Consider the following 63,317-nt stretch of genomic DNA (forward strand, 5'->3'; position numbering starts at 1 on the left):
TCTGTATGACAGACTCTAGGTCCATCCACCTCACTACAAATAACTCAGTTTCGTTTCTTTTTACCACTGAGTAATATTCCAATGTATATATGTGCCACATCTTCTTTATCCATTCATCTGTTGATGGACACTTAGGTTGCTTCCATGTTCTGGCTATTGTAAATAGAGCTGTAATGAACATTGTGGTACATGACTCTTTTTGAATCATGGTTTTCTCAGGGTATTTCTTCCAGTAGTGGGACTGCTGGGTCGTATGGTAGTTCTATTTTTAGTTTTTTAAGGAACCTCTATACTGTTCTCCATAGTGGCTGTATCAATTTACATTCCCACCAACAGTGCAAGAGGGTTCCCTTTTCTCCACACCCTCTCCAGCATTTGTTGTTTGTAGATTTTTTGATGATGGCCATTCTGACTGGTGTGAGGTGATACCTCATTGTAGTTTTGATTTGCATTTCTCTAATGATTAGTGATGTTGAGCATCTTTTCATGTGTTTGTTGGCAATCTGTATATCTTCTTTGGAGAAATGTCTATGTAGGTCTTCTGCCCATTTTTGGATTGGGTTGTTTGTTTTTTTTATCATATACATTTTAGAATGATCTAGATTTACTTACAAAAATTGCTACTGAAGATTATAATAGAAAATTAATCCATAAATAAATTTTTAGAGTTGGCATCTTTATTATGTTGACTGCTCCAATTCATGAACATGGTATGTCTTCAGTTATTTACATATTTGAGGTTTCATTGTTTTTTCCCATACAGATTTGGTACATATTTTGCTAGATTTATACCTAAGTGTTTCATTTGGGGACACTATTTTAAATGATATCTTAAAAACCTTTTGGTTTCTAATTGTTCACTGCTAAAATATAGAAATATTAAGTTTCGTACATCCATGTATCTGCAACTTTGCTAGACTAGAGATTTAAATTTAAATTTAGTCCCAGGAATTAAAAAATAGATTTCTTGGAATTTTCTATGTAAATAATCATGTTGTCTGCAAGTAAGGATAATTTTATTTCTTCCTTTCCAATCTGTTTACCTCTTATTTATTTTTCTTGCCTTATTGCACTGGCTAGTACTTCCAGGTATGATGTTGACTAGGAGTAGTGAGAGTGGACATTCTTGCCTGCCTGTTCCAGATCTTGGGAGAAAAACATTCAGTCTTTCACCATTAATTATGACATTAGCTTTTCTTTTCTTTCCTTCTTTCCTTCCTTCCTCTCTCTCTCTTTCATTCCTTTCTCCCTTTCTCTCTCTCTCTTTCTTTCTTTCTTTCTTTCTTTCTTTCTCTTTCCTTCTTTCTTTCTTTCTCTCTCTTTCTTCCTCCTTCCCTCCCTCTATCCCTCCCTTCCTTCCTTCTTTCCTTCTTTCTTCCTTTCTTTCTTTCTTTCCTTCTTTCTTTCTCTCTCCCTTCCTCCCTTCCTCCCTCCCTTCCTTCCTTCCTTCTTTCCTTCCTTCCTTTCTTCTTTCCTTCCTTCCTTCTTCCCTTCCTCCCTCCCTCCTTCTCTTTCTTCTTCTTCCTTTCTTCCTCCCTTCTTCCCTCCCTCCTCCCTACCTCCTTCCCTCCCTTCTTTCTTCCTTTCTTCCTGCTTGCCTTCCTGCCTTTATCTCTTTCTTTCTTATGCCCTTTATCAGGTTGGGGTATCTCTTTCTTTCTTATGCCCTTTATCAGGTTGGGGCACTTCCCTTCTATTCCCAATTTTCTGAGAGTTTTTATTATGAATGAATGTTAAATTTTATTAAAATCATTTTCTTGTTAAATTGCATCCCCATGGTAAAGCCCACTTGTTCATGGTGTATCAATATTTTTGTCTACTGATGGATTTGATTTTCTAATATTTTGTTGAAGATTTTTGCACTTATGTTCATGAGGTATATTGACTTGTAGTTTTCTTGTCTTGTACTGTCTTTGTCTGTTTTTGTATTAGGGTAATGCAGGGTTTGCAAAATGAATTAGGAATTGTTTCCCTCCTCTTTTATATTCTGGAAGAGATTGTGTAAAATTGGTGTTATATTTTAAAAAATATTTGGTTGCATTCACTGTGAAATCATTTGGGGCTGGAGATTTGTTTTTTCTGGAAGATTTTTAACTACAAATTCAATTTCCTTAATAGTTAGGACTATTCAGGTTAAACTTTTATCTTGGGCGAGTTTTGGTAATTTATGGGTTTTGAGGAATTGGTCCCTTTAAACTAGTTCATCAAACTTATGTACATAGAGTTGTTTGTTTTAGTCCCTTATTATCCTTTTAATGTCTGTATGCTCTGTAGTGTTATTCCCTCTTGCATTCATGATATTGGTAATTTGTATTTTCTCTCTTTTTTCTTTGTCAGTTTTTCAAGAAGTTTATCTGATTTATTGATCTTGTCAAAGAACCAGCTTTGGTTTCATTGATTTGCTCTATTGTTCTTTCTGCTTTGAATTTTATTGATTTTTGCTCTTTATTATTTCTTTCCTTCTGCTTGCTTTGGGTTTATTTTGCTCTTCCTTTTTTCTGGGTGATGGCTTAGATTATTGATCTGAGACCTTTATTATCTTATGTTATACACATTTAATGCTGTAAAGTCTCCTCTAAGCACCATTTTAGCTGCACTCCCCAAATTTTTATATCTCATATTTTCATTTTTGTTTGGTGCAAAACATTTTAAAATTTCCCTTGAGACTTTCTCTTTGACACATGGATTATTTCAAAGTGTGCTGTTTAATTTCCAAGTGTTTGGAGACTTGCCCATTATCATTCTGTCATTGATTTCAGGTCTAATTCTGTTATGGTCAGAGGACATTCTTTATATAATTTTCAATTTGAAAAACTGTGTCCAGGCTTGTTTTATAACTCAGGATATAGTATATCTTGGTAACTCAGGATATAGTCTATCCTAGTAAGTGTTCCAAGTTCAATTAAAAATAATACATATTCTTCTGTAGTTGGGTGGAGTTTTCTATACATGTCAATTAGATCCAGTTGGTTGATGATGTTGTTCAGTTCTTCTATAACAGTGGTTTTCAACTGGTAGTGGTTTTGCCCTTCTCTCTCAGGGGACATTTGTCAATGTCTGGAGATATTTTTGATTGTCACAACTTGGGGGAAGATGCTGCTGACACCTAGTAGTAGAGACCAGGAATGCTGCTAAACATCTTACAGTCCACAGAACAGCCCATGTCCCCCACAAGAAATAATTATTCAGTCCAAAATGTTAATAGTTCTGAAGTTGAGAAACTCTGTTCTATAGCCTTGCTGATTTTTTAATTTGTTTTTTCAATTAAGGAGATAGGAGTGTTTGAGTCTTCAACTACAGTTGTGAACTTGTCCATTTCTCCTTTCAGTTCTGTCAGTTTTTGCTTCATGTATTTTGAAGCTTTGCTATTAAGTTCATACACATTTAGGAATGTTATGTCTTCTTAGTCAATTGATCTTTTCAGCCCATGTAATGTCCCTCTTTATCTCTGGTAATTTTCTTTGCTCTGAAGTCTACTTTGTCTGATAATAATATAGTTACTCCAGCTTTCTTTTGTTTAGCGTTATCATGATGCATCTTCTTCCATCTCATTACCTTTTTTTTTGTTGTCAAATAATCCTTTAGTGAAATATTTTCCTTTGTAGTTTTTAACTAACTGGGCATTCTACTGTACCATTGTTGATGTCATCTATGATGAAGGCCATCAAATCGCAGCTCACTGACTAGTCAGTCCCCAGCACCTCTTTAATGTTTCTAGAGAGTTCTCTAGCTAAAGATCAGTGCTGCATCTGTCAAGCAATGTTGACAATCTCATCAAAAGTGATATTTCCACTGTGCTTACTGTTTGTCTGCTTCTTTCTGTCTCTGTGTGGTTCCTTGAGGACTTTGGTGGTCAGAGCACCACCAAATGTACTGAATGTACTACTGAATGTACTACTTCAGTCTGGGCCTGTTTGTTCTGAATGGTTTCTCTATAATCGTTAGACCCTTCCAGTAACCAGTTGTCTTGGTGATGTCATCACTAACATTTTTTGGAGACAGATCCAGCAGGATGATCTTGGGGGCCAGGGAAGACGTGGCACTGACTTCCTCACAGGTGTACCTGAGGTTCATGACTTTGACCTCATTGGAGTCAGACTTGGGTGGCATGACAGAGGCAGGTAGTGTCAGATGAACCTAGAGGTGGGAGGACAGAAGAGAGTTCCACCTTGTCTTCCTTTGAGCTGAAAGCCTGAGCCAGTACTTTTATCCTACCTGTATCATTTTATTTGAAGTGAGTTTCTTGTTGACAACATATATTTGGTTCATGCTTTTCCTTCATTTTGACAAACTCTTCTTTTTATTTGGTTTGCTTAGACCACTTACACTTAATGTAATTTTTGATATGTTTGAATTTAAGTCTACTATTTCATTATTTGTTTTCTGCTTGTTCTCTCTTTTGTGTTGTTGTTGTTTCTCTGTTTTCCATTTTCTGCCTTCTTTTGGGCTATTTGAACATTTTTTAGTATTCCATTTAAATTTATATATCATATTTTGGACTTTATCTCAGTATACTTTTGGTTATACTAGCGATTGCAATAGCATAATTAAGTTTTCACAGTTTAGTTGGAATCAGTACTTTACCACTTCAAGTGGAATATATATTACCACCAGATTGGTCCCTTTATCCTTCACTTATTATGTTGCAGTTGTCTAATATATTACATCTACGTCTACATACTTGGAGAACCTCATCAGAAAATATCATAATTTTTGTTTTCAGTTGTCAAACATGTTTTCCAGAGCTCTACAGGAGAATAATAGTCTATTATATTTAGCACCCCTCAATATAATTCTTCAACAAGGGGCTTCTCCACATCACTCTGGCCCCCTGTTTCTTTCTGCACCCTCTCTCCTGTCCTCACATATAAGGAAGCCTGGATTTTCCATTTCCGTGAGACAGGCCCTTATCATGGACCTTACTAAACTCTCAGGACCTGTGGCTTAGAGTTATTAAAGGCACAATTTCTGCTTGTGAATCAATCACAAGCGGTGTTGAAGGGACTTCCCTTTTCCTTTGGAGGCAGCAATAATAGAATCAAATACAAGTGTTCACAATTGTTTCCATGTAGCTGTCTACATTTTGTTGTCCTTAGTCAATGCCTACACCTGAAAATCCTCCAGGTCTTTGGAAAAGCAGGGAGTGGGGGACTAACATTTATTGGAATACCTCCCTCTCATATATATGCATACCTCTATTAACAGAAGTGCCCTACACAGCTCTGATGTAGTACAGCCTCTATTGTCTCAGAAACATCTCTCTCTTTTTACACACACACACACACCCATCTCATTCCTAAACAGTACAGGTAATATATATGTTTTCTCCTGGCCTTTTAGCTAGGAGACTATATGCTCAGTATGTGAACACCAACTAAGGTGACCAAATAATTTATCGTGCAAGCCAGGATACTTTTGAAAGTGAAAGGGGATGCTATTACTGATGCCAAGACCTCATGAAGTGCATCATAAACAGCACTGCAGCTGGGAATGAATGGCCAAATGTGATTTGGACACAGCTGGGAGAAACCAGTGGAAACAGCCTTGACCTCGGAGGATTTGAAGGGCATGTAAGAGCAACCCCCAGGGATGAAACAGTTCAGCCATTCAGATCCCTGTCCCCGAACTAAAAGGGGTTTCCTTGAGTGCAATCTCTTCTCATATTCCCAACCAGTCTACAAAGGAGGTGTTATTATCAGAGATAAAGAAATGGAGGTTTGGAGAGTGAATGCAAAATGTCTAAGATCCCCACAGCCAGAATTTCATAGAGCTGACACTAGGACTTTGCTCTCTCTGATTCCAGATACCAACCTGGAAGCCCCGTAACGTCGTGGACTGCATACAGACTTTGACAGCAATGGATCAGGGCTCAAATCCCAGTTCCTGGTGCTATACCAGCTCTGTGACCTTAGCTGACCTGCATGATGACAGTAACATTGTGAGAATAGGAGCTTATGTTTATGCACTGCTTGCCACGTACCCTGCTCTGAGCTAAGTGCTTTCCCCAAGTTATCACATTCACACCTCACACTAACCCCATCATGTAGGTACTATTAGAAATCACAATTTGCAAATGAGGGAAATAGTCTGAAAGAGCCTGGAAAAGTCCCCACTGCGTGGGAGATAATGAATATTAGTTCTCCTTCTCTCCTTACACAGGTTAGCGCACGATGCAGGTCCTGAACAATTCTATTTCATAATATTGTTCTGGAAGATCTTAGGAGTGGTCCGTTCTCTTAATGAATGTGCCTCCTTCTCCAGTTTTTCTAAAGGCTCAAGGATTGCTTATAATATGGTGCGTATTAATTTTTTATTTTTTATGGCCAGAATCCCTCCCACTTTTTGGAAACCATTTTGTCCCATCCTGTGGTTGTGGCCATGCATGAGAAACAGCAGGTGGTGCCAGATGACAGATGGTGTGGGAACCCGTTTCCCGGTGGGAGGGGGCGCGAGCGAGCGAGCGAGCAAGCAGGCAGACAGCTGCCAGGAGCCCGCTCGCTTGCGCCTCGCTCTCAGAAGCTCCCACTCCAGACGCACGCAAGGCGCTGTCCTTTCAGCACCACCAGCTCCGGCTGAGGAGGGAGGACTCCTGGCCGTCCTCCTCCTCTTCAAATTGGCTTGAATCTGCTCTGACCCCCCAAGAGTGCAGCACAGTAAGTAGGCTTTTGTTTTTGCTATAACCACTCCCCAATGTCCTCCAACCCTTTCCCTTTCACTCCCACAACAACCCTATTTTGTCTAATAACGTTCCATCAGCAGGATTGACAAGAAAAATTCTGTTGTGCTGGGCTTCTGGGGCTGGGGTGGGATCACCGTTTCACTTCCAAGGGAGCTGGAAAGAAATAAATGTGATTTGTTTATTTAGTTGGCAATCTTGCAATACGGAGATTGCTAACTTTCCATGGAACCAAAAAAAAAAAAAAAAAAATGGCCCTTTGCTATTGAGGAAATGGAGGCATTCCATGGCTGAATAACAGGATCAGGTTCAAGCCAAACCTTTTTTGTTTTAGGAAATTGTATCTCCTGTGCAACCTACATATTGAGTAAAAGGGTACACTACACATAGGGACATTGAATGTATTTATTGTATTTTAGGGAGATTAATGGAAAAAAACAACAACATAATAAAATAGCAACCAAGATGGTAAGGTGAAATTTATCATACTGCAGGGTGACCCAGAATAATAGGATTTATTTTTGCACTAAGAATAAGCTTTCCACTGAGATTATATGATTATGTTGGCTCTAGTGTCTTGGATATATTTTTAAGATTGTATATTTTGTGCGTGAGCCTAGGATTTTCCTTGAGTTTCTCAAATTTGAAAGCTCTTAAGTGCCGTGGGTAGGTGGCATATCTGGATGATTAAAGAAGTTTTACTGGATAATGGGAATCATGTCAGGAAATCTAGCGGAAGATCAATGACTGATCTGTACACTGAAGCTGCTGGAGTGGGACTGTTGAGGACAGCGCTATTTTCTCTGTCGTCAGCCCTCTGTTTTCCTGCCTTACTTCCCACTGTAACTAGAATCCCACTGCTTGCCTTAGGTCTGGGAAGAAAGGCGTAAGGATGGTGAAGCTGAACAGTCACCCCAGTGAGAAGGGAACCAAGCCGCCTTCGGTTGAGGATGGCTTCCAGACCGTCCCTCTCATCACTCCCTTGGAGGTTAATCACTTACAGCTACCTGCTCCGGAAAAGGTAAAGCAGGTGCTCTTTTCCTCATCAGCCCCCCATGCTCCCCCCTTCCCAGGAAATAAAGCAGCAAAAAATTCCACCTCCCCCAAACCCTTTCATTCCCTCATCAGCCAAATACGTTCCCTTTCTTGTAAAATGTAGTTATTCCTTCCAGAGACATGACATCTCTTATGTTATTTCAGATTTATGGTAAGTGTTTATTCATTTATTTTTGTTCACATATACATACATGGGCAAGAAAATTAATCTTTCCTTTTAAAAGTTTCATCATAGTAGATGAATACTAATAAGCTTCTAGATGATGAAAGAGAAAATTGTCTTGATTATTTTGGGAAGGTGTTTCAAAAATTGACTGCTACGGATTTGAGGACAGAGAATTGGATGCAGTCCAGCAGGCATTTAGTTTGCACCTCCTAAGGCCCCATTCCTAGGCTGCAAGTTGGTTATAAAAAGACACATTACAAAATCCCTATTCAGTATAACACTTAAACTAATATAAAGCATCATGGTAAATGCAGTGCCTGAGCATTACAAAGATTGTGAGAGCACAGGAGTGGAAAAAACTAAATTCTGTTGTGGCAGAGAGGGGTCTTGGAGGACAGATTAGGTAAGCTGCAGAGGAGAACATTTGAATTTGGCTTTCAAAGGTGAGTAAAAACCTCCCGGGTAGACCATTGGAGGAAAAGGCATTTAAGGCAAAGGGCACACTTATGCAAAGGATGGAGAGCTTTCGGGAAATAGCATGACTGAAGTAGGGTGTCTTTGGCGGAGGCGTGGCTGGAAATGAGTGACTGGCTGATGGCGCATCTCCTGACGTGGGAGCAGTCCATGAAGAATGGAGGTGAGCAATTATACAAAAGTGGTGGAGTTATCCCATGGACATAGGTGGGAGAAACGATATTGTTTAAGATCCATCTGAGAGAACTTGAGGTTTTATAATGTGCGCTTTTACATACCATAAGAGATAGATTTGGAGGCAAATGATGAAGTTCCCTTGCTGAAGAGTGAACAATGGATCATTCCATTTGTTTGATTTTCTCATTGGCATCTCCAGGAGGGCATTGTGTGTCTTAACCAATTGGCTCTATCCAATGAACAGAAGAGGAGCCAAAGCTAGATAAATGTCCTGGCTGATTGGCTAAGGGTTGAGTCATCTGTTTTGAAAGTGCAGAGGTTGTCAGTATGAAAATGTGCATAGGGGTGGCAGAAATAAAGAATCCTTGAGCCATTCTGAGAAACTGGTCAGACCTTTTGAAAATAAAATTTGAACAGGCAGTTAGCACTAAAGAAATGTGAAGGAACAGTATTAATTGGGAATTGGCTACCTGTATAGCAGAGGTTCTCAGTTTTTGACTTGCATATTAGAGTCACCCGGGGAGCTTTTGAAAATCCTGATATCTGTATCAGAACAATTGTATCAGAATCTCTGGGGGTGAGACCCAGGTGTCAATATTAATTAGATCTTCCCAGGTGACTCCTGTGTGCAGCCAAAGTTGAGAACCACTGTGTTAGATGCACATTACCCAGGGATTATACATCCACGTTTGTGGGCAAAAGGTGAAGGACCAGAGAAATTTGGTTAGTTATCCAAATTCACAGAAGGAGTAAGTGGCAATGCTGGAATTTGATCCCAGATGTAATGGAAATTGAGGAGAAGCAGAGGGAATATTCTCTCAAGGTTTTGTGAAGTTTCAGGAAGAATCTTTACCCTTTTCAGTCTCGAAGATCTGTATGTCCCTGACAGGTATGCAAGGAAAAGGGATTGTGGTGAGGTCACTTCTCCTCTTAGCTCTACACACATCTGCGGGTCATCCAGAGATATCATGGCCTCTGTCTCCCCTTACTCCCCGCCCCATTTCCCACCTCCAAGGGCTTCTTTCTTTCCTTGAGAGAGGAGACACACCTGATAACCACTGAGCCTCTGGTACAGATGTCCCAAAGCCCTAAGATAAATACATTGTGGACTTGCATGCATGGAAAGGAAACCAAAGTATCCTGTAAGATGCAAATCCCTAAAGGGACACATTTCCACAGGGGCACATTACAGACTCACTCTGATGTTCATGATAAAGTCTTTGTACCAAGTGGACCCCAGTGTTCTCCTCTATGGAGTGGGGAGGATCACACCTACTTCACAATGGTTGGGGCAAAGTTAGAGGTGGCCTTATAAATAAAGTGCCTGGCACAAAACTAACCATAAGAGAATAAAAATTATCATTTTCATGTGCTTCTTAAATGCTAGATGCTTTTGTAAATCACAAGTACACACACACACACACACACACACACACACACACACACACACACAATTTTCTTTCACCCTTTCAATAGTTAATAGGACCTAATAAGAAAGTTGCTACTTTGATCCAATTTTTAAAGACGATAAAACTCAGGCATGGAGTGGTAAAGTCACTTCCCAAAGCACAGAGTTGGTAAGCCTCCTGGCAAAGTCTGGAGAACCCAGAGCCCAGGCAGCGCTGTTCTAGAAACTTCCACCTCAGCAGGAATAGGGGGCCAGCTGGTCTGGGAGTCCCCAAACTTGGACTCGAGCAAGAGCTCCGTCACCAACCTCAGCTCAACTCCTGTGAGTTGTCTCTCTTCCCTTAGACCTCTGTCTTCTCTTCTCTGAGTGGGAAATTGTATCAGCAGTTTTCTGTGCTAGGATTTAGATTTTATAATATTTGCAAGAGTAAACCAGGTTTTTTTCCCTGACATTAGAACAGATGTGTTAACAGTAAATTCCGCTCAAGAAGCCAAATGCTGAGAGCAGTGTTGTGTTTACCAGCACAGACTCGGAAGCCCCTCTCTTGGGGGGTTCACTGCTCTACCTTTTACGAGCCTACTGTGGCTGAGGGCTTGAGTGAGTTTCTCTAACTACCTCGGCCTCAGCCTCCTCGTGGGTAGAGGGGGGACTCAACCTCACCGGGCTGTAGAGAAGGCAAGGTGAGTTCTGACATAGTTGTCAGCTCTCTCATTAGGTCCAGCCAGATGGTGAGGGTTTGAAGCTAAAAAGGTTATCGGAAAGAAGTATATTTAACCCCAATGTTACATCATGGGTTTTCCTCTTGAAAATGTAAAATACAGAGTGTGCTTGGTGTGTAATACTGACAGTTATCTTGTTCACTAAATACTCTTTAGTATGGAATGCGAGTTTCTGGGGAAAAGCTTTTGGAGGCTAAGTGGTGAGGACGAGCATGTCTGAAGCCCTTGCTCTGGGCTAGGAATGGGCCATGCAGGGCATTCATGGCTGTCATTTCAGTTAATCTTCCCAACAGCCCTGTGAGGTGGGTGTTAGTGCACCCATTTCACTGGTGGGGAAACTGAGGCTCAGATCAATGGAGTGACTTGTCCAAGCTTCACAGAGAGAGTGGAAGAGCTGGGGTTGGAACCCCGGTGCACCTGACACCACAGCTTTCCCCTCTGCACCGTGCTACCTTCGATAATGAGAAGCCTCCCATCCCCAGGCAGTGCTTCCTCAAACTCTGCATTCCCTCATCTACGGCCATGGCTTCTTCTTGAGCTCTCCTGGACATGCAGGTGGGGCCTGGGGCGATCCTGCAGAGAGAATGTCACGGCCTCCAGGGCTCCTTCCTTACCCAGTGCTAGAGGGACTGTGCATGCCTTAGGAGATGAGATTGACTGGCCTCGTGGTTGTTTCCCCACCTCTTCTATCGTGCTAATCAATCCTCCACAGCGCACCTGCAGTAGTGCCTCTGGAGTTGTGACCAGTCCTTCTCCCATGGAAAGCCTTTCCAGTCACCCGCACAGGGTACAGTCCTCAAATCCTGACCTTGGCACTCCAGGTCCTCCATTATCTGCCCCACTGGCTTCCATTCCTATCACTCCTCACTTTGTACCTTGAACACCAGCATGTCAGAACTACCTAGAGCCGTGGTTTTCTATCAGGGGTGACTTTTCCACCCAGAGAGACATTTGGCAATGTCTGGAGACATTTTTGGTTGTGACAATAGGAGGAGGGATGTTTTGGGCCAAGAATACTGCTAAATATCCTACAATGCACAAAATTTCACCCCCCCCCCAAAAAAAAAGAATTGCCCTGCTCAAAATGTCAACAGTGCTGAGGTTGAGAAACCCCGCCCTGGAATTTTCTATACTCTCCAGGGTATTTCTTGCTCCCTTCTCTTTGCCCATGCCATTCTTTCTGCCCAGAATGCTCTTCTTGCCCCTTTGCTTGTCTGATAAGCCAGGGCTCATCTTCCTAAGCCCAGTTCAGATGGCAGCTCTCCTGGATACCTTCCCTGACCACCCATAATTATAGCTAAGGTTAAGGTTATACTTATTACACCGGAAGGTACTCACTCTCTCATCCAGCATGTCTACTGGGCACCTTCTATGTGCCAGGCCCTATGCTAGGCTATACATATACAGCCATGAAAAGTCAGGCATGGCCGTTGCTTTCATGGAGCTTCCTGTTCAGTGGGGCAGAGGGACTTCAAACGAGCCAGCACACAAATAGAAATACAGAGATGCAAACTGCAAGAAGGGCTATTAAGGAAAGAATAAGGTGCTGTATTGTTAAGAGACGATAAGACTTAAGGGGATTAAATTATGATGGCAGGATGGTCAGGGGAGGTCCTTCTGAGGAAGGAGCCAGGGCTGAGAGATGGAGGATGGGTTGGTAAGGGGAGTAGGGGGCAGAGGGACCAGCATGTGGACAGACATTGAGGGAATGGGAGGAAAAGTCAGGAGGTCGGGTTGGCTGGGTCAGCTGAGGGAGGGGGAGAGACTTGGGAGATGACGTGGGGTGGGCACCAGTTCATGAGGGGCCCCGTGCATTTTTCTGAAGAGGTTTAAAGAGGAGAGTAACAGGATCAGATTTCTATTTTAGGAAGATTCCTCTGGCTGCAGTGGGCCACCCTAGGGCCAAGTGACTCATGCTTGGTCTCCTGGTCTCTTCTTCCTCTTTTCTCCAATCCATCTTCCAAATGAGGCAGCACCAGAGAAATGTCCCCAAAACAGAGGCTACTGGGTTTCCTGCAGTACCACCAACCCCCCAGCCCTGGCCATGTATGGTGGAAGAAAAGAGTGGAGGGGCAGGAGATCAGCTAGAAGGTTACTGCTGTACTCAGGAAGGGGATGGTGGTGGTGTGTATTAGGACAGTGGCAGCAGAAATGGGGAGGTGGATGGATTGATGGAGACTTAGTGCTGGGTCAGCACTGAGGAGCTTTTCCTACTAGGCCTGAGGGTCCTGGCTCTGTCTCATCTTTGTAGCCTTAGTCCTGGCATATGGCGGGCAGCAGGAAATGCTGGCTGAACGAGGCCCCCTGCCCCTTGCCTAGGGTAAGGCTGGGCTTAATTTTTCCACTTGAATCCAAGCAGTCTGGTGGCTCTCTCTAGGCCATGGGAGCAAGCTCTTGAGAAGCTGGAACACCAGTCTGTAGACACCAAATTCCAGGACGTGCCTTTGGTTTATCTAAGTGACCACAATAACCCAGATGTCCCCACAACTCCTCTGTGAGGTTGTAACCATGCAAAACAGGCTCAGAGAAGGGGAATGCTGTCCTAGGACACACCAAAAGAAAACAGTGCAGCCAAGATCTGCACCCAAGAGTGCTGGGAAATGCCAGCTAAGGGGTGGCTGGTCTGCAGAAAGCAAGCCACAGACAGGCACAACTCCACCTTGGCAAAGCCCCAGATGAACTGTGTATTCACCAAGCCAGCTGCCAGGCTCTAGGCAAATGTACCTTTCCTTTCTACTGGTTACTAAGTCTTTACACATCCTAGAGGAGGTTGGCTCACCTGCTTGTGGGAGGAAAGGAATGCAGACATTAAAAGGTCAATTATTGATGTTTAGCACCCTTCACTTTGTGTGGTAGACCGCATGCGCTTGGTTGTCTTACAGGCTTGGATTCAACTCTCAGCTAAACTAATTATGTACTGTGTGGCTTTAGGCAAGTTGCTTGGCATCTCTGGGCTTCTTTTTTTTTTGCCTGTAAAATGAACATAATAGCTACCTAACCGGGTTACTGTGAGGGAAAAAAAAGTGAAAATTGTCTAATGGCACAAAGATGGTGCTCATTGATAGTTTCCTTTCTTTCACTGGATATTCAGAATATGTCTCCCGAAGGTGATATTTTTGGAGGATGACTGTAAACGTGAGACATGCTGAGAAGGATGGGGTTTCAACAGCGGGGGTGCAGGGGTCCGACGGGGCGGATCTGGAAAGATGTTGGGCAATGGAGATACTGCTCCTGTCACTGAGTCCTCCACGCCTTCTTGGTCATCATTCTCATGACTTCACTAGAGGGTTTCTTTTTCTCTCTGATACACAGGATCAGAGAACTGTCAGCCTTTCCCCGGGGAGCAGGGAGTGCACATCTCTGCCGATTCCAGGCTCATTGAGCCCCCTTGTTCTACTCTTCAGAGACTCACAAGATTATAAATCACCCTAAATTGGGCAAAGGCTCTGACTAGATGATTCCAGCAAATAGACAAAAAAATGACCCATAAGCAGATTAAAAATTCTTTATAACTTGAAAACATAATTTTAATGAAACATACTTTTTACCTATCTGATTGGCAAAAAAAATGTAATAGTGCCTAGTGTTGCTAACACTGGGGGAAAGCAGATCTTCTCATTGTACTCCGGTTGGTTATATAACGTGATGCAATGGTTTTTAGAGGGTATTTGGATATTGTTTATAAATTTAAACTGTATATCCTATTTAATTGGTATGCTTGCTACTGGCAGGAATTTATTCTATGGGTATATTTTTCAAGTATGCAAAGGCATATATATATAACAATTGGAATATTCCATGAGATTGGAGTGGTTGGATAAACCCTGGTGCATGGATGTGGAATAGTAAGCAATTGTTATGAGGATGAGACAGATTTGCTTGTGTTTGCGCTAATGTGGAGAAAGCAACAGACACATTGCTCCGTTAAAACAACTTTAAAGAGTGTGGTATAGAGTGATCCCATTTGTGGAAACACGTGTGTATGTTTCATTCTTCTAATTCATAAAATAGTCTTGAAAAGACACACAAGAAACCATTGGATGGTTAGAGTATGGATGGATTGGTTGGGGTCCATTTGAAAACTTTTATTCTACAATTTTCATACTTTTTTTTTACCATGAGCATATATCAAATTTTCTATTTTTAAAAAATCACCTCCATCTCACAGATGGTGAAACAGTCTCAGAGAGCTGAAGTGACTTACTTCCTTGCTCACGTTCACACACAGAGAGACCACTGTGGAACGAGCTAGTGCCCCTGCATGCAGAGGGAGGCCTGTATAGATGCACATGCATTATAGCAATGCAATTTGAATTTGAATCCTAATTCCACCACCTACTCGCTGTGTGACCCTGGGCCAGTTTACTAACCACTCTGTCTCTCTGTTTTCTCGTTGTTAAAATGAGGACAGGAATATCTTCCTCTAAGAACTGTTTAAAGGGTAAAATGAGGAAATGCATGCCGAATGTTTATCACAGTGGCCGGCAGAGAGTAACTGCTTAATGGTTGTTGTATCATCATCATCAGTTCAGTCTCAGAATCAGGATTGTTTCTCCTGAAGTGCACGGGGCTGGCCCCAGGCTGTAAGAAGGCTTGAGCAGAGAGGTGGGCTGGGCCTTGCCCTATAGGGGACAGGCCTGGGTGGCAGAGCTGTGGGCCGGCCTTGCTGTAGTGACTCCGGCCCAGGCAGCTAGCCTCTGCTCAGAGCAGGAGCTGGCCGTCCCTGTAGGACCCAAGGAAGAGTCGCTCACCTTGCCCAATTCTATGCCTTGCCTGAGAGTTGGAGAGTCATAGACTTATTGGGCTAGCCCATCCATTTGAGGCCATACTGGCCAACCTTCCATTCTGCCCTGAGAAATCAAAGGCCCAGCAAGTAAAAGAGACTCAGTTCCACAGAAATAGCCCTGAACTGGGAGTCAGCAGGTCCATACTAGGGTCCTACTTCTGACACTGCCTTGTTGTGTGACCTGCAGCAAATCCGTCCCCCTTTCTGGGCTTCCATGTCCCCATCGGTGAATGGGTGGGATTGGACAACACTGCCACTAATGTACTCTGAGCACTGACATTTTACCTTGTGTTCTGGGCCCACTACCAAACCTCAAGGGTCCAGGGAAAGACTTGAACCCAAAGAGATGGAGTGTGGGTTGAGGAGTGAGGCAGTAAATGGGAGAAGGTCCCCAACTATGTACTCAGGCCCCACTGGGGTGACTTCACCTTGTCTATTTAGATAAAGATTCATTCATTTGTTCGTTCAGTTAATAGCACTTACGGAGCATCAGGTGCCATAGGATCAGAGTTTGTTACGAGATTTGAATGATGACCTTCCTAGTGGCACTTGATCTGAGCCAGAAGCTCAGGTTCAAGCCTTGACTCTGCCTCTTAGTGGTTGCGTGAGGTTGTGAAGTCATTTCTGCTCCCTGAGACTCAGGTTCCTATAAAATGGGGATAATCAGTCCTACCTCAGAGCGATTGAGAGGATTTACTGAGATATAGGATGTAAAGCTTTTGGTACAGTGCCAGGCACATAGTGGGTACCTTAAAAAAATGATAGAAAAAAGCAACATGTTCTTGAGTTTGGATACCAGCTCAACCACTTACCAGTCATTTGATCATAGGCAAGTGACTGAAGTCTCTGAAGCTAAATTTCCTCATCTGAAAAATGGTAATAATAATGATCTTAAAGGAGAGATGTGAAGATCGGAGAGGGGGGTTGTATGAACTAACTGAGGACACATCAGTAGGGCCTGTAGCTCAGTGTCTGGCACACAGGAGGTGCTCAGGGGCTAGCCTTTCATTGTCCTGCTCCGAACTTCTCTCTTTGCTGCAGGAATGAGCTGAAGGATACAGCTTAGGTCTATTTTTGGCCTGTGCCAGCCCAGCTCATAAAAATACAATCATGCTCCTTGTCAGCACTTCTGCACTTTTATTTATTGTTCCTGCCAATCCTGGGGCCTCTCCATGTGGGAACCTCTTCATTATTGATAATCCTGGGAAGTAGTAATTTAAATTTTTATGATCTGTACTTTGCACCATCTGAACCACCACGTATTATCTGGCCTTGCCAGCAAAGGGGGAATATATCCAGATGAGGGGTGCTTTCGGGATGAATAATTTATCCCATTTTCACAATGCCAATTATGTTAAATTATGTTCTTCATATCAGCTGCTGACCGAACAATGGGGACTGATGTATTGATATGAAAAGAAAACAAATTTATTTCTTTGCCCATATCCACAATGATATTTGAAAACCTGGAGTTTCATTCTCCCAAGTATCTATGAAACCCCACTTTTAATAATAACAAGAGTAGAAAGAATTTTTTCCTCCCCTCTCTCCACTTTTTCCTCCCATTTCTGTTATTAATCAAGGAGCTCAGGGCTCTGTTTTCCTCCATTTTTTTTTTTCAACTGCAGAAAATAGAGCCTTTCTTTGCAAATTTATTTTCTCTTCTCTCTCTTTCTTTGCACATGCAAGCTGATTCCTCCAAGGTACAATTAATAACGATTGGCTAACATTTCTTATGCTTTCCCCTTCATAGTACTAAAAAAATTGACTGGTACTATATCTCCTTTTATAGAAGGGAATTGTTTCTGGCTCCAGTCAATGGGAACAGCACACCACGCTTCATGACATGCCCAATAGCTGGTTGATTCCCGTAACTGTAGGGCTGGTTTTTCCTGCTCTCTACATCTCTCCAGTGTATCTTCACTGTGCCAGAGGCTTCTCCTCTCCCTGTAATGCACACCTGGAAAGCCATTCTCTGGTTTATAATCCTTCCTCAGTTCCTCACTGTTCTCAAGTTCATCTTCAAGATGCTAGGCATGGCATTCAGAGCCTCTGTTTACCGCTCACTTCACCTGCTCTGTTCCCTGGCCACTCAAAACTACCTCTTTGTGGTTTTCCCAGGTCCAGCCTCCTGGATGTCTTCTGAATGTTTGCTGGTTTATGATGCTCTCTTGTTCTAGAAATCTCTTTTTGTTTGGGTTTGGGGAGGCAAGGATGGAAACAAGGAAGCTGTCAGAGCAAAAGTTCGCGGAGAGAGAATGATGCTCTGGATTAGGGTGTTGGCAGTGTAACTGGACGAATGGGTTTATTTGAGGGAAATTTTCGAGGAAGCAGGAGCTGGTGATTGCAATGGATTTGGAGACTGAAGGGAAGGGAGGGATCATGAGAGATTCCTGTATATGACTCGACATGAACAATGGCATATCATGCTGCTATTTTCTTAGCTGGCGATTACACGGGGAAGAGAATGTTGAGGGCAAGATGGTTGGGGAAGGTGGGTCAGGGAACCCAAGTGCTTTGCTGTGGACATGGTAAATTTATGTGTGTCTATCCAAGGGCAAATGTCCAGTAGGGTAATCTGAGTGCTGGGTGGGGTCCGAATTGGAGATGTAAATTTGAGAGTTATGAGAATAAAGATGGACTTGGAAATGATGGGAGTAAGAACACTCAGAAGGGACTTGTAGGAAGGAAGCATGCCCATGACCTAGCCCTGAGAGATTCTAACATTGAGAAGTCAAGCAGAGCGGGAGGAGACTGTGGAGGGCTGGTCAGTGAGGAGGGAGAAGACTGTGGACCCGGGAGGAGGACTTTTAAGGAGGAGTGAGTGGTCAAAGAATATTACTGAGAGGTCAAAGAAGATGAGGCCAGAGGACTGCCCATTTGTTCCAGGCAAATGGGCAAAGACCTGCTTTTGACATGGAGAAGGGGTTCTAATGAGCTAACACTTCCTTAGGGGCAAAGGTAAAATATTACCTGGGTTGCTTTTGGAGAAAATATGGTATAGCTGAAGAGAGGAGAAGATGACTGAGGACTGACACAGGGTCAGTCAACCTGTCTGTTAGCCTAGTTTGAGCTCAGTGGTTTGAGAAGTGTTCTGAAGCCAAAAGAAGTGTTTTCATTAGAAACTCACTCAGGGCATAAGCAACATCTCATAGGGGTTCAGGGCAAAGTAGTATATGGATTTGAAGGAGGGCTATGACCCCAACTCTGCCTAAACTCAGCATCACTCCTGCAAATGGTAAATGGCATGTTGAATATATATATTTATTCAGGTAATATATAAATTATTTTATATATATTGAACTTGATATAAATGAAATCACACAGGACATAAAAAAATACTTTTTTGCATCAGATTCCTTTAGTTCAATATAATGTCTGTGAGAGTCACCCATGTCTATGTAGCATTGCTGTGTAGCATTCCATCTTATGAATAAACCACAATTTATCCATTCTCCTGTTAATAGACATTTGGGTTATTCTCAGTTTCGTGCTATTATGAAAAAAGTGGCTATGACCATTTTTGTGTGTATCTTTTGGTGGATTCATCACATTTTGAGGTGATTTTTTGCTGGTGCCAAGAAAATCTATTGGTTTTGTTATACTTATTTAGTACTTGACCATCTTACTAAATTCGAATAGCTTTTCAGTTCACTTTTTCTTGGAACACATTTCTATTAGATAGAAAGCTTTTCACCTCAAGTACTAGAAAACACAACCTAAATTGGATTAAGGTTCAAAGAGTATATATTTGTCCCTCTCCCCACCCCCATGACTGCAGGGTACAGCATGGGTCTGGTTTCAGGCAAGGTGTGATCCAGAGGACAGGGTGTCATCAGGGCTCATCTCCACTTCTCCGGGTTCCTCTTGGCTCTGCCCTCTTTTGTATGCTGCCTTTGACCTCATCCTGGCTCCTCCCCATAGTAGCAACAGTTGTTTCAGCAGTTTCAGGACTAAGTCCTCATCACACCATCCAGAGGAAGAACATGTTCTTTAGGGAACACTCATGAAGAGCAAGGAGGTGTCTTCCCGTAAGTTCCCAGTCAGTATTGCCTCATATCTCTTTGATTCAAGTTAGGTAACATGCCCATCTCTGAGCCAATCAAATTTTGTGATCAGTAGAATAATATGCTCTGATTGGTTTAACCTAATTAGAGTCCATCCCTGCCATCAAGGAAGGCATCAATTCCACCAAACCACATGGCTGCCACATGGGACAGGGGTGAGTTCTTGAAAGCAATATCGGGCAGTGGGGGGGGGGTTTGATTGAAGAAGGAAATGGATGTTAGAGAAGCAACCACAAAATATTTATTATGACAATTAGAATGATATTGGCTGTAATGGTTATTCATTGTCTCATTCCAACAGTAATATTTGTTTAGTTTTGTCTCCTATCTCAACATGTTGGCCACTGCATGAGGTCTTTAAAATTTACATGGAATGATATAAATGGTTTAGGGCTTTTTGAGAAGTTTTGGGAAAGGTGTTTATAAAAATAAAGGGGCAGAGGGAAAGACTAAGAAACAAATGCTTCTTAACACTTGATGTGTTATGCTTGAGACCAGTCTGATGGCTAAGGATCTAGAAATGAAGGACTCAAGCTAAGAGATGGTTGAGATGGACCTGGCAATGTGGGAAGACATATTAGTTTTCTGTTGCTATGTAACAAATTATCAAAGCTTTAGTGGCTCAAAACAACACAAGTTTATTATCTCACAGTTTATATAGGTCAGAAGTTCAGGCACAGTTTAGAGGGGTTCTGTGCTCGGGGGTCTCATGGGTCTGAAATCAAGCTGTTAGCTAGGCTGCATTCTCATCTGGTTCTTGAGGTCCTTTTCCAAGCTCATTCAGGTTGTTGGCAGAATTCAGTTACTTGTGGTTGTAGGACTGAAGTCCCCATTTTCTTGAGTGACCTGGCTGTTGATCGGGGTCATTTTCAATTCCTAGAGTCCACCCTCAGGTACTAGCTGCATGGCCCTCTCACAACATGTTGACTTACTTTTTCAAGGCCAGCAGGAGAATCTCTCTCCAGTCTGCTGTGACCGAGTTTGCATAGCATACTCATGGGAGTGACTATGCCATCATATTCACAGGTCCTGTCCTCACTCTTGAGGGAGGAGATTATACAGTGCATGTACACGGGGGTGGGAAGCTTGGGGACCATCTTAGAATGCTGTCTATCATAAAAGACAAAGGCAGTTATTGCCCTAAGGCTTATAGGTCACATGGCATACTGACCAGGAAATTCACTATCTTAGAAATAAACATTGAGATGTATTATAATATATTTATATATATACATACAGACATTAGATATATACACACACACAACATGGGGAATTGGGAGAAGAAACTATAATTCCCAGTTTGTGAATATTTCTAAAAATGTGGATTCAGAGAAATGATCAGACATCTAAATTTTCAATATACTTCATAGCCTGTCAGGTGATTTTTTGCTGGTGCCAAGAAAATTTATTGGTTTTGTTATACATATTTAGTACTTGACCATCTTACTAAATTCGAATAGCTTTTGAGTTCATTTTTTGATCTAGTGATATTCCAAATATTTTTAATCATTACAATTTGTAGAATATCTTTTAAGTTCACAAAGCACCTGCACATACATTATTTCATTTGGCCCTTCCCAGAACGCTGTGAGTTTCTAATAGAAACACTTAGCCTGTGAACCGTGCCTTGGCATTTACTCTTACATTTATATTAGCTCTTAACTCTCACTAACACACTGAAGTTCACATGACACCAAAACAGTCAAATGTGTTGATTACATGCTATTTTACACTTTTGTTTATTTGACCATGTGGTTCACTTTGCATAAAATATCTTGTCTTGTTCACCCAAGAAACTTCTATTCACCCTTGAAACCTCCTTTTTTTTCAGACCATGCTTGGACAGTATTGTTCTTGAGAAATCCTTGCCTTGCTCTCGAAGGACTGGATAGGGAGGACCTGCAGGCTGACAGGTGCAAGCAAGGCCCGATTCCATATCTGCCTCAGACATCTATTGGAAGAACATTTGGCAGCACTCAGAGGCAGTGTTCAAAAAAACATTGTTATTGAATGAACGGTCTGAGTGCTTAACTTACATTAACTCATTTAAGCCTCCTAACAACCCAACCAGGTAGTGATGGTTATTTTCCCATTTAATAGATGAGAAAACTAAGACACAGAAGGCGTAGTGCTTGAGCCAGGATTCAAACCCAAAGCACAATGTTTCATCTCCCTACAATATTGACAGTACCAGTATTTGCCCCACAGCACAGAATTAAGTGAGATAGTGCATGTCAAGTGCTCAGTGTCTGCTGTATAGTAAATTTGCAAAGCATGAGGGACATTTTTATTATTTGTGGCAAAGAAGCTTCTGCTTTCCTATTCTTTGGAACAGGAGATAGAAAAAAATAAAAAGAACATTCCCCACCCCACTCCCCTGCAAAACCCTCATCCTTGTTTAGCTGTACCATTTCTTTAAGGAAGCCAGGGCTCACTTTTTAATATTTGGAGGAGCAGAATCCAAAGGGGGCGGGGCACAACAACAGAATTTACATTTGCAAATGAGTTCTAAATGTCAGGGAAGGAGTGATGTTCTAGATGGGCTGGGACCCAGATCCTCCTTAACTAACATATTTAAGTGCCACACCGTAGATGTTCAACAGTAGTAGTTCCTTCCCCCATCCTTTCCTTTTTGAGCTATATTTTGTCCATGGTATGCCTCACAGACCTTAAAGAAAATTCTTCATAGAAGAATTCTTGCAGGAGTACATACACTTGACTATTGTCTCTAGGAAAACTTGATAAAAGTTTTCAGTGAAAATTTGGTTAAGCGCTAATGAGAAGAATGATCATAGTTAGAAGATTGCTTCCTTTGAGCTGTGTGACCTTGGACCAGTGACTTGACAGCTCTGTGCTTCAGTTTTCCTTTCAGGAGAATGGAAATAGCAGTGGTATGTAGATAAAGTATATGGAGAGCTTGATCTAGCTCTGGCACATAATAAATTATTCCAAAAGTATTGCCCACTCTCATCTCACTCAACCGTCAAAACAGCCTTGTTAACTAGGGGTTATGATTATGATTATTGCCCATATTTTACAGCTGAGGCACCGAGACTCAGACAGCTTCTGTGTTACCTATGACACTGTGACACTCGGCAATAGTTTTTATCTGTCAAGTTTCTTTTTTCTTCCACTTTGCCTACACAGTGGGATGGAGTTCCATAAATGTCTTGGCAGGTTGACAGCTTATCTTGAAATGATATTAACCACCTCTGCAAAATATTCAGACTTCAGAAAAATAAGATGATACAATAGATTCAGTAGACCTTTATGTTTTTCTTTGTGGAAGTCCCTAAATGAAACTGGAATTAAGTATATGTGCAAAAGTTTTGCTACAAGATGTTCATCATAACTTGTTTATATACCCTGAACTGTGGAAACAACCTACGTGTTCAACCATCAAGATTGGTTAGATTAATTGTGGTATATGCATACAATGAAATATTAAGCTACATCAAAAGGCAAAATGAAATCATGTATTTTTCTACATGGAGAAAACGTTAGTAGAGTGTTTTGTGATAAAATGAAGTATGAATCCGTTTCATAAAAGTATATATTTGCATAAATAGCAAATACATATGCAGAATATGTGCATATACATGCATATAAAAACTTCTGGAAAGGTGCGACCAAAATTGTTACCTATGGCTGTCTGTTGGAATTGGAAAGTATTATGGGTAATTTGAATTTTCTATTTTCTTGTGTTTGCGTGGGAGGCTCTTTATTTTCTGATCTTTATGCAATATACAGTAAATTCTAGTTACTAAAAAAAAGGAACAGAAAAGTCTTTCAAGTCTCTATGCATGCTAACACTGGTTGAACATTTCAGGTGATTGTGAAGACAAGAACGGAATATCAGCCTGAACAGAAGAACAAAGGGAAGTTCCGGGTGCCGAAAATCGCTGAATTTACGGTCAGTGTCTTGATGGTGTAACAGAAAGTGTGGGTCACTGAGTCGAATCAAATAACTAAAGCTCTGCCTCTTGAGGACAAGTTATCCTCTCTCCTACTCCGAAATGTTCAGACAATTTGATGATAAATGTGTCTCATTTCTTCTTTTTCCTCCTGTCCCTGTCTCTCTGCCTTTCCATCACAATCTTCAGGAAATGTGATAGAAATGTATAAAGAAACTCAAATTTTAGACATTGGTCGATTGCAACAAATACAAAAAAGACAAAGGGAGAGAAAAGTTGACTTCTTAGTGGTAAAAACCGCATGGTTGATTTTCTATTTATTGGTGGCCGAGTCATTAGGAGAACTGATGAATATATATCACTGTGATGAATTGCGTGAAAGAGCCATGAAGCCTGCTCTGTGAGGATGTATGGAGGAAGCCCAGGGAAGTACCCTGGGGAAGTCACTTAGGTGGCTAAGGAGAGCACAGCTTGTGCAAAGGCCCTGAGGCTGGAGGGAAGTTGAACCCAACATTGAATAGGAATAAGGGCAGTGAAGCTCAGCTCTAGGAGGGGTGTGGGGACCAGAGAGAGATGAGGTATGAAAAGTGGGCAGAGGGCAGACAGTCCCAGACATTGTAGGCTGTATGGAGGAATTATTATTTTAGACCAGAAGCATGAAAGAAAGCCCAAAGGACTTCAAGAAGAGGAAGGATATGATTAAACTAGGTTTTTGGAAAAAACATGCTGGCTTTTACATGAGTAATAGAGGGAGGGTGGGGAGACTGCTGGGTTACTGCAAGTAAAAAAACAATAGTGGCTTAGCAAAGGAAGGTGAGTGGATAGAGGCCTTAAAGATACTTAGGAGGCAATATCAGCCATGGAGGCAGTAGAAGAAGTGGTTCTGTGGATGGATACTGAAGCAGTCTGGCTGGGTTTGAGCCCTGTTTCCACCTCATACCAGCCATGTGGCCACAAGCTAGTCGATAAACCTCATTTATCAAATGGCGATAATAGAAGGTTACTGTGAGAATGAAATATGGGATACATGCAAAGCACTTGGATCTATACATGATAAGTGCATGATTAATAGTAACTATTTTGTATCAACTGTGGCTGAGGGCTTTGGAAGTGAAAACAGCCCTTGGTTGGTTGTCTGTATGTATTTGTATAATACATACTTGGTTGGAGTATGTATTATACATGGATAAACATATTGGTCCGTTTCTGTCCCTATCTTTCTCCCTGCTACATGTGTCAGAGCAGCTGGGTGTGTGAGCCTGGGAGGGAATCTGGCACCTCTGGGTACATCCCCCCAGAATGTGGGACTTCCCTGGATGTTGACCCCCTCTTTGAGGGCAGGGATTGCTTTTATTTTTGGCTGTAGCTTTAGTGTCTGGCACACAGCATGGGCCCAGTGAACGCTGACCTGGCCTGAACTGCATGCAGGTATCTGCAAGAACCAGCAGGTAGATGTGAGGGGAGGGTGGGAGTATCTTGGTGCATAATGTAAGGGCATCAGGCCAGGGAGTAAAGCTGAGCTGTCCTCCTGGCAGCAGAGATCATCAGAAGTATGCCCAGATTCATGCTCCAAAATGTTTATTGCAGTGTTATTTGTAAAATCGAAGCATTGGAAACAATGCTAGATTTTCAGCAGCTTTCTCATGATTCCATATGTAAGACCACATGCATAAGATGGATTGTTTCAACAGTTTCTTAGGAATCACTTTTGTGGGGAGAGTACTTAGTTTACTCTGAATTATGGGCTTATGAGATATTTTCATCTTACTTTTACTTTCTCAATTTTACACGAGCATGAATTGTTACAATAATCAGAAAAAAATTAGAATATTTTAAAAATTTGCTCTTTTTACCAAATAGAGTGTTACAGTTTTTGATGGAATTATTCCTTATTTAGCAATCATTTAAAATGATGGTTATGAAAACATGCAATAATTTGGGCAAATACTTCATAGAGGAAGCTGAGTGAAAAAAGCAGAGATTAAAATTGTATGTTTTCTATGGTTGGAACTATGAAAAAAACCACAAGTATACAGAGGAAAAAGGACACGGAAAGAAATGTCTCAAAATGTCATCTGTGGCTGTGTTATCAGCCGTGGTGTTGGACCATGTTGTCATTGGTTTTTTTTTTTCCTCTTTGTTGGCAACTTTTGGTGATGTGGCTATTTTATCATATTTGCTGCCCACGAGTCCCTGAGAAGCTGATATAATCCCCTGTTTTTTTCAAGGGGAACTATGGCTCAGAGCAGTGATGCGACCTGCTCACCCACTAGCAAGTGGCAGGGCCAGTGCTGAGAGCTGGCTCCCTGCCTTTCTGTTCATCTGTGCCGCCTGCTGTAGGTAACTATGGGTTAGAACAGAAACGAGTCAGCCAAGAGAAAATGAGTGGCTTGTCAGGGTCCAGGGCCTGAGGAAGCGCCCCACGCAGCTTGACTCAGTTGGCCCTGGGGGTTGGGAAGAAAGGGCGTTGGGGTTTGGGGGCAGCCCTTTGTCAGCACTGACTGTCAGGGGTGGGCGGAGGGCCCTGCCGCTTGGAACACAACGGGAGGAATGGAGCAAAATTGTTTGCTTTTGTAGAGCTGTGAGCATTTATTAGCCTGGCTTTGCACTTCCTTAAAGAGAGCTCCCCCTGGGCCGCGTGGAGGACGCATCCGCTGGGGTGAAGGTGGGTGCAGCGCACTAGGAAGGAGGTTGTGCTGGCCATTAAGAAGAGTCTGAGGGTCTGCGCTGTCAGCTGCAGTGGGACTTGGGGGTCCAGCTGGGCTGTTACGGAGGTGGAATTGTTCCTGGTTGGAGAAAGGGGCATCAGGGGCTCCTCCGTGTTTGGCTTGGCTGACTGAGCCAGGGGGGATGCTGTCCACCGGGTAGGAGGTGGGGGACCGGGAGTGGGAGACGCATTGAGTGGGAGGTGCCTGGGGACCATGGGAGGGGCGGGGCAGAGGCACTCTGGCCACCCTAGGATGTAACGGGTCTGGAGCTCAGGGTGGAAATTTCGGCTAGACCACAGGGGCTGGAAGTCAGAGAATTCCCAGTTCATCTTAGAAAACATAATGCTGGTAAACAGCGGCCGGGTTGCCCCTTCAGGATATTGCCTGTGGCAGAAGTAACCATGGGGATGGCAAAGATGCCTCCCTCCCTCATTCCAATATCTTCATGGAGGTGGAACAGCTTGCGAGTTCACATCTCAAATTTGACCTGGGGAGATCAGCTCATAACAATTCTCTATGAGAGAGAATGAGAGGAGAGAGCAGGGAGGGAGAGGCGAACTGAGAAAGATTGAAAGAATCGCCTGGAATTTTTTTTAACATGAAGGCTCTTGCAGTCATTGCCAAGGGCCACAGACTTGAGAGACCGTTCATCAGGTTTCTTTGAGAAGATGGGAGCGTGCAGAGAGAAGCCCCTCCTTCTTTCTTAGTCCTGGGAGCTGGAGGTTCTTCTAAAGCTGATTATGCTGTCGAAGGAGCTGGTGCATCCGGCCATGCCATCAGACCTGATTGTCCCCAGGCTCACCTGTGAGAAGGAACTGAGTCTTGCATTTGGAAGCTGTTTGTGCCAAGCTGATGAGAGGTATTCTAGGGAACACCTGCACTTTGGGGCTAGATTCACCTGGCAACTTGGGTCACACCGCTGTCACCTCTGAGCTTCATGACCTTGGGAAAATCCCTTCACCTCTCTGAGCTCCTGATTCCTCATCAGTAAACCGGGACACAATAGCACAAAGTGTAAGTCCTTGGCACACTCTAGTTCTCAATGAATGATCATTTTATTCTCTTCCTGTTCAGATCCCTTTCCTTCATCCTGGGTTCTTAGCTTGCTACCTAATTAGCTGAATTTTGTGTGTTGGTCGAGACAGATCTTGTCCTCCCTTTCCTGGCTTTTTCTCCGTGGGAACGTGGCTGGGAAAACCTGGAGGAACTGTTCTAAGTGTAGCCAGTTCAATGTCGGGATCCATGGGTGGCCTCTGGCTCTCTACAGTGACCTAGGGAGCTATCTCTTTGCCTCCTGGGGAGTGTAGGCAATATTTTTTGGTAGGCTACTTCTCAACACATCCATTATAAAATGAATAATCCTAGTACCTGTTAAAAATGCCTTTACATCCACTTTTTAGGCTAACAACAACCTTGTGTACTTGTTACTGTTATTATTATCCCCATTTTACAGACTAGGAAACTGATGCTCAAAGAAGTGAATTGTCTGACAAGGCCACGCAGCGAGGACGTGTCAGAACAGAATAAGAACCCAGCGCTATGGCTCCGTATCCCACTCTCTCTGCTACACCTGATGCCACCCTGCCATTGTCCTTGCCAAACTGTGGCCTGCCTGACTTCTTCCCTTCCTGCCCTTTCTCCCCTTTCTTCTTTGTCTTTATCAAATTTGCTCTGGGCTGGGCTGGATGCCTGTTGCTGGGAGACACACGGATATGCAAGACAAAATCCTTGCTCTGGAGGAGCTTGCAAAGGTGTGGATTAGACAAGAGTGTTCTGGCCAATTTCTTGGAATACTGTCCCTGTATGGTCACCTCCTCTGGGATGCCTCCCTTGATCCTCTGAGCTGGGTTTGGTGCCTCCTCTGGGCTCTGCAGATCATCTGGGGTTCTCGAATGCTGCTGTACTGTAACTGGCTACTCCGGCATCTTAAGCCCCCTCCAGCCTCTGGTCCCTGGAGGGTAGGGTCACACTGGCCCACTCACGTGTTCCTAGTTCCCAGAAGAGGGCCTGGCATAGAGTGGGTGGCACGTGTGCTGCAACTTGAGCCCCAGACTTTCGGGACCGCCTCAGTATTCATCCCCAATAACAGGTTGAGTCTGGGTTCAGGAAATCTGACTCTGGTGGCTGTGGCCTGGGTAAGCTCAGATTAGAGGGTGTCCGGGCACATGGGGAAAGATCCTGGGGGTGCCTGCACACCAGACCCTGAGCACAGCCAGCGGGGAGAATCCAGAATGGGAGGGAATGCGTTAGTGTAAAGGGATCAGAACCCACCATTCCTGTCAAGCAAATGGACGCATTAAAATAAAGCTGGTTGGGGAGAACTAGAAGTGAGAGGTTAGCAGTTTTCAAGGAGCTGGTGTCTGTGGGCTATTATTAAAAACAAGCGACGACAACAACAAGCCAACAAAACAAAAATAAACAAAAATCCAGTTGAAGCTTCAGGAGGCCTAATATTATAGGGTGTTGATTTTTCACTGTTCCATCCATTCACTGATCCACTCAACTTTCTGGGCCTGTGCTCTGCTCCTGACCTGACCTGTGATTGGCGCTTTATGTAAGCTATCCCACTGAATGATCCCAGCAAACTGGGCCGGCGAGACAGTCACCCCACTTGCAGGCGAGGCAAACAGGCTCAGAGAGGCTGGGAATTTTCCCAAGTTCCACGCCCAGGAGGCTGTGGGCCTGGGATGTACTCGCAGGTCCTAAGCAGGGGGCCGTGGCCGGGTGTAAGAGGTTAGGGAAGCTGCCGCCAGCGGAAGGGAGCCTGACTACCGGTGAATAGCTCCCGGGGGATGCTGCTGAGCCCGTCTACCTGGCAGACGTTTCTTTCCTTCCCTTCCTCTTCCACCCAGCCAGGGGTTGGGGGTGTTTGCACTCTGCCTCAGGCCTCAACTCTGCTCACAGTCCTTCTAACTCCAACATGGGAGAGACATGGCAAAACCTCAGAATCAGCCTCCCCGGTGGGGTGGGGGGGAGGCGGCCACATCTAACAGCCGGCAGAGCCCAGGCCCCTCTCCCTCCTGAGAGTCTCTGGTAACTGTGCTTTCTTCTCTGGTCTCTGTCCTCACCCATCATCTCCTGGCCCATCCTCCTTCTGGGTCCCTCTGCCTGCTTTCTCAGCCCCCCTCCTGCCCATTCTTCTCACCTCCCCAAAGGAGGACTCTTTCTGATGTGCATATCCTGCAAGGACACTGCCATCCTTCTAACCCTGCCATAGCTTCCATGGCTCACCTGCCTTCTCCCTGGCCTGCTCGAAGCCCTGGTCCTTCCCTCACGATACCACACTTCGTATGCCTCCCTGTCTTTGTTCGTGCCGTCCCTTCCCACTGGAATGCCTTTCCCACCTCCATCGTTGGGCAAACTCCCTATTCATCTCTCAGCACCCAACTCAAATGGCTCTGGCCTCTGAGGGCTTGCCTGCCTGCCTGCCCTTGCGCAGTCTGTCCTTCCTCCTCGGGATTCCTGCACCTGCTATATAACCCTCCAGCTATACAGTGTTGGCATCAACATTACCTGCTGTGTCTCCCACTGACTTGAGGCTGGGATGGTGTCTTCTTTATCTTTGCTCCCCAAGAACCTAGCCAGTGCCGGCCCACACTAGGCACCAAATGATGTCTTTAATAACTGAATGAACAGGTTAATGAGCAAACAAAAATACCTGGCTGATAGAAAACTACACATTGATAAATACCAGAGCTCTGGCTGCCTCATTTTCAATATCTTTATTTAAAATCGGGGCTCTATCTTTTGCTTCTAAGCTTCTTGCCGATGACACGTTCTCATAAATGTCCCCTTCCTGATGTCACATTCCCTGGGAGGTGAGACCTCATTTATAGCTTTGCCATTTGCTTCTACCAATTTTTCATCAAAACCCCAGGGGCTGCCCTCCGTTGGTGGGATTCTAATATTTGCTGACAGCAGCAAATGGAGATAAGCAATTTTACTTTATTATCTGTTGTCTTGGTTTTTATTGCCCTCTTTTTTTTTTTTTAACTTTTGAGGAACATTTAAGGTAAATTATTAAAAACACTGCCTGCTGGCTTAGGAGCAGAGCTATCATCTGGAACGGAAAGAATTTACATGTGAGTGCTTGGTGGAGAAAATCTGCAATAGTATTTGATGTTTATTATTGCACTTCTGGCTAGGGTTTTATCAGAAATCAGAATAAAGATGTAGGCCTATATTTATGGCTGGGTGCTTTCTCTTGGCCTCATGGAATTATACTATTAGAGTGACCTTCAAAAACATATATTATTGAGAACTGAAAAGCAAATGTGGCTTAATTTTTTTAACAAAAGCTTTCCCTGGGAGAGAAAACATCCGTGGTGCTATCTCAGGAGGAATGTGCTCAGGGTTTGGATGGGGGACTGGGAGATTCAATGACCACTCCACAGCGTAATGACTGGGGTGCTTTTATTGCCAGGTCCTCATTCTCATTGACTCAAACACTGGCAAATAAATGCTGTAATAAAGCAAGTCACTTGTTAATAAGTTTAGTGTAGATGGCTTCTAGAGTTTAGTGAATATTCTTATTTCCTATGGGACTCCTGTAGGAGTCGGCTGATTAAAAGTTTGCACACTGCTTGTTAAACTGTTGGCAGTTTGTAACCAACCATGGTGGGAGTATTTACACCATGGAACTGAGCAAACACTATAAATCATGCATCACCCCCCTTTCCCAGCCCAGGACGGTTTACCAGCACACTTGTGTGAAGGGCAGTATGGAAAAGGGGAAATACATGGGCTGGGGATTTGACACTGTGGGTGTGTACGAACTAAAGCAAGTCATTTCATCTCTCTGAACCTGTGTTTCCCAATCTGTAAAATGGGATAATGCTGTCTACATCATAGACCTGGCCTGAGGCCAAAATGAGATAACATAAGCCCCATGGTAGCTTGATAAATGTGAGCTGCCTCTTGTCGTTACGTGAGAGTTTCATTGCTGGGGAGCTGGTCATCCGGCTAGATGGAATGCTTCCACCCAGGGTGGGTCTCAGTGGGAAGCCACGCCTGGCTCCGTCTCACTAGGCCCTCTGTCTCAACTGATATTGCCCTGGCTCAGTTGTTCCTCCTTGCCCACCATTCCTGCCGGGTCAGCTTTTGACCTTCCAGCTTCATCCCATCTTCCCCTTTCTACCTGTTATGAAGTCAGAACGATCATCAGATCCTGCTTGAGAAACCTTTGATGGTTCCCCACTCCGACAGGCAACAACGTGAGGTTTCTGCGTGATATTGCAGGCTCTTCCAAAGGTGGTCCTTGCTGCTAGGCCCTCCACCATTCCTGTGTCCTCAGTGCTTCGGGCCTCTCATGGCTCTGTAAAACCACCATGCCCTTTCACCCCTCCAGGTCTTTGCCCGTGCAGTTTCCTCTGGCTCTATTGCCAGCCCACGTTTCCCGCCTTGTGAACCAGCTCAGATCTCACCTCCTCCAGAAACCTGTCCGTGATTCCCCAAGTCAATTTCTCATCTGGAGAATGTCCCGGCCTTTGCCTGCACCCACCACTGCTCTGAGATGCCACATTGGCTTCAACTAGAGTTCTCCTGCTACCTGGCTGGATTGCTGAAAGTAGTACAGAAGGTAGGGCTTCATAAAGGTTTCTCACATCCCATGTTGGGGTAATGAAAGGAAGATGCTTGTGGAAAGTAAAACAAGATTTAAAAAATTATTATTTGTAATTAATTAATAACAATAACTTCCATTTCACTGAGCTCCTATTATGTGCTGAGTAGTTTGCTGGTCATTTTCTATTTTATCTTTAACTCTTGAAGTAGGCGTTTTTTTTTTTTTGATAGCCAGGTGAGGAGACCAAGGGTCAGAGAGTTTAATTAAGGTATTCAAGGTCATGCAGCCAATAAGTGGCAAGAGTCAGGCTTTTCTGGACCAGAGGGGTATGTATGTCTATGGTATATATATGAGAGTATGTGTGTGTGTGTGTGTGTTCTTTTGTCTCTATCAGCTTCCAAATCAGGAAACCCTGTATGGGTACCCCATATGGGTAATTGGCTAACTTAAACTAAACTGAAAAGTGGTTGCTAGAATACTAAAATTTTGCTGCCTATCCCTGTTATTTGCCAAGCATTAGGCCAATTTTGCTTTGGCTCTCTTCTTTTTTCTCTTTAAATACGCTGTTTGGCCAAGTCCTAAATGCATTGATCCAAAAGAGAAGAGAGAAGCAAACATTTCCCAAGGAAGACATGCCATTTTCCTCATGGCTTGTCATGTGGCTTGTCTCACGGTCCCCTCACACAGTGGGCGGATTAATCTCCTGACTGTCTTGCTCTCTGGGCCTCTGCTGCTGCAATGTGTGATTATTTTAAACGGGATTAAAAAAAAAATTGATGATGTTTAAGCGCCTGGAACTGTCAGAGGAAGACAGGTCCTAACAAAGTGACTGTGTGGCTTTTCGTGTCACCACCATGTTCTATAATTATAAGAAAACTAGTCGTCATAGCAACTGCCACATAGGCCTGGCTTCCTCCTGGAGATGCTGGCAAGCTCCTCAGCTCTGTGATCCGAGCAGTTGCAGGCGGATCTGGTTCTCAGAGGGGATTCAGCTCTCACTTGGGCGATGATCATGAACACACTCTAAGACTCCACAACCTGAACTCAGTTTTACTATGCAATCTGACAGACCTGGGTTTGAATGCTGGTTCCAGAACTCAGTGGCTACGTGGGCAAGTCATCTCATTTGCATGAGCCTCAGTTTCCTCTTTAGTGACATGGGTATGCCAACGCCCACTTTGGAGGGTTGTTGTAATGATTGTGTTTAGGATGTGCCTGGCAGAGTGCCTGGCACACAGGCACTCTGATATATACTAGACGTCTTCCCATTCACCTCTTCATTGTGAACAAATGAAAGAAGAAAAATGCTAAATTAGAAAGGGATGGATGTTTTCATATTCTTTTATTATTATTATCATCATCATTATTGTTATTAACTTTGGTAGCATTTGTAGCTAGAAAAACAAGTTAGTAAATTGAAATTCTAGGCTGAGTCATGTATATCAGGGGGAGAACGAGAGAGATGAAAAGAGAGAAGAGAGAGAAAAAATAAATGAATATTCAGCTAGATGAAACTGATTTGATTTTTTTCCTTATCTTTTAAAAAAATTTTTATTTTGCATTGGATCAGAGTTGATTAACAATGTTGTGTTAGTTTCTGGTGTATAGCAAAGTGATTCATTTATATATATACGTGTATCCATTCTTTTTCAAATTCTTTTCCCATTTAGGTTATTACAGAATATTAAGCAGAGTTCCCTGTGCTATACAGTAGGTCCTTATTAGTTATCCATTTTAAATATAGGAGTGTGTACATGCCAATCCCACACTCCCAATCTATAACTTCCCCCCACCCTTCCGCCGGTAACCATAAGTTTGTTCTCTAAGTCTGTGAGTCTGTTTCTGTTTTGTAAATAAGTTCATTTGTATCATTTTTTGTTTTTAGATTCTGCATATAAGTGATATCATATGATATTTGTATTTCTCTGTCTGACTTACTTCACTTAATATGATAATCTCCATGTCCATCCCTGTGCAACTGATTTGATTTAAAATTCCTCCAACTTTTTTTTTTGGAAAATTGCATTTCTCTGAGGCTAAGAAAAAGACATCTGATCTCGGGACTTCCTGGCGGTCCAGTGGTTAAGACTCCGTGCTCCCAATGCAGGGGGCGTGGGTTCAATCCCCGGTCGGGGGAGCTAGGATCCCGCATGCTGCACGGTGTGGCCAAAAAATAAATTAAATAAAATAAACAGTAAAACTGGAGAAAAAGTTCAAAAAAAGCAAAAAGGAAATATATCTGATCTCTAAAAAAAAAATTCTAAAATGAGTAAGGAAACCTGGTTTCTGGTCTCAGTCTCAGAGTTTCCGTTTTCTCATCTGTAAAATGAGGAAGTTGGGTGGGACAGTCCCCAAGGGCTCTCCTGTCTGAGATGTCCTAAGACAGTGGTTCTCAATCAGGAATGATTTTGTTCCCCAGGGGACCTTTGGCAATGTCTGGAGACATTTATGGTTGTCACCATTCTGTGTGTGTGTTTGTATGTATATGTGGTACTGGTATCTAGTGGGTTAAGGTCAAGGATGCTGTGAAATATCCTATGATGCACAGGACAGCCCTCCACGATGAAGAATTATCCTACCTAAAATATCAATAGTGCCAAGACTGAGAAAATCTTGGCCTAGGATTTATCGCCATATTTATTTGTCTGAAAATAGGAATTACGTCCCACCACGACATGTCAGAGTTGTTGAGTATTCAGTTTCTTATCTTAGCCATCTCCTGGAGATTTGAAGCCCTAGAAAAATTAGTAAAGACAAAAGACCTCTCAAGGTCCTAAGGGACTTACTAAAATATGAGATGGTCACAGGAGGTGGGAAAAATTAATTCCTTTGAATTTTCTTTCCCCTTGGTACTGCCTAATTCTTAATGGATCAAAGGTGATTGTTCATGGGCAAAGTAAAATGTACGACATGCAATTTTAAATCCATAAACAGCTTTATTATTTTTCTATATAGGATAAAAATATTTCAATTGCATTCCTCATTTTCCAGCTTGTCTTTGATTTTGATATTCCAAGTCATAGCCAGACAGATGTCTCTTCTGAGAGTCATGTGTGATCAGTTCTCTCTCTTGCTTAAAGCCAGTCTGAGGCTTCTCTGGCCTTCAGGGTGAAATCTGAACTCCTTAGTCTATTGTCCCTGGTCCTCAGAACCGCTTTCTCCTCTCTTCAACCTCCTCTCCTTTCTGACTTCACACCCCTCCCACCAACCAAAATTACTCGTGGAATCCTGGGCATACTCTGCCCTATCCTGCCTCCACTCCTCCAAATGGCTGTTTCCTCCTCCCTGAGTGCTTTTTTCTCCCCCATGGCCTAGCGGGCACCTTTTTGTCTCATAGGCTGGCTCACACATCACCTTCTGGTGAAGCCTGTTCTAATAGCCCCTCCTCTCTTCCCCACTGTCAGATGTGGAACTAACCCTTTCTTCCTCTGGGACCTTACTCACTGGGGAGTTTGTCAACTTGACCTCCTCTGTGCAGTTATTTCCTTACATATGTTTTCCCATGGCCCTAAGAAAGCCTGGACTCTTGAGGACAGACACCACCTTTGATTCACTTCTAAATCCTCTACTATGACTAACGACCCTGGGACCTTGGTGGTCAGTAACTTTTTAAATAAGAATAAGAATTGGATGAAGGTAGTCAAAGGAATAAAATTCCATTTATAAAAAGATAAATAAATAATAGGGATGTAATGTACAACATGATAAATATAATTAACACTGCTGGATGTTATATATGAAAGTTGGTAAGAGAGTTAATCCTAAGAGTATTTATCACGAGGAAAATCTTTTTTTTCTTTTTCTTTTATTTTGTATTTATATGAGAGGATGGATGTTCACTAAACCTATTGTGATAATCATTTCATAATGTATTAAATCAAAAGATTATGCTGTACACCTGAAACTTATTCAGTGCTGTATACCTGAAACTTATTCAGTGCTGTATGTCAATTATATCTCAATAAAACTGGAAGAAAAAAAATAAAGTAAAAGTTTTGGAGATTCTGTGTAATCAGATGCCCATTGAAGGGCATTCAGATTGCGGTGTGGAGTATATTCTACACAGATAATAAGTTGAAGGCAAATAAAATCTGCTTTAAACTATAAAAAAAGTAACACATGTAGTACATGCACAAAATTCCAACACTATAGAAAGGCATAAACTGAAAAAATATCTCCCTTTCTCTCCTTTCATAATCCTTCTCCCCCAAACTATCCATTGTCTAAGTCTGTGCTATCCAAATTGGAAGCTCCGAGCCACGTGTGGCTATATACATTTAAATTAGTGAAAATAAAATAAAATTCAAAATTTAATTCCTCAGTCACACAAGCCACATTTCAAGTGCTCAATAGCCACATGAGCCTAGCAGCTACCATATTGGACAGCTCAGATTTATAGGACATTTCCATATTGCAGACAGCTCTATAGAACAGCCTAGGAATATCTCCTTATGTTTCTATCCAGAGGCGTTTTCTACATGTCAGCATATATGTATTTATATATGCATATGCACATTTGATATTCTTTTTCACTCTCTCAAATGGGACCATTTTATATACATTCTCCTGTACCTTGCTTTTTTTTTCTCTTAATAATATATCTCGGAGACCTTTCCACATCACCACATTGAGATCCTTTTTTGTTCTTGTTAATGACTGTAGACTGAGGATTTTCACAGTCTTTCTCAATCAGTCTCCTATTGTTTTAGCTTTCAGTCTTTTGCTGCTAAGAACTCTGCTTCAGTAATATTCCTAGTATGTGTATTTTCACACACATATACACACACACACAACTTTCATATATTTCACAAGTATATATGTAAGGTATGAGAATCTTTATCTTAAAAACTTTGCCAAAGTGAATGTGAATTTTCAGTTTTAATAGCTTTTGCCAAATTACCTTCCAAAAATTTCCCACCACATATAAATCCTCCACCATGCCTGAGAATGTATTCTTCCCCACATTGCCAGCACCTGTTTGAACAAACTTTAAAAGTTTCACCAATCTGATATATAGAAAATGGCTCTTCACCTTTGCTTAAGTTTGTATGTCTTTCATTACTGGTGAGATCGAGCCTCTTTCCATGTACCAGTTGCCTGTTTGTGTCCTTCCCGGAAAACGTCCTACTTGGTTGGACCACTTGCTGTTCCTCCCTGTTGATTTGCGTGGCCTCTTCCAAAAGCTGAGAACTTAGTCATTCTCACTTATTCAGTATTTTCTCAGTTGTCCTTCGCCTTCTTGTTTTGTTTATGGTGCAACTTCTTTCTTATATTTTCAGTAATTCTTACTTTTGCTTTATAACTCAAATTAATCACACACTCCAGAAGGCATAAAGGAAATTATGGGTACATTTGACTCTATAAAAATCAAAGCCTTCTCTCACCCTAAAGTCATGTTTTCTTCTGCTGCTTTTATGACTTGTTTTTATGTTAAAATTTGGATCCCTCTGGAATTTGTAAAGGGCAGGGTAGGAATCCAACCTGACTTCTTTTTGAATGACAGTTTGACAGTTGATCTATGATTATTAGTTAATCCCTTCTCTCTTTGACTTGACATGCCACAGTTTTTAGATACTGCATTCCCATATGTATTTGAGTTTACTTCTCTGCTCTCTTTTCTTCTATGGATCTGACAATTATTTGCTATTGATAACAGAGACAATGCTAAATTGTCTCAATTATGTAGTTTTATAATACATTTAAAAATCTGTGTAAAGTCTTCTCTTATTCCTTTTACATTTCAGGAACTCCTAATCCATTCTTGCACATTTACTTTTCCAGGTAAATATTAATATATATTTTAGGTCCAAAAAAACTCCTGTTAACTTTTTTAATTTGGGTTACATGAATTCAAAGATTAACTTGAAGAGCAGCTACATCTTTAAAGTATTGAGTCTATTTAGAAACAAGATTTAACTTTGCATTTGTTGACATCTTCTTTTGAGGTTCTCAACTGTGCTTTAAAATCATTTTTACAGTTCTTATTAAATTTATTCTGAAGTACTTTACTTATTTTTTGTTGGTATTGTAAAAGGCCCTTTTCTTCCATTATATTTTCTAATTTAATTTTTATTAAGTTTTTATTTATACTTAATAAAAATATTTTTGAATTTTGTACATTTATCTGCCACTAGGCAGTTACCATCTTCCCTTGTTGTTCCTAATAATTTGTTTAAAAATTTGATTCTTTGGGTTTCTACATATATAATTGTATCATCTGTCCATAATACTAATATTGCTTCCCTTTTCTGATACTTAGTTTTCTTATGTTATTTCCTTTTTGAAATTTTTAGACTCCTAATGTCATTTTCTTATCTAATTGCATTGGTGAATACCTTCAGATCTGCTGTTTCTAGCATTTCACCATTTAAATTTTGATGGATTTTTTTTCCCTCAAATGCCCTTTCTGCATTTATGGAGTTGATCACATGGTTTGTCTTCATTGACCTAGTATTATGGTAAATTATACTGATAGACTTTTAAATATTAATGCATTCTTACATATCCTCATTTGGTCATGGTGTACCACTGAATTCTGTTTGCTAATATATTATTTAAAATTGTTGCTTTAATAATATTGTGAGGTTGTGTTGAGTTTTCTTTTCTGTGCTGTCTTTGTCAGGTAAGGTTGTTAGTGTTATGCTGCGCTTGTAAAGAGAATATACATGCCTTTTCCTTTCTCCGTGTTCTAGAAAATTGGAAAGAGTAGAGAAATAATGTTTCTTTGAGCCTTTTATAAAACAGGATTAACCCATAAAATCCTCTGGCTTAGTGTTATTGGGAGGGTGTGGGTAGTTTTCAGTAAATATGTGAAGAATTAATAAAAAAATTCCATTTGTACCCAGCTACCTCTCTAAAGCTTTAAAAGATGACATTATGAAATGCATCCACCGTCATCGTCCTAATTGTAACTCCCTTCAGTGATTTTTCTCAAAGTGGCCCCATTCAGTCAACAAGTATTTATAGAGTAGCCACTGTGTCCCCAGCCTTGAGGTAGGTGGTACAGGTGATTCATGGAAGTACCTGACATGGCCCACAGTCAAATGTTCCCAGGAGCTGGCATACTGCTGAAACCTCCATTTATGTGAATTTGATTTGAAAGAAACATCATTCATCATTGAATATTAATAGAGCTCGGGGCTCTGTATTTACAGATCACCCTTTAGGCACACATTAGTCATTCTTGGATCTAGAGTAAAACATCTCACTCCAGGCTGCACACAGCGATGCAACAATTTGTCTTTCCTTTCTGTATTTGAGGCTGCTCCATTTCTGATGCTGGTCTGCAGGGCAGGGCCACGTTGGTCAGCAGTGGGTGGAGCCCGTCAGACCTGCCTTACTCGCGGGCTTTCCCAGTGTGACTCACTTCTCTTTACCTCCTTGATCTTTAGACTTTTTAATCTGTAAGATGGAGATACTAATCCTGTTTTGTGATAGTTAAATGAGTATGTAAATGTAAAGCATCAAATCACAGTTGGTACCCATTTTTTTTGGTATTTCCCAAAGTACCTAGCTCAGTACTGGGCTGTGAAGAAGACATTCATGGAATACTCGTTTAGGTCTGGACTATTTTTAGAGCCCTCGACTGGTTCTCCTACCTCCCAGTTTCATCCCGTCCAATTCAATTTCCACCCATCCATTCAATTTCCATTTTAAAACAATGGAGCCATGTCAGTGAATACCAGATGTCAAACATCTGTTAGCTCTCGAGTGCTCACAACAAACTCTGTAGTCTGACACCCATGCTCCTTCTTGAGCTTGCCTCTGTTTACCTTTTAAGCGTCATCTTTCATGTACCACCCACACCTCCGTATCTTTGCACAGACTGTTCTCTCTTCCTGAATCACCCTTTCTCCATCTCTTTCCAGGCTGGCTTAAGAACCCCTTCCCCAGTGCTTTCTCCATCACAGTGCTTCTCACTTTGCCTTCTAAAGTCTTTCTTAAGGGCAGACACCACACATATGTCATCCCTGCATCCCATGTGCCTGGCCTAGACCTGCTATGGACCAGGTGTTCCACCAGTATCTGTTGTCAGGTGCATGATGAGTCTTTGGGTTACATGGTAAAATATGAATGAGATTTTCTCCATTTCAGTTCTCTGAGGAGTCCGGGGGAAACAGTTTTTTTTAAATATGAAAATAAGGCCAGGAAAATCAATTGCATTTCTTGGCTGCAGGAGACGATGGAAATGCATGACTTCCCTGAGCCTCCTAGGGCACGGCCCTATAATGGGATGTTAGAGGCACCTTTCATTTTAACGTGGATTTAAGTGGGGCCCAGGCTGGAACTCACCGAACAATTCAGCCACCCACTGCTTGTGAAATTCAGGAGCAGGCGTGCTTGAAAAGCCCTGCATAGCTCCTTTCTTCTTTTTAGGCAACAATGAGCTGGCTGGGCAGCCTCGCTGATGATTTTACAGTTAAACACCCACACTCCAAGATGCCTCCTTCAATAAGTGGAGGGGGAGAAAAGGCCAGAAATATGACAGGGTGAATAATTGATAGAGCATCTTCTGGATTCCAGGTACTGGGCTTGCCGCATTTACCATCTCCTTTGACCTTCGTAACTGCTCTGTGTTGGGGACATTATTGTAATCACCCTCTTTGTACAGAAAACAAAACCAAAAACAACCAAAGAACCGGAGGGTGAGAAAGAAGTGACTTGACCAAGGCCACACATGTTAGATAGGAGCCATTTGTGCATCTCCTGAGCAATCAGTTTGTTTTTATCTTCTGGACTCTTGAATGTTATAAAGGATCCAGTTCCTATCTGTGGCTAGGCTTCCAGAAAATCTTGTACCAATTTTTTGCCCCCCCTGTTGCAAGTACAGGCACTGTTATAATACCTGCTTCTGATGTGTGTCCATCCTTGTTCCTTTCATTTACTTCGTTCATTTACTTTCGTTTACTTCATTGACTTCATTTTCCTCATCTGTGCAATGGGGACTGTAATAATAATTACCTATCACAAAGATTGCTGTGAAGACATAATGGGGAAACCATATAAGATGCTCAGGGTAGAACTTGGCACACTGGGAGCACTTAGCGAATGTTAATGATTACAAAATCATGCACCTTAAATCATTTCTGGAAAAAGATAGGAGTGTGATGAAAATAAGAAGAATGAAACTAGTTAGGGGCATTTATTTACTAAGCACAGATTTATTGAGCACCTACTGCAGTCAAGCTTTGGCCACATGCAGGGGCTACCAAGATGAATCCTCAGGGCTGGGGCCCCCAAGGAGGAAACAGCTCAGTCAAAATTCAAGTCCCGCATAGGCATTCTCAGCAGGCTTGTGGCTTCCCACCACGGAGCCTCTCGCTGAGAACATTTTGCCTCTTCTGTCCTGCTTTATTTTCTGTACCCAGGAAGCAACCCTGACCTGAACCTCACCCCCAGCCCCGTGGTGTTCTGCAACCCTGCAAAGAGCAGCTTCGCATATATATGAAACACAATGACCCTTTGCTCTGGGTCACCATGCCCAGCTCATCCTGCCAGGACTGCTGGGAAGACACGGCAGGAGGTCACAGTTGAATAGGCACACAAACCGGGCACCCAGATTGCAGCCACTATAGGGAACTCGTTGAGGAAAGGCGGTTTCCTTAGGTTCCAAGCCCTAAGCTCTGTGAAAAGGTCTCTGCAGCATCGCAGACTAGCTGTGTGTGCAACCCTGTGTGTCTATGGGTGATTTGCTCGTCTTTGCAGAGTCAGAATTGGTTTATAAGAGACATGAACTTCCATTGTTTGGAGCCAGGCATAGGGGGCAAGAGGCAAGGGCCTGAAACACGGTTTCCCAGTGAAACCATGGGAAAGTTAATTAAAGCTGTGACTCAACAGACCGTTTTGAGGAAATTAAGAGGTCCAGCCAGGCATCATGCTATTTTAGTGACAGGGCATCAAGCAGGTGGTTTTATAGGCGACTGCTTACGGAATGTACTTTAATAATAACGACAGTGATGATATCCTACGTTGCTGGGAGCTTTACATCCGGCGTCCTTGGGAGTCCTACCAATGTGCCTGGTAGTGGCTGTTATGATTAATCCCATTTTTGCAGCTAAGGAGACTGAGGCTCCGAGAAGTGGCATCACCTGCTTAAGGTCACACAGCCCGTAAGTGGTGGAGCAGAGACTGGATCGAGGCCAGTCAGGGGCTAGAGCCCTTCTCCCTCTTGCACCACCCGGCACTGCTTCCCTTTTAGATGCCTGCATCCCAGTCTCTGCAGAGCTGAAAGTGGACAGCTACACCGCCTTTACCCTGGACCCTTGGATGCCTTTCATTTTCTTAATAATAAGTAAAAATCATAATCGCAGCAGCAGTAAACAAACTTCATGACCTATCTGCTCAAAGCCCATTTGCCTGCACGTTGGGACAGATTTGTAGCTATGATCCCTCCCCATGGAAACAGCAAGGCTTGTGCAACATCTTAATTTACTGAGTTCCACTTTGTGAAAAATAACCCTGGTAAGATTTGTGAGGCCTTCTGGCCCAGACCGGTTTTTACAAAATGCTGGTGATTGACCACATGGCAGTGGAAGCTCCAGGCTTCTCCTTGCCTAAAGCCCGGGCAGGAGGAAGGTCCAGGTGTTTTGAGCAAATGTTAGAACAAAGAGGCTCAACCCGGGCTGGCTGTGTGGTCCTGGGAAGTCCCCTCGGGAAGACAGGAATAATAACACCTTCAAATAGTTGTTGTGTGGATTCAGTAAAGCAGTGCATGTAGAGCCTGGGGCCTAGCTTCTAGTAGTTGCTCAATAAATACTAGGTCCTCCTTCTCCATGCCCCCAAATCCTTCCTCCATGATAGACAGTGCTGGGCCTCTTTGCAGCTGTTTCCTAGACATGTGCTCCAGACCCCTCTAATCCCCCACCCTGCCCTGTACAGTAAGTGTCACAGGTGCTCTGGGTGCCACCTGGGCTGGCTCTCCACTCAGCCCCAGACCAGTCACCCTCCCCAGCCCATGACCTGGGACCTCGTTACCTCCCTCCCAGAACAAATTGGGAGCGAGTCCTGGTTTCAGCCTTTACTGGCTGTTTGACCCTGGACCAACCACTTTTTGGAACGTTATTTCCTATAAAATAGGGTTAAAAAGACTGACTTTACAGAGTCACTGAAAGGTTTAGAATGAATAATGAAAGAAACCATAGTGTTGTATCTGCTGTCCCCAATTTAAAAATTGGGACATTTCACTTGTGGGCAGAATCTCTGTCTTTTCTTGAAAAAGCAGAAGAACAGCCATATTAGGGCCTCATTCCCATCCTTGACAATTGTCTGGGGCTGAGCAGCTACCCCGTGTGGATGGGACATGTTTCCTCCATTCCCTCCAGTCTCCACACCTGGCCCTCTTGCCGCAGTTACGTGGCTTGTCTGCGCTGTGGTTGCACATAGTAGGTGACCAGGAAAGGTTGGCTCCTCCCTTTGATAGGCTGTTTAGATCTAGGTACACTGGTTAAGATCTCTATTCTGCATTTGCCTTTATTTTTTTTTTTAACATCTTTATTGGAGTATAATTGCTTTACAATGGTGTGTTAGTTTCTGCTTTATAACAAAGTGAATCAGTTATACATATACGTATGTTCCCATATCTCTTCCCTCTTGCATCTCCCTCCCTCCCACCCTCCCTATCCCACCCCTCTAGGTGGTCACAAAGCGCTGAGCTGATCTCTCTGTGCTATCTGCATTTGCCTTTGATTATCGGCTGATAAAGACACAACCTTGTGAAGTAAGGCCTCAGCTTCTCCAACCTGTAAGAGGTTTACTCTCAAAGGTCTTAATATCCTCTGGCCCAAGTTGAACAATGGTTTGCCCTTGCAAAATGAAAAATACCTCAGGAGTCCAGAGATTTATCTCCTGCATAACCTGGGCCCCAGGGCCCCTGTTTCTTCTTTCTAATGATTATACCAATAGCAAATTCAATTGGAAAATGAGTTATTGCTTTGGAATGTTCCAATCTAAATTGTGCCTTTTCTCTTTCAAGGTTTCCACTAATTTAAATGAATTCCTGGCTCTGGCCGGGATCACACTTCTGTACCTCTCCTCCTTCCATGGGGAGTTGCCCTTTCTGGGTTCTGAAAGAGACACTTGAATTATTGCTCATATAAAGTTTGAGGCCACAGATGTTTCATTTTCCCTTTCCTTTCAAAAGGCAATTACCTCAGCGGGATTCACCGGGGCCCTAGAGAATGGGCTTCTTTAATGGCTTTTGGGGGGTTTCCATGGGGAGCTGACCAAACATAATCTTTTTTGATTTGGGATGGAGAGAACCTTCGTATTCCAAACAGCCACTCTGGTAGCAGCCATTCCAGAGGAAGCGGATGTACACACAACCTTGGGGTTCACACCTGAGTTCAGCTTCTTCTCCACTCATTATTTGAATTTACTTAGGTAAGTGACTTAACTTCTTTGGGTCTTACACATTCTTCATTTATAAAACAGGAAAAATGATAAGACCTACCTTATAGGATGGGTTTTAAAAGTTTTCAATAAGAAATAAAGCAAAACCATAAGCAAAGCCAACTGCTTCTTCAGGAATTGACCCCAAGTGAGGAATGAAACAGAATATGGGCAGTAAACAGAACGGATACTCACCCTCCAGACCTGACCTGCCATTTCAGCATTTGCTTTTCTACCCAAGAGATAACATCTCAACAGAAATCATTCTGATACATTCACTTAGAAGGCACTTACTGAACACTGCTTCAGACCAAAGCCAGGCAGGTGATCTGTATGACCTCATGTTGCCTTTCAAAGCCTCTGGGAGCTAGGGATCATCGTAACTCCCATTTCATAGATGAAGAAACTGAGCCTTAGAGATGTCACAGAACTTGTCTGAAGTCACACAGATAGTAGGGGTGGAGCTGCCAATGGACAGCATGTATGTTCTCAGAGTCTGCACTAGCTCCAGACTGGCTCTGGTTAGAAGTGATGGCCGTCTGCAGCCTCGTCCCAATATTTCATAAAACCCAAAGGAAACGGTTTCTTTTCTTCTGATTAGTCCAAACAAACCAACAAAAACACCATGGGTCGTTGTTTTGGCCCCTCTGGTTATTTCCCATTCACAGCTATGTGCGTGAGTCTGATGTGTCCAAAATAGGAGAATGAATTCATTAGCATTGAGTGAATGCCATCTGTTTGGCATGAAAAAAGAAATCACTCAAATCATGGAACCATGGGACAGGCAGAGGGCACATGGTTTTAGATCCTGAGGCAAATGAACACATTCTTTCCAGATCCTTGGGACGAACAACTCCGGCCACCAGCTCTGTGCCAGGTGTTGCCCTCTGTGTTTTCACATAGCGATCTCATTTCATCTTTACATCGGGGCTTCAACATAGTTATTAGGATCCCAATTTCCAGATGAGAAAACTGAGGCCCAGGAAATGTAATAAGAGAACCAGGAGGTGCTGGGATTAGAATCCAAACATGGGCCTGTCTGGCCTCCAAGCCAAGGCTCTCTCTTTCTTGAAACAGAACAGGCTGATGGAAAATTTTCCATCTGAGGCCACAGAGACACATGCATAGCTGATCTGAGAACATTTGGGCTTGGAGGGTAGATTCAACTTCTAGGTGCTGCTTGAAGGTGAGAATGGTGAGCCCTTGACAGGGCCAAGTAGCTGAGGGCTCAGCCTACATACCCACAGCTGTAGATTGACAAGGGCTGGGAAGAGTTTTTGGTGCCAGAATCCTTCCGCTGTTTCCTTCTGAGGCTCCCTGCCAAGGAGGTCTGTACATAAGGATGGACCCCAAATGGCAGACGAAGAACTGCCTTATTCACCTGGTGGGCACCCAATAACCCAAGAGGCAGCTTCTCCCATGAGCACAGCTGGGCATGAGGCTCAGGATGGGAGGCCTAAGTGGTTCTCTAGCCTCTCGCCCTGTTTTTTCCACCCTCACCCCAGGAAGAGATCTCATACTGATGGGTACTCATCACCACTGGAGGGAAAATTGAGGTGGAAGGTAGGAGAGAGAGTGTCTGTTCCTAATTCCTAATATCAGGTGCACCTAGCGATAACCTGGGTCAAGATGCTGCAGGGGAGGGGAGGGATGGATGAGAAAGAGATGGCCCAGGCTTCTTCCATGTAGGAAGACAGAACTTCACAGCCATCCTGACCCATGAGGCAAGGAGTCAGAGAAGAGGTGTTCGTGGGGCCTGGGCTCTGGGAGCAGGAAGGGAGGAGTTCACAGCTAGAACCTGGTGCTGCCTTTAAGGCACAGGATCCATAGTATAGCATAGCCATTGCTGCCAGGCTCTGAAACATAAGATTCACGGTGTCTCTCCTTCACGGGAAACCAAAAAGGCGACAGCAAGGGGAGTTGTGTTGGAGGTCTCTGAGGCCACCCCTAGGTCGATGATTCACTAGAAAGACTCACAGGACTCAGGGTGTAGCTGTAGCCTTGGCTATGCTTTATTACAGCGGAAGGGTACAAAGCACAGGCAGCGAAGGTAAAAGGTGCAGGGGGCGACCTCCAGAGGAAAGCAGGCAGGAGCTTGCAGAGGCCTCTTCTAGTGGAGTCACATGGGACACGCTCACTTCCCCAAGAAACGAGTTGTGAGTACCCGCATGGAGAGTGGTGGACCAGGGAATTCATTAGAGACTCAGTGCCCAAGGTTTCTGCTGGGGGCTGGTACCCGCTGCCTAGCACGTACCCAAGCTCCGGACTCCAGAAGGAAGGCAGGTGTTCAGCCTAAACCACATTGTTTGCACGGTGAGCCCCTTTTACTAGTTCTGGGAATCGTGGGAGCCCTCCTGATATCCAAGTTCCAGGACGCCAGCCAGGGCTCAGCCTCCCAAGCGGACTTTTCCAAGGGCAGCTGTGTCAGGTCCGCTGTGTTAACTCTTTTTTGTGAAAACACTCCAGGTAGGGAGTGTGTGTCTGTGTCTGTGTGGGTGCATGTGTGTAGGGCAGGAGGCGTGAGGAGGTAGAAGGTTGGATAGAGAGTCCTTCCTCCTCATGGACAAAAGTAGCAGAAACTACTACTCCTGAGTAGTTTCCGAGGCAGAAATTGAGGAGAGGCAGGAACGCTGCCTCCCCCAAAGATGACCACCCTCTGTCCAGAGGCGATCCTGCTGCGTGTGCCGCTGTGTTGTTGGCAGGCGTTCGTTCTCAGCCTTGCGGGAATTACAGGAAGACGTGGAGTAGCTCTTCTGGCTCAGAACCCCCCGCTGGCATGCCTAGCAGTGCTACACATTGGAACTTGGAGAAGATGATTTCTAATTTTCCAAACCAATTTTGCTGACCTGAATTTTTTTTTTTTTTTTTATCGATTCTTCTGCCAAGAAAGGGGATTGAGAAACGAAAGTAGCTTAGTGGAACAGGCTATTTGGGCTGCAGGGTTGGTGTCTCCATGGAGATGTGGGTGCAGGCTGCATCTGGACAAGGCTCGGCTGGGATGCGGTGAGGCAGCGGTGCACCTCTGAGTGCGGCCGGGACGCGTGTAGCCGGCCACCTGGGGCAGGAGACCACCTGCCCTGCGCTGGGGCCTGGCTCTGGGCTGGCTGAAGCCAATGGATGTGAGGCCTTCGAAGCTCACACACGTGCTCTTGGTGCTGAGCCCCAGCTGAGAGCTGGGCAGGAGGTCAGTGAGGTAACACTCCTTGCCCTTGAGAAGCTCACGGTGCAGTAGGGCGTGCTGACAGGTCTAGAAGTCTTGATGACACAGAGCAACACATGACGGTGGCGAGGATGGAGCGAGGGGGAAACCAGAGAGACCTCACTCCTGAGGGAGAGATCTGCGAAGGCTGCCTGGTGTGTGGGGGTGACACCCTCCAGGGGAAGACAGTGGAAAGGCATGCCAGCAGCAGAAGGCCTAGAACTTTCAGGAACTAAGACTGTACTGTGTGTGTGTATGTGCGTGTGTGTCTGCATAGGTCTGTGTGTGTCTGTGTGATATGTCTATGTGAATCCGTGTGTGTTTGTTGTGTCTGTGTGTCTTTGTTATTGTGTGTATTTTTGTGCATGTGTCTCTGTGTGTGTCTATATATGTCTGTGTGTTTGTGTGTGTCTGTGTGTGTCTCCATGTGTCTCTGTGTGTCTGCGTGTGAGTCTGTGTGTGTATAACTGCATATGTGTGTCTGCATGTGTTGGTGTGTGTCTCAGTGCATTTCTCTGTGTGTGTGTGAGGGCTCCTAGGGCCGAAGCAATTGGTGCTGTTGGACAGGTAAGTGGGGGCCAGAGGATGAAGACAGTGCAGTGTTGAGGGAAGAAAATATGTTTTGGATCCAGACAGACCTGGCTTCTGGGACTTGCTCCACCACTGATGGCCTGGAAAATCCTGACAATTATGCAACCTCTGCAATCCTCAGTTTCATCATCTGAGAAACAGGAATATGCGCAGTACCCACATTATGGCACACTGGGTAGGACTGAGTGAGATCATCTATGTAAAATGCTGAGTATCTGACCATCAGGGATGCGAGCTCCTTGCGTTCTTCTCTTCAGAAGCCAAAGCATTTTGGCCCTCATCGTGATCTAACTACAGTTTCCAGGTCACTTGCATCCAAACCTCCTGGACTTGTGTGGAAATGCTGACCTGTGAGTGTTGGGCTGACCAAGGGAACCCGGATCTGTGGGTGCAGGGTCCAGGGCTCTGCATCTGATCGATCGCCTTTATTTGATGCATCAGGGCTCTGATGCTCAGTAAGGTCCTGGACCCACTGTGTCAGGACACAAAATCTGCCCCAAAGCAGGCTCACGTGGGATCTTCAGCCCTACCGTGAAAGGTTCAGAGGGGTAATTTAATATAGGAAGATCCCAATGGTGGCCAGCAGGGACGATGGATTGGGAGTGAGAAGCAGCAGAGACTAGGGAGGAGATGGCCCATGACAGAGGTGCTTTTCTCCCCCATCAACATGAATCACCAGCAAATCCTTTAAATAGTAGGACCCTCTGGCCCTCAGAAGCCCAAAGACAGAGGGCACTGCCCTGCCCTTTAAGGGCGGCTGTTAGTTGGTCTGGGAGGACAGGTCACAGGTGATGGTAACACAGTGTAACAGCTGAAGGTCCTCGTGCTGAGGAAATAACTGAACCAAACTCAGCTCTAATGTTGTACAACTGTAACGATAACAGTGGTGGCAACGAGAAGCATTAGCTTATCATTTTTGCCTTTACATGGCAATTTTCTGTTTGCATTATTCATCTTGGTTGTACCTCATGACAGTTTTGTGTAGATCAGTGTCATGATTTGGAGCCACTTTGCAGATGGTGAAGTTGAGGCCTCTCTTCTTCTGGGGTGACTCGGACTAGGCTGGTGACGATGGTCTATGTGATCAGAGAAAGTTGGATGGGCCACAAATGGGTGAAATGGGAAGGAGCAAAAGGAATCAAGATTTATGCAGGGAGGCACGTGGATAGGAACAAATAACAAGTGTGTAAAAATGGACTGGAGATGGTGGCGGAATTGTAATGGGTGTTTCTCCTCTTGGATTTCCGATATTGTTCTTATAATGGTACAATACATTTTTAATAAAAATAAACTCTAACATAGTTATAGATTTATTGGCAATATAGCATATGGTTAGGCAGCTGGACTTCTGAGTTTGACAGACCTGAGTTCAAATACTCAGTTCTCACCTCATATAGGTAAAGTCTTTCCATGTGCCTCTGATAGATCATCTGTAAAATGGGCACATGGATAGTACCTTCCCCATAGAATTGTGAGGACACAAAATGATGTAACGTGTGTGTGCTCCCCCTGGATGCTAACTAAGGTCATTACTTTGGGCCAGGCCTTTGCTTGAGGGCTTCAGGCACTAGCACATTCTGCCTCACAACAGCCGGTGGAGAGAAGTAAGCAGAGGATTCCAAAGGGCAATCAACTTGCCCAGGAACACAGTAATAAGTGACAAAGCTGGGCTTTCAGACCGACAATCCGGCTCCAAAGACTCGACTCTATTCATTACTTGGTGCTAGGGAGAGGGCCAGGGAAACCAGGGTGTCATTTGGGCAGAATTTATGGATTCCGTGATTCCCTCGCACTTTCCTCTCAAGCCCTATCGTCAGGATCTTTGAGGCAGAGCCAGGAGCAGGGCGCTGGGTGGTCTAATTCTGTCTCTGGAGGTTCCAGCTGTCACATACGAAAGATGAATGTCTGTTGGGCAGCTCTGTTTTTATCTCCCCACAAAGTTTAATTTCCCCGTTATGAGTGGTTCTATTGCTTTGAGATTTCCAGGGTTTGCACTCTTCATAAAGAAGGACGGTTTATTCGGTATCGTGGTGCCGAGATGCTGCAGTACATGAATGTTAATGAAGTTCATGTTTTCTGGCATAATGAGGGTCCTAGATCAGCACCCTGGCTTGGCAGACAGTGGGAGGGTTTTTGTTTTTCTCCTCTCTCTTCCTAACTCCTGGGGTTTCATGTCTGCGGTGACACATCCTCCTAGAATAAGTTTACAGTACACATCGCCTTGCTTCATTGCACTATTGCAAGCAAACGCAGCAGCAGGACTGAGGAATATTTATCAGAAAGTCTGTTAAGGTAGTGTTTAGGATTGAGGGCTTCAGAATCAGATATTCCAGAGTTCCAGTCGGGCTCTGCTACTTCAATAACCAAGTGAGCTCAGACAAGTTACTCTGTGCCTTAGTGTGCACAGGGGGGGGACTGTAAAATGGGGGTAATACTTAGGTTTATAGGGCTATCATGAGGATTAAGGGAGATATTACATGCAAAGCACTTGACACTGTACCAGTGCACTATTACAGTCAATAAGTGACTGCTATTATTGGTTAAACCCAGGGGCCAGGACAACACTGGATAACTTACAGACATCATCTCATTTAATCATCACACCAATCTTGTGGGGTGGGATTTTTGTTTCCATTTAACAGAAGAGGAAACGGGAGCTCAGAGAGGTGAAGCATCTTGCTGAAGGTCACACAGCTCATCAGAGGCAGAAGCAGAATGGGAACCTTGTAGGGATGGGGCCACAGCTACTGCAGAGAACTGCACGGACGTTGACTAGAATGAAGGTCTAATTCACCCAGCCATCAGAGAAAAGCTTCCCGTCTATTAGGGCATAGCAGGCAGACGAGGAGATTGCTTCAGGGGCAAAACTAATCATGTCCCAGCATCATACAGACTACTTCAGATGACCCAATGCAATGATTTTATCCGGTTACCCTGTCAGGTGTGGAACAGTTAAAAGGGGCCCTAAAATTCACTCTTGGTAGTGTTTTGTGACAAAAATGAAGAAAGAGGTGTGGGGGTAGGGAATGTGGGATGTACATTCTGCTCTGTGCCAGGTCATGAGCTGGGACCACAGAGGCAAACACACAATAGAATGGATAGTCGTGATACAGGGGGCTGAGTGCTAAGTGGTGAAGGGAAAAAAAGTGTGGTGAGAACACAAATTGGCAAGGGAAGGCTTCCCAGAGGAGGTGAGATGTTGTGAGTTGGGCTTTGAAGCATGACTAGGAGTTCTCCAAGGAAAAAAGGGCTGAAAAGGTATAAAAGAGAAATACATGTTGAGAAATGGCAGTCTTCCTGAGTGGTCGGAGCATTTGAAGTACCTGCTGAGAAGCATGGCAGATGATATGGAGAGACAGAGGAGTGCACATCTATAGCACATATGCCAGACACTGCGGGAAAGCACCCTGGGGCTGCCACAGCCAATGACCACACACTGGATTAATGCAACAGAAATTCATCCTTTCACAGTTCTGGAGATCAGAAGTTCAAAATCAAGGTGTTGGCAGGGCCATGCTCCCTCTGAAGGCTAGAGAAGGATCTATCCTTGCCTCTTCTAGCTTCTGGTAGCTCCAGGTGTCCCTTGGCTTGTGGCTGCTTCACTCCAATCTCTGCCTCCCTATTCACATGCCCTTCTCTTCTCTCTGTGTGTTTGTCTCCCTCTGTGTGTCTCACGTAACGGGACTTGTCCTTGGATTTAGGACCCACTTGCACAATCCAGGGATGATTTCATCTCAAGAGCCTTAGCTTAATTACATCTACACAGACCTCTTTTCCAAATAAGATCATATTTACAGGTTCTGGTGATTAAGACGTGGACATATCTTTTGAGAGGCCACCATTCAAAGCACTATAGGGCTTCCCATCCATTATCTGATTTAATCCTCAGAACTCTGAGGGGCAGATACTACTATTACTCCCCTTTGCAGAAGTGGACACTTGTTGAAACAGTTAAAGGTAAACTTTACGAGAGCAGGGACCTGACTGTCCTCCTCAGCACTGTACGCCCGGTGTGTAGAATTCTCTCTGGCACATGTAGCGCTTAATATTTAGTGAATAAATGCTTTAAGAGAAGTATAGCATAGGCTACGAGCCCAGGCCATACTTTAGAGAGTTAGACTCCTGACTGTATTACTTAATTAGCTGTGTGACCTTGAGAAAATTATGTAACCTCTCTGTGCCTTAGCCTAAAAAGTGAAAATGTACCATCTCGTAGGGCTGTTGTAAGAATAAATCCACGTGAATGGATAAAGAAGATGTGGCACACTTATACAATGGAATATTACTCAGCCATAAAAAGAAACAAAATTGAGTTATTTGTAGTGAGGTGGATGGACCTAGAGTCTGTCATACAGAGTGAAGTAAGTCAGAAAGAGAAAAACAAATACTGTGTGCTAACACATATATATGGAATCTAAAAAAAAAAATGGTCATGAAGAACCTAGGGGCAGGACAGGAATAAAGACGCAGACCTACTAGAGAATGGACTTGAGGACACGGGGAGGGGGAAGGGTAAGCTGGGACGAAGTGAGAGAGTGGCATGGACATATATACACTACCAAATGTAAAATAGATAGCTAGTGGGAAGCAGCCGCGTAGCACAGGGAGATCAGCTTGGTGCTTTGTGACCACCTAGAGGGGTGGGATAGGGAGGGTGGGAGGGAGAGAGACGCAAGAGGGAGTAGATATGGGGATATATATATATATATATATATGTATAGCTCATTCACTTTGTTATAAAGCAGAAACTAACACACCATTGTAAAGCAATTATACTCCAATAAAGATGTTAAAAAAAAAAAAGAATAAATCCACGTCCAGTGCTGAGAAGAGTGCCTGGCACACAAGCAGTGCTTAGTAAATGGAAGTGTGTCGTATTATTCCACACTGCCTCTCAGGAGGGGAGGCATACAGGTGGTGGTTAATTAGAGTGCTCTGGGAAGAGTGTCTCAGGAGCGGTGAGCAGACAGGGCAGTGGCTAAATACCACCTGAAGACTTTGGGGAAGAGAAGAAACTTGACCTGGGTCTGGGGTGAGCAGGAGCTTGATGGCCTTGGGAGGGGAAGCTGGCGTTCCGGGCAGAGGCGCCAGCAGGTGCAGGAGCTCAGAGGTGGGGGGAATGAGGGTGCAGTCAGGCAGCGGGGGGAGGGGTTGAGGCCGAAGAGGCAAATCGAGTTTCCATCAGGAAGGGCCTTGTCTGCTCTGTAAGGAGTTCAGACTTGACCCTGTAGGTGTGACGGCTCATTCACCAGGGAAGCAGCATGCTCAGGTTGGCTTGTTAGAAAGTCTAGGCTGGTCTAGAAGCCGGGAGGCTGGAGGCCAGGGGAGCAGCAGGGAGACTGCTGCATGCAGGGGTGAGGTGATGGTGGGCCTACCCAGGGAAGTTATGATGAAGATGGTGGAGAGGAATGAACAAACCACACCAGAGGCAGAAGCTCCGGGAACTGGTGGCTGACTGGGGTGGGGCTGGGGAGAGAAGTGGGAGGGATGGCAGGGTTGGCTGCAGGAGGGCAAGTTCCAGAGGCGAGTGGGCAGAGCTGCTTCCCACCACAGCTGAGGGGAAGACAGCAGGCTGGTTCTGGCATGGTGAGTTCAAGGTGCCCTTGAGGTACCTCGAAGCATTGTTCATACTTATCTTTTATTAAATGTGGGACCCGAAGCAAGTCACCTAACCTCTCAGAGCCTCAGTTTCTCCATCAGCAAAATGGGGTTAAGAATTCTACTTTCTTCATATGATGGTGTGATATTAGTATACAGTAAGCTCCCAATAATTCTTACCATCTTTTGTTACTGTGACTACCACTACTGCTGCTATTATCACTATATGGAGGGGTGGCTCACAGGGCGGTCACGATGACTGCCATTTCAGTACACCTTCACCAGAGCCCCTGGCTGCACACTCTGTCTTCAGTTCTTCCTCTGTTCTCTCCCTGACCTATGCTCAAAAGCTGGAGGAGAGATCTTGGGCAGGTCTTAGCTGATGCTAACCCAAACCCTGAGTTTTTTCAAGGTTAAGGTACTTTATTTTGAGCATGTGTATGGGCGGGTGGTGGAAGGGGTTGAGACTAGGGGCTGGAGAATTACAGATGTTTCAGTGCCCCACCCCCTCCCACGTGATGTGGTTTGGACCAGGTTGAGTGTCTGCGTGTGTATATGTGGGGAGAAAGGGTGTGCATGTGTGTGTGCACATGTGTATATGGGTGTGTTCATCCTCCAGGTCTTAAGTCAATTCAGCATTTCAGTTCAGGAACTGTTTATGGGTCCCCCCCTCCATGGGAGTCATGGTGCTGGGTACAGAGGAAGGGATGAGATTGCTGGCTGCCCAATGCACTCCCAGCAGAGGGAGGGTTCAGAGGTATGAGGAGGTAAGGACGACATGGTGGGTTCCATCAGGGCAGCCCAAGCAGGCCCCAGGTACAGAGCAGGGCAGGATCAGGTGTTCAGGGAAGGGGCCCCAGGGCTGGACCAGGAGGTTGATGAGGAAGGACACGGTAGTGGGGATGGTGTGTTCCAGGGCTGGGCAAGGCACGGATAAGCATGACAGCAGGAGCCCTCAGCAGCCTGGGGGTGGGGGGTGGCTGGAGGGGAAACTGTGAGCCAGGGAGCGGCGGCCTAAGAGGCTGGAGGGTGGCAGAGGGAGGCCAGGCTGAGCAGGACATTACCCGGAAAGCACTGGATGGAAGCTGGAGGAAGCTCCTCTCCTGGGCAGGACAGGGGTGATCTCGGTCTCCAAAGGCCTACAGGGCCTCAGCTCAGCACTCTTTCCCCCGTGCCCCTCCTCCCACCTCAGTCAGACCGCTTCTTCCAGGTCCACTGAGACCCTGAGCTCCTCTTCTTTTTAGGGGTTTGGGGCTGCGCCTCAGTCTAGGTGGCTGTGGCCCAGGGTCTTCTTGTGTGGGGCTCCTTCTCCCACCCCTGCCCACCATATCCGAGGCTCCCCTCCTATTCGCTGTTCCAGATCCTGCTCAGGTCTTGTTTTGAAGTTATTTATTTGGTGATTTGCTAGTTCGGCGTCTGACCCTCTCCCTGCCGTAAGCTACCGATTGCTGCATGGCGGCATCTGGCTCGCAGTGGGCCCCTTAATAAACATGTGCTGAGTGAATGAAGGGAAGAGCAGGGAGACGGGGAGCAGGGAGGACCAAATCTCTAAGGAAACACTCAAATCAGCATCGAGAACTTGTTTATTTCCAATCCCAGGCTGTTACATTCAGGAGGTAAAGCCAAGGGCTTTAGAACGTTTCCAAGCAACGAGGTTATATAAACTGAGTCAAGCAATATTGATGCACTGCTGGCTTTCACGTTCAGAGGTGCTCTAGGGAAGCGGGGCCTACTCTCCCGGGTCCTCTGAGGCTCCCCTGCCACACTGGGAGCTTTGCTGCAGGGACCAAGCGCTAGGACCTCTGACTTCCAAGAATCTAATCCCTCGGAAAGGGAGAGGCCAGCTTCAGGATGCCCCATGGAGACCCGCCTTCAGGAAAAATCTCACCCTGGAACCAATCAGAAACCTCGGTCTCCCCATCCCACCCCAGCTGGTAGCCAACACTGACTCGGTCATTAAGACTAGGAATCCAGACCCAGCTCAAACATCCTCCTTCCTCCCGGGAGTCAGCTCCTTCCTCCTTCCTTTTCACATCACTCTGCTCACCTCCCAGGCCTTCTCAGGCCCTTCCACCCCTACAGCCCCAGGTCTGGCCTATTTAGGGCATATGTCCTGGTGTATCAGCCTCCCTGCCTCCAGCGTTGCCCCTGCAAACCTGCTTCCATGTCCACCTCCCTCCTCCCTGCCCCCACCATACCATCTTTCCAAAACGTGATTCTAATCCTGTCATCCCCCTGCTTAAAACCTTCAGAGGCTCTCTGCCACCCTGGAGATAAAGCCCAAGTTTTAGCTTGGTCCTTCCTTATCTATTCTCTTCCTACCTACCCATTGCCCCAGGCCTGTCTCTCCCTCACTTGCATCCTCCGGACCAGCCATGACAAACCATATGATGTTTCCAGAACAGCCCCAGGTTCTGCACTGCGGCAGATGTGACTTCCCCGCTCAGAACCTTCTTCCTCCCCTACCCTGGCATTCTTCCCGGAAGTCACTTCCGGAGTCACCTCCCACAGGAGGCCTTCCCTGATCTCCCCACCCGCAGGCTGGTTAGGTCCAGCAGCCCTCTGGGCTGATGTCCTCACTCATGGTGCCACCCTTGTGTTACAAGTGCCTGTGTCCTCCTGCCCACCTTTCCCCCACCCTGTGGGCTGTGAAGCCTTGAGGGAGGGCTTGTGCCCGATTCACAGCCCTGAACTCTCTGACCTCCACAGGCTCTTAAGGAATGACAGACCTCTAGTTGTTGCAGAAGTTACCAAGATTCAGGGCGGGGAGGCAGACTTAACTTTGCCTAAAACGGCCTCCCATCACCCTCGTTCTGGGGCTATGGAACACGTGGCAGAAGTTAGCCATGCTCGGAAGAATGCCCTGGGGTGGGCTGCACCCCTGGCGTCCCAGTCAGCATCAGACCTTGACCCTGATGGTCATATAGGCCACCCTGCCTGGGGTCTGTGTCCCGCACTCTTCTCGATACTTGCCTGCACACAGCAACTGCCTTGGGATTCTGATGTAATTGGTCTGAGACAGAGCCAGAGCATCAGGATCGCTTAAAACCCTGCCCAGGTGATTCTAAGCTCGAGAACCCTCATACATAGTCATGCTGGAGTAGTGGTTCTCATGTCTGGTTGTACATTAAAATCGCCTGGAGAGTGTCCTGGACCCACCATCCCTGACCCGATAAATCAGAATCCACTGGGGTGGTGGCCATCTAGGCATCAGCACTGAATCCTTTAGGATCCTCCCTCTCTCTCTCCTCCCCTCCCTGTCTTGTCTTTTTTCAGAAACATTTGCTGTGCTCACCCCGTCAAGCCATAGGAGTGCTATGGTGAATCAGATCCTGCCCCTCCTAGGTGGGGGCTGTTAACTCAGGGCTGTTAGGAATGAAAGAGATCCCCCCCGCCCCACCAAAAAAAAAAACCCACCATAAAGGGAACCTGTCTCACAGCCAGCCTGCCGGGCCCTGCTTCAGCTCCCAGCGCCACCGCCAGCCTGCTGGGAACCAGGAGAAGCGTCCAGCCCTGCCTGGGGACGTCCACGCTGGAGTCTTGTCCTGCTTCCGAGTCAGTTAAGAGGCCTGCCTCTCTGCTCAGTCAGAGATTGGGGCTGTATGGAGTCATTTGGAGGGGGAGCTCTCTGCGGGTTCCCCCAGATCCTGCATCAGGTGGTGGCAGGGCGGGCTGCAGCTCTCGACTTTTCCTTTGCATGTTCAAGGTCTGCGACCATGGAGGCGACTGTGAGCGTGTCTGTCCCAGTCTTGGGGGCAGCTCTGATGAGGGGATGCTAGCAGGAGTTTAAGGTCCATTTGACAAAGTCAGCCGGAGCTCTGGGCATTTTTTAGAAAGTTGAGGTAAAATTCACATAACATAAAGTTGAGAACGTAGAGTGAAAAATCCAGTGGCATTTAGTACATTCACAATATGGTGCAACTATCACCTCGACCTAGTTCCAAAATGTTTTCATTACCCGAAAAGGAAACTCTATCCCCATTAGCAGTCACTCCCTATTCCCCGCATCCCAGCCCCTGGCAACCACCAGTCTGCACTCTGTCTCTATGGATTTACCTATTGTGGATATTTTGTACAAATGGAATCATACAATATGTGGCCTTTCATTTAGCATGTTTTCGAGGTCCATCCACATTTGTACGAGAACTTCATTCCTTTTTATCGCTGAATAATATTCTATTGTACAGATAGACCACGATTCGTTTATCCATTCTTCAGTTGATTATGTTTGGGCTATTTCTACCTTTTGGCTATTGGGAAAACTGGGCATTTAAAATTCTTTACATCTATACTCCAAACACCTGCTGACTTGGTGTTCTTAGGCCCTCAGCAATGAGCAGTGGTCTTGGGTGGCTCTTGTCCCTGTACTAATCAAATACTATCTTTGGAGGTTCTAAGGGGGTATGCGTCTTTGGAGGCACCTCGTGCTCCAAATTCTGGCCTCTGACATCTCCATCTCTCTCCACATCTTGCTGGGTGACTCCAGTCTGACCTCTGTACCATCTCACCCCATGTTGTCACCACCCTAATCCTGGGGAGGAGGCTGATGGCTGAGCAACAGGCTGCAGCTGAGGGTTTGGGATGTGAATGGAGAGGGTGGACAGCATATTGTTTGGACAGTAGTCTAGAACTGAATTTTATGTGTCACCCTGTAAGAGGAAAAAACACTTTTCCTCTATACTCTCACTTCTGACACCAAATGTGTGGGTTTTTTTCCATACCATGCACTTTTCCAATTCTTGGTGGAGGTTGCCTGGATTTCCTACAACTTAACTCAACTCTGACATTAACTGTCCTGAGTCAGCACAGACCCCACAGGTCGAGGGCTCAGTCCCACAAGACTGCCTCCACTTCAGATGCCAGTCACAAATCTCAGGTTGACATCTGAACTTCTGACTGACTGGCTATAAACTGGGGGCTTCTGCAACCTCCTCCACAGGTTCAGTGATTTGCTGGAATGGCTCACAGAACTCAGGAGAGCACTTTACTTACTATTACTGGTTCATTATGAAGGATGATAAAGGATACACATGGACAGCCAGAAGAGGAGATACATGGGGTGAGGTCTGGAATGGTCCTGAGCACAGGAGTTTCTGTCCCAGTGGAGTTTGGGGTACACCACCCTCAGGGGCATGGATGTGTTCTTGTTCACCAACCTGGAAGCTTTCTGAGCCCCTTCGATTAGGGTTTTCTGGAGGCTTCATGATTTGTTAAAGCATTGGCCATGGGTGGTTAACTTCATCTCCAGCCCCTCTTCCCTCCCTGGAGGTCGGGGAGGCGGTTAAGTTACAACCCTCCAATCAATGGTTAGTTCCTCTGGCAACCAGCCCCCATCCTTAGGGGCTTTCCAAAAGTCACTTCATAACATAATATAACATAACATTAACTCAGGTGTAGTTGAAAGGGGGTTGTTATGAATAATAAAAGCTGCTCCTTTCACCTTTACGGATCAGAGTTATTTCAGGAACTGGGCACAAAAACCAAATATTACAACAAAAGATGCTGCTACCCTGCTCTTTATCACTTAGGAAGTTACAAGTGTTTTAGCTCTGTGCCAGGAACCGGGAACAAGACCAAATAGATATATTTCTTACATCACAATAGCACATCGTCCTAAAACTTCATACACACACATGCACAGGAACTTCTCATGGACATTGTCTGCCCATAGGCTTCAGATGGACGTCTCCCACACCCATCTTCTTTTCCTTTTCAAATTCCTTCCATCCAGTATTTACAGCTGCTAACAAATGACTCCATTTGGAGTAATGTAGAATCCCATCTCCTCCTGTCCTTGTAAACCATGTCCTGAGGTGGGAAGGAGATGGGATAGGGATGCCCCCCCCCCCACCAAAAGTTGATTTTATTTTTCTTCTGAATCCCAATAAGCCTTCTCTCCATGATAGGAATTCTACCATATTCCTAGGCCAACTGACTCAAAAGCCCACCAGCTTTAAAAATAACATGAAAAAAGTCTGCTTATAACACTAGGTGCCCAGCATCATGGGGGTTACCCTACCACTTTGTACACAGGCGGTGGGATGGGTCCAGTGCAAACCTGGACGTGCCTCTGAAATTAGCCACTTAGTTCTTTCTGGTAAATCCTGATGGTGACTTCAGTTTGTTTGGTGTTGTATTTTTTTTAAAGCTTACTTGTTGATAATGGCTAGGAGCTGGGCTTTCACTCTGAGCAATTTGGAGACCATTAGATGCTTCTGAGCAGAGAAGGGACATGCCTTGACTTCAAGTCTGAATGGACTTCTCGGGTTGCTGTGTGTGAATACATGTAGGGGTCGAGGAGGCCCCTAGTTAGAAGGCAGCTTCAGTACTGCAGGTGAGAGGTGATGATGGCTTTGGCCACAACAGAGATGATTTAGGGGGTCAGAAGTGATTGGATAATGGGTGTGTTGGAAGGCAGAAATGATAGCTTCTGCTGGTAGCTAGGACGTAGAATGTGAGAAAAAGAGAGAGTCAGAGATGACTTCAGACTTTTTGGCCTGAGTGACTGCAAAAGTGGGGTTGACATTTCCTGAGATGGGTAAAAATGCGGGGTGTGGAGCAGGTTTGGGATGGGAGGGGAGCAGGAGTTTGGTTTGAGAACGCACTTCAGGTGAGTCCTGGACGTCCAAGTGGAGGTGGAATAAGCACTGATACCTGAGACGAATCCAGCAGTGGCAGGGAGGGAGGTGATGGAAGGCAGGAGCACCATACGTGAGGGCTTAAAGATCATCCCCCTGCACCCCCCCAGAATTAACAGGAAAAGTAAATGGGGAGGGGGTGGAAATCACACATTGGGCCAAGATGGAGCTTCCGAGAGTTTCTGGAAGAAGGGGACACCGAGGCCCAGAGACTGCAGATGGTTTGCTCAGGCTCACTCTCCAAGCTGGTGACAGAGCTGAGACAGAGCTGGTTCTTTGGGCCCCTGGCCACCCCCTCCTCTTTCTAACATACCAGGCTGCCTATCGGCTCTGGGTTTCGAAGGCTGCACCCTGTGGACTGAAGGCAGGCCAGCTGAGGCTGGGGGATTCTGTTTTGTTTTCTCCAGGTCACCATCCTCGTCAGCCTGGCCCTAGCTTTCCTCGCCTGCATCGTGTTCCTGGTGGTTTACAAAGCCTTCACCTATGACCACAGCTGCCCAGAAGGATTTGTCTATAAGGTAAGGGGCTTCTGGCAGGGGAGTGGCCCAGGTGACTGTCAACTTCAATTAAAGGGTTTATCAATGTCTTCTTTTCACTGACATTTAAATTCTGGGTATGGAAACCTCCCTACAGACTGTTTAAAATGCAATATGTGTCCGAAGAAAATGAAAACACTAATTTGAAAAGATACATGCACCCCAATGTCCATAGCAGCATTATTTACAATAGCCAAGATATGGAAGCAACCTAAGTGTCCATTAGTGATGTATGGATAAGGAAGACGTGGTACATATATACAATGGAATAGTATTCAGCCACAAAAAGAATGAAAATTTGCCATTTGCAGCAACATGGATGGACTTGGAGGGTATTATGCTACGTGAAATAAGTCAGACAGAGAAAGACAAATACTGTATGATATCACTTGCATGTGGAATCTAAAAAATACATCAAACTAGTAAATATAACATAAAAGGAACAGACTCACAGATATAGAGAACAAACTAGCGGTTACCAGTGCAGAGAGGGAAGTAGGGAGGGGCAAGAGAGGTGTAGGGGATTTAAAAGTACAAACTACTATGTGTAAAATAAGTAAGTTGTAATGATATATTGTACAGCACAGGGAATATAGCCAATATTTTATACTAACTATAAATGTAGAAATTGTGACTCATGAAATTATACACCTGACACTTATAAAATATGGTAAATCAACTATACCTCAATAAAAAAGAAAACTTTATGCACTCAATAAAGGCGTTGAAATACGTAAAAAAGTTAGTATAAAGAAATGTATAAGTAACACCAAAACAAAACTGATGGTGGCAATCTAAAATTATTTTCTAAAAAGTTGTATATTCACAATAAATTTTGATATGAAATAAAAAATTACAAGAAAAAAAAAGTCATATATGCCTGGCAAGGAGTTTTCAGGCTTGCATGAAGGACTTGGTCTCAAGTAGGCAGTAGAGGGCCTCCTCCCAGATGGCCCTCTCTTCGGACTGCCCATCCACATCTGGGAGAGCTCACTCCTGCTCCAAGTAGACTGTTCCGTCTCCAGAGCGCTCCGCCTAGGTGTGAGTCTTCCTGGTTGGATGGCTGGTTTCTTATCCCCGCAGAGACGTGAAGACAGGGAGCAGAGCTTCTGAGGTGGCCTCCCCCAGTCCTGCAGCTGGGCCTTTTCTCCATCACCTTCACTCTGATCGTGTTCCTTCCCTTGAAAAACTGAACTGGCTGCATGAGCCCCGGGCATCCCCTCGCCCCTCTGAGCCTCAGGTTTCTCGCCTGCAATGGGCGTCAATAATGTCTGCCCACAGGATTTTGGAGGAAATTTAAGTAAAATCGGTTAGCAAAGGGCCTGCTAGATATTGGGCTCTCGACAATTGTTAGTGGTAGTAACATTTCAGAGCTGAAACGAATATTTATAAATTACCATTTACTGAGTACCCATTATATGTCACCCCCTTCCTAGACATTTTCATAAGCAGTATCTCAGTTGAGCTCTCCACCCATTCTGAAAAACAGGTTTTATTGCCCCCATTTTACATCTGAGGAAACGGAGATTAAGAGCGTTTTGTTATGAGTTTTCTAAGACAGCACAGATGTTATGTTTCAAAGTGAGGGAGTCAAATGGGGACTGTTCTGTCTTAAAAACACATGTCCTTTGGTTCTGCTACATGACTTCCTAAGATGACATTTTTAGTCGTTAGAAGCTAACGTTCTGAAAGATTGGCAATAACTGTCAATAGGAGACAGTGGAATAAACTATGATGTATCCGCACAATGGAATTTCAAACAACTGTGAAAATGAGGGGGGGGGGGAGCTCCAGACATGGACACGGAATACCCTCCAGGATAATAGTGAAGAAAAAAAGGTGCTACGTTTGAGTGAGAAAAGGGGAGGTCAGGGAGATTTACTTCTATTTTCAGAAAGAAGTTCTGGACGGATAAATTAAAAAGACTAAGAAAAATGGTGACTCAGGTGGGCAGGGAGGGAACAGAAAGAATAGGGTTGGGAGCAAGGTTTCTCTGGATATATCTTGCTATACATTCGTCCTTGATGTGTATCAATGTTTGATGTATTTGTAAAAATAAATAAAAAAATAATAATTCCTGAAATTAGAAACAAGCTAAAATCTAGCTGTATATCAAGTTGGGAACATAAACTTACCAAGGAAATAAATATTCCAAATGACTGTAGAATGTAGTATATTGACTGTACACCCTCAGTGGAATATATTCTAAGGACGCAGAGAGCTGCAGAGAAATCCTATAGTTCCTTCAGTAGTCTTAACTATTACTCATAATATTTCAGTTATTTTGTGACCATTTGATATGTATTGTAGGATCATGCAAATATATAATTATATTAATGTTGTCAGGTACCAAGGCTTTTGGTATGAGGAAAAGAGTTACAACTATCCAATCAAGGGAACGAAATGCACAGCGATTGGCTGCAGGCAATGGCCCAGAGAAGCAGTTAGGGGATGGGAGAAGCAGCCAGGTAAAGAGCTGCCAACAGTGTCCACTGTAACCCCACAGTCAGTAAGCAGAGGATGTTGACCTTGAATTAGTATCAGCATCAGCTTCCTCCCTCCCTCTCTCTCCCTTTTTCTTTCTTTCTTTTCTTTCTCTCTCTCTTTCTCTCTCTCCGTCTTTCCTCTCCCTTCCTTCCTTTCCTTTCTTTCCT

The 63,317-nt window shown here is 44.4% G+C and overlaps 1 protein-coding gene and 1 pseudogene across 1 annotated transcript; one reads left to right on the forward strand and one right to left on the reverse strand.

The window, feature by feature from the left end:
• Positions 1 to 3,608: 3,608 nt before the first annotated feature.
• Positions 3,609 to 4,188, reverse strand: LOC118893316 (annotated as a pseudogene).
• A 2,302-nt stretch (positions 4,189 to 6,490) lies between these two features.
• Positions 6,491 to 60,741, forward strand: NSG2 (neuronal vesicle trafficking associated 2). Its single transcript, XM_036848214.1, has 4 exons — positions 6,491 to 6,653; positions 7,547 to 7,697; positions 23,359 to 23,442; positions 60,535 to 60,741. Exons 2-4 carry the CDS (start codon positions 7,569 to 7,571, stop codon positions 60,724 to 60,726), a joined length of 405 nt encoding a protein of 134 aa, XP_036704109.1. The 5' UTR covers positions 6,491 to 6,653; positions 7,547 to 7,568; the 3' UTR covers positions 60,727 to 60,741.
• Positions 60,742 to 63,317: the final 2,576 nt, after the last annotated feature.

This window comes from Balaenoptera musculus, chromosome 3, assembly GCF_009873245.2.
Source record: "Balaenoptera musculus isolate JJ_BM4_2016_0621 chromosome 3, mBalMus1.pri.v3, whole genome shotgun sequence".
NCBI lineage: Eukaryota > Metazoa > Chordata > Mammalia > Artiodactyla > Balaenopteridae > Balaenoptera > Balaenoptera musculus.

Coding starts and splice junctions, on each gene's coding strand:
- NSG2 (XM_036848214.1), top strand. CDS start 7,569: ATGGTGAAGCTGAACAGTCACCCCAGTGAGAAGGGAACCAAGCCGCCT. Junction 7,698..23,358: donor AGCTACCTGCTCCGGAAAAG/GTAAAGCAGGTG, acceptor TGAACATTTCAG/GTGATTGTGAAGACAAGAAC. Junction 23,443..60,534: donor CGAAAATCGCTGAATTTACG/GTCAGTGTCTTG, acceptor TGTTTTCTCCAG/GTCACCATCCTCGTCAGCCT.